We start from the raw sequence: 72,089 nt of genomic DNA on the forward strand, positions 1-72,089 counted from the left end.
TACTTCAGCAGTATTCAAATAAAAATAAGGAAAACAAATGAGAGACTGATGTCTTTTACTCAGAAGCCAAGGAGGCAGGGGGGTGGGTGGGGAGTGGGGAGGAAAGGGTTGGAATCAATGCTACTGGCCAACTATACCTGCTGGTAATAATTAGGTCAGGCTGCTGAGAAAATGAAACACTGTGTGTGTGTGTGTTTTTTTTTTTTTTAAATTTATACTTCTTAATTTTTTATGGAACTGGGCACTAAGTGTGTGCTTCATCCGACATGCGGCTGCCACGTGCCTGGATTTTGCACAGGAATGTTGCACCTTTGGGCGCACAAGGAAGTTGGATTTTAGGGTGATTTCTAGGCTCTGCTTCATCCCTCCTGCTGGTTCTAAGCAAGTGCTTCTTGGCATCAAACCGATTTGACCACTTGTAGCATGTGAGGCTAGAATAAGAGAAGGAATTCAGGGCAATGTTTCCCATATAAAGTCAATAGATTAGGAACTTTCATGCTATCTGTAAATTCTCTTGACAGCAACACCTAGATTAGTCTTCAATTGAGTAACTGGAAGAATCTGGTCTAGCCAAGTTGACACATCAAGAAAGCCACCACCACGTCCCAAATAAACTACTTTTCTTTCTTTTTTTTTTTTAATTTTTATTTATTTATGATAGTCACAGAGAGAGAAAGAGAGAGAAGCAGAGACACAGGCAGAGGGAGAAGCAGGCTCCATGCACTGGGAGCCCGACGTGGGATTCGATCCCGGGTCTCCAGCATCGCGCCCTGGGCCAAAGGCAGGCACCAAACCGCTGTCTGAAAGGTCAGTGTTGGAAGAAGCCAAACTAACACAAGACCCTTGAAGACTCTGAAAATGTGCTCTTGTCCTATTTTTTCTCTGCTGCATTTATCCTCATGCTGCTTCGATTATACGCAAATATTTGCCAATTACCAAACAAAATTACTATCAACTGTTTTCCAGATTTTTTCCCCCACTTTTTTGAGTGTTCTGACCTTGGCACAAATTTCACTTTCTAAAATTCTAGCCCTCATCTTGCAAGTGACAGCAGTGATCGTCATTTGGATATATGTAAATTATTTCCTCATTCTCCAACTTTGGGCACACCATACAACTGTACTTCTTATACCTCCATCCTCCTCTCTCACACACTTGATATCTTGTCATGGTCTCATGAATTGACTTGGTCAGAGAAATTGATGAGAAGTGATATGTGTTCTTCTGGGTGGAAGCATAGAGAGCCATTGAGTGATTTTTCCATGTTTCTGATTCTTTGCTTGCGTCTTGTTGCTCATGAGAGCACTGATGCTATTTAAATGTTACAGTGAGTACAGCCTAATTCACACTAAACATGTATCATGAATGAGGAATGTGTGTGTGTGTGTGTGTGTGTGTGTGTGTGTGTGTGTTTTAAGCTACTGAGATTTTGGAATGGTTTGGTAGCCTTGCCTAATGTATCCTGACGTGCATTTTCTGACTCTCTGCCATCCAGCATAAATTAAGCTGCCTCTGCCTTTGTTCAGTATCACTGTATTTGTATTGCAGCTATAACATTTACAATAGGCTATTTAAAAAATTTTTATACATGTATCTATGAAATTATAATTTATGGAAGATAAAGAAGTGTTTTACTCCATTTTTCTTTGTAACCTCAGTTTCAAAATGACTTGAATATGATGGTAAATCATGGTTAAAATTAATTAACTGGACAGTCCAAAATAACTAGGACTTCTTTGGGATTTCTATCTGACCCTATCTAGAATAAAAAATTTACTCATAGGGGAATCCTTGGGTGGCTCAGTGGTTTATCATCTGCCTTTGGCCCAGGGTGTGATCCTGGAGTCCTGGGATCAAGTCCCATGTCAGGCTCCCTGCATGGAGCCTGCTTCTCTCACTGCCTGTGTCTCTGCCTCTCTCTCTGTCTTTCATGAATAAATAAATAAAATATTTTTTAAAATTACTCATATTAGCTTTTCTATTATCAAAAAATGCTAACAGCATCATAGAGTTGTCTGTTGGCTTGGACATTTTAAGTAAATTCTCCCATTCGACTAGTAGAAAATTATGACGACATTTAATCATAACTGACTGGTAGCCCAGTGGATTACCTACAGTGGAAAGAAAAAAATGAATTCCAGAAACTCAGAGATGTAATATTTTATAGTCTAAATTCTATTCTGCCCTTTGCCTTCCTAAGTAACATAAATGCATAATGATCTCTCTTGTTCTAGAGAAGCACCCTGACATCTTTATTATATTTGCCTTTATCTGGCATTTGATCTCTTCAGGCCAACAGTGTCTCTATTTAAGACTTCAGTTAAGCATATCCAATTAAACTTTATACTGACTTCTTAAACAAGGCATCTCAACTAATTCCAAACCTGAGAGCATTATGCGAGGTGACTTTTTTCCCTGTTTGCCTACGGTTTGGGAAAGTTTAAAACTTAGAGACTGCTTGTGCTGAAAGAAATGTCAAGGCTAAATTTTTAAAATGTGTCCACTATTGCTATGACTGTCCCCTTGCAGGTGCAACAGGAAGTAATTTTTGCTCAAAATTTATGAAAAAGACAACTGTCAATGTGGGGTTATTGGCCAACTTTTTGTAAAACAACATTATATGCAGTTGTACCTACTGCTCGTCATAGGCTGAATTGTGTTCCTCCCCAAAAAAGATACGTGTAAGTTCTTTTTTTTTTTATTAATAAGTGGAAGTTCTAATCCTCCCGTATGTCACCATGTGACCTTATTACGAAATGAGGCTGTTGCAGATGAAATACATTAATGAAGTCATATTGGAATAATGTGGGCCCCTTTCTGGTACAGTTTGCATCCTTCTAAGTAGGCCACCATGTAAAGACAGAGGCGTGCAGGGAGAATGCCACATGCTGACAAAGGCAAAGATTGAAGCTATGCTGTAAACCAAGGAATATCAAAAATTGCCAGTTAACCTCCAAAAGTTAGGAAGAGGCCTGGAGTCCTTCACTGTAGGTTTCTGAATGGACCGTAGTCCTACAACACTGTGATTTCAGACTGGAAGCCTCCAGAACCATGAGCTGGTGAATCTCTGTTGTTTAAAGCCACACAGTTTTATGGTACCTCGTGATAGCAGCCCTAAGGATGTGATACACTCCCTAACTATCTAAAGTCCCCATGCTGTGATGCTAGGAGTGAGAACCAGGCAGGAGAGGAAAGCAAGGTAAAGATAATACATCGGAGTTTGAAATGCATGAGTCGGGAATGGCTTGGTGATATTTCTGCCTGGTGAGGTGTTTGAAAGTTTTGGATTCAGAGTCACTCTGCAAAAAAGAGGAAAGCATGGATAAAAGGGCCATGTGACAAAGAGGATGAAGCCCTTAATCCTAAAGGATTGGCCTGCCTCTCAGTGGCTATGCACATCCTTCCTGTGGATTTGCCTCCTCCAGGCACAGAATTATCACCTAACATTTGCAACCTTTTCCTCAAAGCAAATGCAACATTCATTAGGAAATGTAAATATGCAAGTCAGGACTTAGAAGTACAACTTCTTTTGTTTTTTTTTTTTTTTTTACAAATGATGGATTCCTTTTTTTTTTTTTTGCTTGGTTTTGTTTTTGCTTTTTGGCTTTTAAGAGAATTGCAAACACATACATTCTAAACATAGTCCAAATGAGAAAAGCTGATCTCTGCTCTCACATTTGGTTTCAGCAGGTTTTGATTAACTCGATACATTAATTTCCAAAACACATTTCCTAAAATGATCTTAATTGGAATATGAACAGCCTAAAGAATAACAAGAAACTGGGAGGGAAAAGATTTGGATTAAATACGAACCTAAAAAATAAGACCAGATGAGCTATGAACAGTTTATTTTAAACAAATGTATTATTAAAGGAAATTGCTTAATATTCAAACTCGTTAAGTCAAGTTCAATAATTATTATTTTTTCTCTCTTTTAACTCTTTTCGGAATCAGTGCAAACCACACTGAGCTGTTTCATCCCCGTGCGTTTGATTTGTAAATACAGGGCAAAAGAATAAAAACAACACAAACACCCTATTAAAAAATCAGACTAATTGGCAAAATGCCCTTTTCGCTCTTTCAACAGACTTAAAAATCTCAGCCAAGCATCGGAATTTATGGTGGTTTTATCTTTCATCACTGTTGTCAGGTGACCTTGATCTGTTCTCGGAGAATGTAGCTCTCTGCAGACTTCCCAAGTGTAAATCAGCCCTTGAACTTGGTCATGAGAGGACATTTGACACGCAGAGACTAAAATACGTCTCTTTTGTGGAAAGGTTTCCTCTGAGTTGATACCGAATTCTTCTTCTTCCAATTACTCACACATTAGTTTCGACTTTGTTTTTCTAGTCTCCTGCTCCCCTCCCTTGAATGACAGGTATATTAGCTCAGTTTGTCAGGCCAGGGGCCTGCCCCCCAGAGAAAACCCAGGAAGGGCTGCCCTCAGGCTTGCAGCAGCCCCACAGGCCCCGGGGGCAGGTCTAGGCCGCCCTCCTGAGTGAGCGCCTGGTAAAGTCGATCCCATCAGGAAGGAGACCATTGGGCAGAGTCCAGTTGTGTGGCTCATGTTGACAGTGAACTTTCTGACATTTCAAATCTGCCATATCAAATTAAGCAGAATAAAGCCGGCTGTTTGCTCGATTATTTATAACATCACAGGAAACTTGGAATGACTTGTAAAAGAATGGAAATATTTCTCTTTCCTCCGAAAGAAGCTGGCCTCTGCCAAGATACACAGCAACTGCCTGGGTATTGCGAATGGTGCAAAAGAGTTCCCACTTCCAAGGTTATTAAAACATACCTGGGTTCATTTCAAAGCCCGGACCTGGGATGAGGATGAACAATGTGGGGACGGCCTGAATGCCACACAGAGCTCTTGATCAGCCCCAGGAACAAAAGCCCAGAGTAACAAGAGCATTTGATTTTGCTGAGAATGTTGCTGACCATAAGCTTTGGCCGAAGGTGTTTATCACCTTAATAAGCCCCAAGGAATGCAGCTGAAGAGGGTGACTTTGAAAGTGGTTTTAACATCCTTGCTCATTTACCCAACCGCACTGAGACCAGAAATCACTGATCAAAGCCGGCAATGGGCTTCGGAAATATCAGTGCTGCTCACGTGAGAATTGTGCGTGCATAATTTTACTTGTTCATTGCAAGACAGTGTGGGATTCATGTAAACAATTTGAGAATGTGGAAATAATAGGAAGCTCTGAGTCACCCAGAATCTTATCATCCAGAGATATTAATTATTAGCATTGGGGTATATTTCTTTTTTTTTAAGATTTTATTTTATTATTCACACACAGGGAGAGGCAGAGACACAGGCAGAGGGAGCAGCAGGCTCCCCTGCAAGGGGCCTGATGTGGGACTAGATCCCAGGACCTGAGCCAAAGGCAGAGGCTCAACCACTGAGCCACCCAGATGCCCCAAAGGGTGTATTTCTTATTTATTAGACTTCTGTTCTATGCAAAATAATGTCCACACTCACAAATCATCTATGAAAGATCACGTCAAGTAATTTTTTAAACTAAACTTAGATATATGCATACACATACATACACACATATACACACACACACACACACACATAAATATCCACACACATCAATGTATCTATTTCATATTCTTCATTATCTTTGAAAATCTGGTATTTAATGGATGCATAATATTCAATCACTTGGATATTTCATGATTTCTTTTCATGAAAAATTTCTTTTTTGTTGATTATTTAAGTTGTTTACAATTATTTTTTACGCTATTACAAAAAACTTTTTTGTTGATTATTTAAGTTGTTTACAATTATTCTTTTTTATGCTATTACAAAAAAAATGCCACAATGAATATCTTCATATAGAAAACTTCCTATTTTGATATTATTTTATGGCAAATTTTTTGAAAATGGATTTAATTGGGTCAAAAACCCTACATCTTTAGGACTCTTAATATACATTTCCCAAATGCTTTCTAGAAAGTTTGTACAAAGTAACACTGTAGTAGGGATAGATGTGGTTACTCCAAAGAGCAATTTTCAAGGTTATGAATCAAGATTCCTATATCACCACATTGAACTCCTTGAATGCATTTTTTTTCTAGCATCTTCTTTCTATGCAAACCTTAATTGAGTCTGTAAGATAAGTTGTTATTCTTGCTCAGGACTATAAAAAGCATGTGATTATATTGTACAATATGCATATTCACGTACATACCTTATCCATTTATGATTGATCCTCAAAATGTGTTTCTATAGTTACAAAATTTTCTGGTCTCTCTCTGATTATGTAATAGTGGTGACTGTTTAAAAATATACAGAGTTTAAAACTGGAATGTTAAAACAATTTGTGTGCTTATTATTTTGAGGACTCATATATTTGCTGAAATAGACAGTACACAGAGTTGCACAAAAGGCAGGTCCATGTGCTTATGGCTGAGTCATACGCCCCTCACCTTCTGTGTATTGGTCATTACTGAGCACATAGTGCTATGCCAGGTAGGAAGAACAGAACACCCCATTACAGCTGCATGCTGCAAAGGCAGGAGAGCTGAGGGAAAAGGAATAGACAGACAGATAGATAGAATACGACAGGAGATTGGGGGAAGAAGATAAAAGAGGACTGACATAAGCAACAAAGCATAGCAGAAGGATAGAGAAAAGGAATAAACACGAGAGAGGGCATCATGCTCTGCATAGTTCTTTCTAGCTATTTGTGACAAATTTGCCTTTACCTGTGGTTCCTCACCTCCTAAAAAGGGCAATATGGATTAGGAGACAGAGACAAGGGGATAATGATCTACCAAAATGAATTCTGGGTGACTTTTATGCAATCTTCTCCTTTTCTTTCTCCACCTGACCACCCCAACCAACCCCTCCTCCACCTCTTCATCTCCCTCCTCCTCTTCATCCTTCCCTTTCTCATCCTTCTTCTCTTTCTGCCTTATTTCTCCCAAGACAGAAAGGAAACATGTGTATTGGTTCATCATATTTCACTGTTTTTTTTTTGAGCCATAGGATAACAGGTCTGAAAAAAATGAGCTTTTCCACAGGTATTATTTTCTTACACTTTCAACATCTAGATTCTTTATTTTTTTCTTAAAAGATGAATTAGAACAGAAACATCAAATATAGAGCATAGTTGAAGCACTTTAAGTATTGTGACATAAAATGTTTTAAAAATTACTATTTTCTCATAAATTCATCAAGGTCATTATCATGTATTTAGAAAGGACCTAGTTTGAGAAAGGAGACCCTACTTTTTGGTTGCTGAACCAAAAGAGAAAACCTGTTTTGTCTTCTGTATACACATATACATGCACGATGAATGTATATACACTCATACACATAAATACTTGTATGTATACATGTATACACAAATACATATTCATATTTCATTCACTGATAAGTTCTATTTGTCTCATAAGATCTAATGATGTTATTTTGTTAAAATGTTTGGCTTAAAAATTTACACACTTGATTCTTTTTAAGTTCCAGGCAAAGGCTTATAAAACAATATTGTGTTGTTTCACATTTTCCATGTTTTACATTAAGGGCTTGATGGTTCAGAAAACATTGTAAAACAGAGTCATTGTAGAGTTAATATGAATGTTGCTGCCCACTTAGTTTTCTTAAAAAGAATATTCACTCTTAAGTGAAAAGGCTTTTAAAATGTGTCTTCTTTTTTTAACTACATATCCGTGGGATGCCAATTTTCTTCATATGCCTCAACCAAAACAAAATATTAAAACAGTAAATGCAGAAGATATGACAATCAAGTTGTCTTATTAAAACATATATTACAGAAATTTACAGTAATGTAAAGAAAAACTGTATATAGCCATTCTCACTAAATTATGTTTTTTAATTTTTGGAAAATGTAATTATTTTTGTCAGTATATGCTTTTATTCTTGCATCAATGGCATTCTTGTTATTTCAAATGAATTATTATTTTGCTTTCATTTATAATACAGTAAATATTGGTAGATTAGAACATTATTTTATTTCTTTAAGCATTTATCTAATACGTTTTAAAAAAGGAAAGTTGGGCTGGATTTTTTTTTTTCTCAGAATGTAGCCTGAAATGATCTATAATAGATCTACTTGAAGTAGTTGATAAAATACAGATACTGAAACTCGTCCCAGTCTCACCAAATCAGAATCTATGAAAGACAGTCCTTTTATAAGAAAGATCTTGGGGATTTTTCAGGTTCCATTAAAATTTGAGTACTATCTATCAGATGACCTCTGTTGAGTTTGCTTCACTTCCAGATCCAGGTGGGGTGGGTAAATATCAGAATTTGAACCCCCAGCTAGTGCAAGGGCAAGCTTGATTCCTAGGTTCCCCGGGCCCCCAAGGCCATCTATATATTTCTCCTTTACAGAGTTGGCAAACAAAAATAGAGTACACCAAGTTAAATTTAAATTTCAGATTCAAAACAATGAATTCTTTATATACATATTATATATATACATATATACACATATATATATATATATATATATATATATATATATATATATTCATTGTTTATCCAAATATTGTGTGGAACATATTTGTCCTATTTTCTGTTTGGGTGCTTTGTTTTGCTAAATCTGTCAGACCTATCGCTTTTCCACCATTGCTTCCAGGTGGTAATATCCATAAATAGACTAAGTGAGACAATATGGGAAAGTCTTACCCACAAGAATTATTAATTGCATAGACTGAGGGTCAGGTGGGAAATGGCTGAATCCAGAAACACTCTTATAATAACAGTTAAGCCTTTATCCATGATCTCACAGTCTTATAAGGCTAACCCCTCTGAACATCCCCCAGAATTTCTTTCAGAAAGAATCTCTGTGGAACTCACATGGCTCTGCTTCCAATTACTGTTTACTTCATTTCACTGTAGTATTTCTCATTTTTAAGTCATTAGCACACTGGAAGCAACCTCATTGACAGAGCAACTGGGAGTATGGTTTAACCTGCAATGAAGCCTTTGTTCCATTACGTCAAAATTCACCTTTGCTTTGAGTTGTCTTTCCACGTGTCATTGTAAGAATGTAAACTTTTTTTCTGGCTCCCTTTTATTTTGTCTGCCTCTCCAGGTCTGAATGACCTCTGTTCATGCTGGTATATGTTCTGGGCTCTTGCTATTTCTACTAACCAAAATGTTCTCCTCTTCCAAAAATACAGATTTCCTTCTGAAAAAATACTGCCCACTCAACAATCTTTATAACCTTTCCTGTTTCTAGTACTTTCTGATTCTGCTTGCTGCACATAAAAAGAGTGTTCCCAAATTTCTTTGTGAGAGGAGAAAGGATTCTGTTTTTAAGAGAGTTATCGGGAATAAGACAAAGAAATGCATTAATATCAACTTACCAGTTAATATTTGCCTTTTCTACTGACATCAGCTTCAACAGAGCAGCCTATAAAAACGATCTTTCATTTTTATTTATTCTTCATGGAGCAGAAGGTGGTTCTGATTTTCTAATATCTGGCATTCTCCTCAAATGACTTTCATAGTTCATTTCTACTTTGGCAATTGCCATGCCAGGTTTTCACATATAATACGGTGTTTAGCTTTGGTTAGGGTCCAAATAAGAAACAAGATGCTGGCTTCAAAAACTGAAGTTACAGACTGTGAGAAAAAGGGATGTTCTCCTGAATCTCAAAAGGTAAGTGTTCCTGTTCTCATTCAATCCAGCAGTTTAGGCTAGAACTTGACTTTGGGAAACATCTTACTGAAAAAAATCTTAGGAAACCACTTAAGTGGGGGCTATGTTTGTGATTGGTGAGTTGTTTCAGATTTTTTTTCAGGTGATTAATTGATTACTACCTCCAAGAAAATCCCACGTATTACCTTCAGATATACTTTTTAAAACTTATGGTTTCAACTAATGCAAAGAAAATACCAAGTTCTCACACTCAACTACGTTGAAGAAAAATTAAATGAACCCATTTTTATTTGTGTACATTATATAAGATGGTTCTCTAGCTGAGCTCTGTTGTTTTCTTTAAAGCAAAATGGTTTTTCTTTCCTATTTTTTATCATTTATTGCCTAGGCATCAGTGTCTGCTGTCATTACCTACATTTGTCTCATAACCATTGTAGACTCTATGAGAACAGTATTTTTTTTTTACCAGGTTTGTATTTCTCTAGGTTTATTTTTTCCTCATAATGTAAAAATAAGATTACAAGAATATTAAAGGGAATTTTGAGAGAAAAATATCACATTCCTAACATCCCATAGCAAAGCTATTTTTATTTACTTAAATTGCTTTTCATTCCTTTTTTCCCAAACAATACGTACATGTTATTATAGTTTACAATAAAATTTAGTGCATGGTTTAATTTTGGAAAATTTTTACTTTATATGGTTATTTTAAGGATTACATGGAATATAAATGTGAAGGTGTTTGGCATACTGTCTATCAAATAGGTACTTAAATTGATCTTTGAAACTGTGACTCTAACTTCTTTTTTATATTGTAAAATGTGTAATATCTAATCAAGATAATGCTTCAAAAATCATGTAAACATTTTCAGTGTAGATTCTTTCCTTTTTTTTTTCCTTTCTTAAATTAAGGATGATGATGAATAAATGTTTGCCGTTTTTTCTTTCTATGAATTTTTGAGATTGGGATTCCTTTATAAGAAGATCTGAAAAAATAATAAAGAAAAGAAAAGGAAGATCTGAACACTGGGCTAACAAAAGATTGCACCAGTTTCCATTACCATTAAAATCATTATATTATCATCAAATTATCAGGATAGTTTCTTATTATTTCTTGGATTACCATGAAGACCAGACTTTTTCCAAAATTCTATGTGCTATTTAGTTTTTATTACTTATTACCTATGTCTGTTATCTTAGCTATTTTCATTTTTTTTCCATCTTTTTTTTTCTTTTTAAAGGGCAAGTTATAGAACACCAAAGTTTTATGCTGAGGGTGGAGAAATAATACAGTTCAGTGGATCCAAGAAAGGGTTGGGGGGACTGAGAACTCTGGTGGAAGATGCTCAGGGCACTCACCGGGCAACATGGAAGTTGATGGGCTCTCAGTGATGGCAGTGGCAGCCAGGGACTTTGCCAAAAATGGCATATGAGCACAACAGTGGAGAAAGGATGACAGTGATGCAACAATTCCCACTCTCAACACTTGTCTTTTCAGGTATATCAGCCATTCATTTCTTCTTGTCCATGATTTTTTTTAAATTGGATCATATAAGAAAGCTAAATCATACTAGTCAAATTTCTCTAGTCAACTCACATTAGTCAAATTTTTCTTTGACTAAGATTTTCCAGACTATATCTCATTAAAAGAAAGTGAAAAATCTAAATTTGATGCAGTTGGACACTATGGTTAACCTAAAAAATATTAGCAGTCCCCTTTGCCTCAAGAAGGAAAATGGACAAACAAATAAATAGAAAAGTAGATAAACAGACAAGTCAAGAAGTATTTTGTAAATCCTCTGGTGGGAGGTTGTAGCTGTGGATTCTTTAGGAAATCAGAACACAGATAATTTGAGATATTCACTTCCTCTTTCCCTTTTTCCCTCTTCATTTTGATTGCAATTTAAAGACTCAAGATAAGAAACAAATATATGTATTAAATCTATTTCAGATGATTATCAGAAAGCAGTTGACCCGTTAGCTGTGCCAAGATAAAGAGACTGAAACCTCAATACTTTACAAGTGAACCTAAGGAAATGACACAGTTTACTATTTTGAACAGAAAAGGGACATGAAGAGTTAGGCACCAAAGGGATATGGATAGTTCCCGAATTTGCATGTCATCCTTTCTGGGGGCCATGCTAGTCTTCTCTGTATCAGACTAATTTTTGTAAATGTGCTGCCAAAGTGAGCACAGGATATAGATTTCTCGAAAAACACTATAGTACCACCCTATGTGTTAACTAATAAATAATTAACATATACTTGATTCATGCTCACAATCTGCTTGTGTATTAATAAGCTCATTCTGTTTTTCTGCACGTGAAAAGTGGGAGATGCAAAGCAGGTCTGCTTTCTTCTGACTTTTAACCATGCGTGATAAGTAAAGTACAATAACTGGACTTTCCAGTATCTCTTGGCCCTTTGAGAAAAAAAAAAAAAAAAAAAAAAAACCAGCATTAAATGAAATAAATTAATTTAAAATGGAAGGGGGAGATTGGTTGCAAAAGAGGGTGTAAAACTTTACTTAAAAGCTATTTCTCCCCTCTGTGCATACTCTGTGCATACTGTAATAGAGTTATAGTTGCAGTAATGGTTTGCTTAGGGGCAAGCAATTAAGCACGTGCAGTCACTCCACAGGATGTAGATTTCAGATGAATAGCTATTTTAGAAATAAACAAATAGAAACTCATATATGTAATGGCAGAGGCAAGCACTCCTTGGATTTTAAGTTTTAAGAAGACAGTTACACTTTATCGAAATCATTTGTTTCCATATAATTGGGTTCGACTCAGCCTTTTCATTTTCTACATGGATAATTAATAATAATGCTGCCATCCTTACTGTCTTCTGTTGCGATTTAACCATAATAGGGCTGCAGTGAATCATTGCATTAAAGTAAATACAAGCAGTATATGAGCCAATGGTCAATGTAAGCATGCAATTTCTCAGATGTAGGCGGAAGTTTAGTTTTGATTATCCGTCTCCTCTTCGTAGTGTGGTGGTCTGTCCAGGGAGAGCAGGGTTACTGCCTCAGGCCTCCTCATATGTTCTCCAGATCTTGAATTACTCCTTGTTCTAACATATCTTCTGTGGCACGTGGAGCTCTTTGCAATTTCTTCTAATTCAGAAACAACTGATCTAGAATCTCAGCTCTTGGCATATACCACCGAAGTGACCCTACTATATTAGCTGCATGACTTTTCTAAGCCTGAATATATACGTGAAAAATGAGGTATACAAATAATAATCACTTCTTAGGTGAGTGTAAAGAATCTTCACTCAGGCAATGGGATGATGGGTCTCATAAGCAGGACATCTTATCCGAGCTTTAGCTACCAGGGAACAGGAAGCTGTCCTTAACATTGGCCTGGGCAGTGGCTGAGCACCTCCTTCAGCCCAGGGCCTGATCCTAGAGACCCGGAATCGAGTCCCACATCAGGCTTCCCTCTCTGTGATTGATCTGCCCTAGACCCAAAATGCTGGACCTCCACTTTCTGCCATAGAGCTGGGCAACTGGGCTGGGACAGACAAGTGGTTTCACTAAAACCTGTGGGTAACAAAACCTGTAACCTAACAAAGGTTTGTGAGGTTTACGTGATACAGTCTTGAAAGATTTAAGAAGAGCCAAATGATGCATGGAGGGAAGATTGTTTAAAATAAATGTGAAAGACAACAGATTTCATTAATTTCATAAATTTAGAAAACCTAACATATAGTTTAAAGCATATGAAGATATACAGGTTGTTTTCTCTAGACAGTTCTCAGTTCTCTGATTTTATGCAAATAATGTATTAAAATAAGATGGAAACTTTAGCAGGTAGAGTTATAGAGCAGTGAAAGCCTAGGCTTTGGCAACAAGTATATCTGCTTTTGAGTATCAGGTTCACCGCTGATTTTGAGACATATGGAAGTTGCTTAGCCTCTCAAAGATCACTGTCCTCACTGGCAAAAGAATGATAATGATAGTTGCTTTACAGTCAGCAAGCAGTGCCTTAGCAGATTATCTGCATGGAATTAGATCTCAATAAATTTTAGGTATAATATTGAGACAAGTAGGATATGAAGCTAAGGAGCATGGAAGAAGGTGACAGATAAAATTGAAGGTCTCCTGGAAGGATAGACATTGGTTTCTGAAGATAAATTCATAATAACTCAGAAAAGGAATCACATCAGATTATTTCTTATAAAGGTTGGAGTACTCTGATTCTACCCAATTTCCCCCAAAGCTATTTATCAAAATCTACCCCCAAAAAATGTGACTTTGGAATTCTTTAACTCTGATTTTAAAAATCTCTTTGATTTACCATGTTAAAATTAGGCAAGATTTATGAAAGGCTAAAATAAGAATTTTATGTTGTAAACTATAATGCAGACTCACATTAGAATAAGGCTTCTGTTTGGTCACTGTTGGCCCTTGTTTAGTAGATTAATATTTGCTATAGTATATAAATTTCATTTTTTGTAAGATAAATATGGCATTTGTGGTAACTTCTATTCTGAATGCCAGGTCTTTATTCTAGTCATGGTTACAATGTAAAATTATTTCTAAAGGAAATCCAGGTACAATTTATAGGATTCAGACCTATTGTGAACTTCAGGCATGTAACTGAAAGCAGACAAGGAATCTTACTTTTTCCAGAAGCCTTAGTTAGTTTTGAAAATCCAAACTCTGCCAAAACAGTTTCACAAAACACAGCTCTATCACTTAACTTTTCTTTGGTTATATTGTGCACGATAATACTAGATAAAATGAAGCATTTTATTCAGAAAACATACAAACCAATGACTTTAACTCCTGTTTGAGATTTCCCTCCTATACATGGATTTCTCTGTGCTATTCCTTACCTAAGGGCTGTATAGAGCTTGCTTTCAGCAAGAATCTGAGCCCATCTCCTTCCCACAAATAACCATCACAATTGATGTTGACACACCTCTTGCTGTCTTTGCTGCTTCCCAAAGGAATTCAACAAAAGCAGGAGAGATTAGTGAGGGAAGTGGAAGCTCATATTGTACCACATGCTCTCAAAAACTTGCCAAGTTTAAAGTCAAATTAGGAATTGACATTAAACCTTGAAAAGTTGGTTGTAAAGAATAGGATAGCAACTAAAATTTACAGCAGAATAAAATGTTAGAGTCCTAATAAATGCTCAAGGAGAATATATACTCTAAAAGACTAGATTCATTCCAAGGTTATCTTAGATTTCATAGAAACGTTTCTCTAAGTTCCTACCTGGGAAGTGGGGAAAGAGAATCTTTTAACAATTCATGGAAAAATTATTTCTCTTAAATTACTGTAAAACTACCTATAGCTTTTGTCTATTATATATTCTAACTATGAGACTCTGAGAGTTACTGTAATAGAAATGGAATTGTGAAATGTATTTAAAAAAAAAAAAGCAGCAAGTAACAAATTGTATCCAAAACAAAAGCACCATACTCAAGAAGAGACTTGGCATTTTTCTAGCAGTTCATTTCCTACCAGCTCCCATGACATTTAATAAATCCCAGAGTTCTAGAGCCACACCTAATCTCACCTACATGTCCTTAGCCCTCAAATGGTCCGATAGGAATGACACTAGTTAGAAGCAGCAAGAGTTTATGTTTGATAGCAATGCAGAGAGAGTCAATCTTCCAATAGCATCAGTAATTTCAATAAAGTAAATTTAGAAAACTTGATTCTGACTGTCATAACAATTTAGAAAGCTGCTCTAACACTACCTCCACCTCCAAAATTCTGGAGCAATTTATCCCCTCCTGTGGTCAAAGCTAGAGTGGGTCATAGATACAATAACACAAATTTTAAAGCATGTTCAATTCTCATAATGAAGTAGCTGCCCCTGGTATTTTTCAGAGCATTCTGCGGGAAAGCTCACTCCTGCATAGCGCAGATATGTCTAAAGAGAAATCGAAATGGCCAGAGTTACAGAAATTAATTAGATGAAAACTGAGAAGTATTTGATGGTGGTAATGTGATCAATTGTTGCATAAAGAAATTAAGAACTTTCTGCAAGTAGTGGTGAATGTCCTCACTCAAGGATGTGGCCTTTCAACATAGACAGATAAGGATAAACTGTAGCACCTTCCAAAGCAAAGCAGTGAGCAGAACAAAGGAGAGCATCAAGCTGGAGATAATTCAGCTGTATCTGGCTAGCCTGGAAGAGATGTGGAGTTCAGCAAAGTATCCCATTTATGAACAAGCACGCATGTAGAATTTGCTACATGGCAGGCCCTAATCCAAGCTCATTAAAAATATTAACTATAATTGTCCTCATGATAACCTATGCAACAGAAACATTCACCCTTGTTTTGCAGATGAGTAAACTGAAGTACTATGTGGTCAAGCTCCTTGCCTAAGGACACAGACACAGTGAAGGGTGTGCTCAGGATTAGGAACCAGGCACTCTCTACCTCTAGGTCAGCGCTATGCTGTCAACCCCAAAGATGAGTACTTGCAGAGTTCAATGGGACACTTTGCCTCAGCTTCAGCAAAGGCCTTAGCTATAAGAGAAGAAAACAAAAAAAGAAATTAAGGCAAGTGCCCCCACATTCTAAAGACAGGCCCTTTGCAAAAATTCTAAGTCAATCAAGGTGATGCTGCCATGAAGACTAACCCTCCTCCCGGTGGCTCAACCACAGAGGAATGTTTCTTGCTCAAACTATAGGGTATCAGATGTTGGCTGGGGTGTCTTTTTCAGCATGTCTACTCTGAGACCCAGGCTGAGGGCAAGGCCTCTCTCAGAATATTGTCAGTTGCCATCCCAGAGAGAAGGAAGGCTCTGGTGGGTTTTACATCTGTGTCTTATGTGTCTACATGTAACAATTGTCATTTCTACTTACAACTTATTGGCCAGAGTTATTTACATTGTCCTAACAACAAAACATAGGAACTAGAGGAACAGTCCTGCTATATGTATGGGGAGAAGGAACCATGTCAAAGAATGGGAGAAGAAGAATATTGTGCCAATAGCAGTTCTTTGCACCACAAATAGGGTAACTTAAAACTCTTTATTTATTTATTTATTTATTTATTTATTTATTTATTTATTTTTAATTGATTAAAGATTTTATGTATTTATTCATGAGAGACACACAGCAAGAGAGAGAGGCAGAGACACAAGCAGAGGGAGAAGCAGGCTCCATACAGGGAGCCTGATGTGGGATTCGATTCCGGGTCTCTAGGATCAGGCCCTGGGCTGAAGGAGGTGCTCAACCACTGTGCCACCCAGCCACCCTTTAAAGGGCAGCCTGGGTGGCTCAGTGGTTGAGCATCTGCCTTTGGCTCAGGTCATGATCTTAGGGTCCTGGGATTGAGTCCCACATCAGGTTCTCTATAGGGAGCCTGCTTCTCCCTTTACCTGTGTCTTCTGTGTCTCTGCTCTCCATCTTTCTCATAAATAAATAAATGAAATCTTAAAAAAAAAACCCACAAAACCCTGTTTTAAATACTTAACCACTTAATCAATGATTTAAGAGCAACCAAGTATAATAGGGTCATTGAAACTGGTGAGAGAATATCCTTAGAAAAAGTTGTTGGAAAAAAAAAAAAAGGTGTTGGAGTGTCCTAGCATCTGGACATTAATTGTTTTACTTATTATTATTATTATTATTATTATTATTATTATTATTATTTTACTTTGAAACAATATCAAACCTACAGAATATATGCAGGCACAGCAAAGTCCTTTTTCTTCCTGAATCAGGAGTGAATAAGACACTGACATAATACTCAGCACTCTCAAATATTTTGGTGTGTATTTCCAAGCAATTGACTTTAAGTAATGGACATTAGTCTGGGTAATGTGGATGGACCTCATTCAATAAACTAAAAGGCCTTGAAAACAAGAAATAGAAGTTTTCCAGAAGAAGAGGAATTTGGCCTCAGAATCATAGGACCATAACACAGAAACCCTGCTTGAGTTGCCAGCCTGTCAGGCTTATCTACATATTTCAGAGTACAGAACCCCCAAATTATCTGCAAATTCCTTAAAAGTCAATAAATCTCTCTAATATAAAATGCATTATATAAATTATATAATTATATTATATAGATAGATGATATTGATTTGTCTCATTACTTATAATATTATCTGCTTCACTTGATTAAAGAAGCATCTACCAGTCATCTATATTAAAAAAATGTTCATTTATTAATTAATGAATAATTGGTGACTGGTAATTTGGGACTATGTAAATATCCCAGTCCTCACCAAAATTTCTAACATCTATGTCTCTATGAATCTATGTATCATCCGTCTATCTACCTATCTATCCATCCATCCATCCATCTATATCAATGTGTTTTCACGGATTCCCATTTATTCAATGGATTATAATCAGTTACTGTCTTCATTTGGTACTCAAATTGCCTCAACATTGACCAATGTTGAGCCTTTCAGCCTTTCAGGCTGTCTTCTTTGGCCCTTCGGTACTAGTTATCTTTTATTGGGTACTTCCTTAAATTCTGACAAGATGTTTATAATTCATTTTGTATTTTCCCTGGTTCAGCCATGGGGTCCACTGTTCTGAGGAGTCTTAGACTCTTGTAGGGAATGGTTATATTTCAAAACCAAAATCGTGGTGTTAGGTGAGCTCACTGCCCTTGGGATATATTTCATACACATATTCTCCACCTCTGACCACTGAGAGGGACTATCAGCCATGATACCCCAAAGGCAGTGAGCTCATCTAATACCTCACATGTGTCTACACCTGTGTGTCCCTCTTTCTTCTCTTTTTTTTTCTCTATCAATAGATATATAGATATAAATAAATAAATAATATAGAGAGATATATAGTTTTATACCAGTATTTATTTCTATATCTCCCTATGTTTATCAAAACTAGGTGTTTACACTTATACCTCCAATTCCAATCCAACACCACAGGATCCACCAGTCTTTTAATTTTCTTCATGCTAGATAACCCTTCTGTGGGGGACAGTTTTCTCATGCAGTTGGGTACCAAGATTCTCTCAGAACACCCCTCTGTATGTACATACTCTTTACCCCACTTAAAGTCTGACACTATGGGCTAAGCCACTGCTGCTGCTACCTTCTCTACATAGGCAGGATTCTCCTCATCCTGCTCAGGTTCTTACTACCCCTATCAAGGTTGTCCTCTGATACAGATGCCTAGAATCTAACACTATGTTCTAGGCTGCCACCATTCCCAATTGGAGACCATTCTCACCCTCATTGGGCTTTCTTCTCACATTGGGCCATTATAGTGCCACTATACTTTTCCAAGTCTTCCTTGCTGGTCAGACCCCATTGCTATGGATTGGAATTGTTTAAGAAAAAAAGCTAGGAAAAGGAGGCAAATGAAGAGGAATAACTGTAAGGAAAGAGCCTGATAACTTTTTAAAAAACATTTTTTGTTTACTTATTTGAGGGAGAGAGAAAGCATGAACAAGGGGGAGGAGCATTTTTTGTTTACTTATTTGAGAGAGAGAGAAAGCATGAGCAAGGGGGAGGAGCAGAGGGATTAGCAAACTCTTCGCTGAGCAGGGAGACCAATGTGGGGCTTGAACCCAGGACCTCCAGATCATGACCTGAGCCAGAGGCAGATGCTTAACTGACTGAGCCACCCAGTTGCCATGAAATGATTGTTTTTAATTATCTTAAATGGCTCTCTGAAAATTAAAGTTTACAGAGATCAATGAAACAGAATAGAGAGTCCAGAAATAAACCCATGCTTTTTATGGTCAATTAATCAATGGCAAAGGAGGCCAGAATATACAATGGGAAAAAACACAGTCTCTTCAACAAATGATCCTAGGTAGACTGGATAGCTATATGCAAAATAATGAAACCGAATTACACCATGCACAAAAATAAACTCAAAATGAATTAAAGACCTGAATGTGAGATCTGAAACTATAAAATTCCTAGAAGAAACTATAGGCAGTAATTTTCTTAAGATCAACTGTAGAAACATTTTTCTAAATATGTCTTCTCTGGCAAAGAAAAATTAAACTATTGGGACTACACCAAAATAAAAAGTTTCTGCATAGTGAAGGAAACCATTAACAAAATAAAATGACAACTTATCGAATGGGATAAGATATTTGCAAATGATATATCCAGTTAATGAGTTAATATCCAAAACATATAAAGGACCTAGGCAACTCAACAACAGAAAACCCAAATAATTCATTTAAAATTAGGCAAAGGACCTAAATAGACATTTTCCAAAAAACACATACAGATGGCCAACAAACACATGAAAACATGCTCAATAGCACTAATCATCAGGGAAATACAATCTAAAACCACAATGAGATATCACCTGACAGAATGGCTAAAATAAAAAATATAAGAAATAACAAGTGTTGGGGAGGATGTGGAGAAAAAAGAACCCTCGTGCACTATTGATGAGAATGCAAATTTGGTATAGCCACTGTGGAAAATGGTATGGAGGGTCTTCAGAAAATTAAAAATAAAATTACCATGTGATCCCATAATTCCATTACTGGGTATTTACTCAAAGAAAATGGAAACACTAATTCAAAAAGATATATGCCCCCCACTATGTTTATTGCAGCATTAATTATAACAGCCAAGATACAGAAGCAACTCAAGTGTCCATCAATAGATGAATGGATAAAGAAGAAGCTATAATATAATTAATATAATATAATATAATATAATATAATATAATATAATATAATAATATAATAATATAATAATATAATATAATTCCTTGGCAAGATGACATACTTAGTAGGAGTCTTAAGGAAAAGTGATATTACTGGTTAATTGGAGCCAACTAGTTCTATGGCCTTATAGAGAGACAGCTCCCCTCTCTGGGGGTGACTTTGTTTTTTAAAGGTTTTACTTATTTATTCATGAGAGAGAGAGAGAGGCAGAGACACAGGCAGAGGGATAAGCAGGTTCCACGCAGGGGGTCTGATGTGGGACTCAATCCCAGGACCCCAGGATCATGCCCTGGGCTGAAGGCAGGCGCCAAACCGCTGAGCCACCCAGGAATTCCCTGGGGGTGGCTTTTATTTTTTTATTTTATTTTTTTAAAGATTTTATTTATATATTCATGACACACACACACACAGACACACACACAAACAGAGACACAGGCAGAAGGAGAAGCAGGCTTCATGCAGGGAGCCCAATATGGGGACTCATCCCAGGTCTCCAAGATCATGCCCTGGGCTGAAGGCAGTGGTAAACCACTGAGCCACGTGGGCTGCCCCTGGGGGTGACTTTTAATATTTGCAGAGGGAAGGTGTTAGACTTGCTTATCTCAAAGATCTTTTGTATCAGTAACATTACTTTGATTTGAGGATCAAATAAAAAGCAATTTATTTTCCTCCCTTAGACTTTTTTTTTTTTTTTTTTTTTCTGATTAGGTACATTGCCCAGTAACAATGCATTCCTTGTCTTACTAACTAAGAGATCCATTAAAGAAAGCATTGTGACCCAGAGCACAGGCCACCTTATATTTCCATGAGAAAGCTTTTAAGCACTAAGTTTCTACATGTATTATTTACTTTAACTTCCCATCTCTCATGGAACTAGACATGCCCTCTGTATCCTAACTTCTCCATCACCGATGAGAACACTTTTATGTGGTCAGATTTAACTTTTAATGTAAGGAAAAAGTTTTTTGCTTAAACAAAACAAAACAAAACAACAACAACAAAAAGCAACCTTGGAATTGTTTTACGGTTTGGGTTTCTTTGTGTCCTCATAAGCAGATTTCTCCAAATTGCAAACCTAGTCACATTATTCATAGTGAGGAGATCACCAATTACTTTTAAGATTTAGCCTCAAAGAGGCTTGATTTTTTTAATCAGTATAATGGAACTCAGAAGCATAAGGGAATCATGTTGTTTTTGACAGGAAAACATAATTGTGGCCTAGATTTTGGAAGCAGAAAATACAGTCCTTTTCAGGGTAAGAGGTATCTGCTTTAGATTGGGATTTTCAAAGTAATCAACCGCTGTCGGTGTGTGTGTGGACAAGGATGAAAGGATAGGAAGGAAGAAGTGAGAATTTGCCATTCATAGCGCAGCGGGCTCCCTTATGGAGTCAAACACAATGTAATAGGAGCACAGACAGTGCAGGGGGTGGGAGGGGGCGGATAGTCCAATGGCCCTCACAACATCAGAGGAGGTTGGAAGCTGTTGCTCGATTTCTCCGTGGTCTTAGACAGCTCCAGGCATGAGACCTGTAGTCCTACCATTTAGAACTGCATTTTGGTTTGTTTTCAATTGATTTTTCAGTCCAATAGTTCACTGGTTATATATTTGAATAAATATTTCAGGGATAAAAATCTGTGGGCACCTTCACCACATGAATGCTACAGAGTCTTCTAGGACATGAGCATTCACAACTTACAGTCAGCACCGTGGAGTCTCTTACACCACAGCTTGGAATCTGGGAAATGTGTGAAATTAAACACAATGTAATGGGGTCAGGCTTTCAAAATACTACCTATATTTATTAGAACAAAGTGATGTTTCACATTATAAGGAGAAAAAATGTTTTTCCTCCTTCTTTCCTGCTCTAACTCTTCCATAGCCAATGTGAATGCAAACTCTTTGATATATTTAATGGAACAAAAGGCAGCAGGAGCCTGATCTCTGGAGACCCCCTATGCCAAACTAGATAATTAACTGCCCTGAATGCTTTAAGAATGTTGAAGTATATTTTATCCAGTGATGGTTTTGATGACCCAGAATGTCCTTTCTGACCTCCAAGCAGATGTATTTGATCTCTCTGTGTGTATGTGTGTGCATGTTAAAACAAATGGAAACCTCTTAGTTTATTAGCTTCAGCTATTAATATATAAGATATTTGCATATTCTTTAATTTTTAACTTTTAAATTAGGTTTTAGTAATCTCTACACCCAACCTGGGGTTTGTTCAAACCCGTGGCCCAAGAGCAAGAATTGCATTGCTCCACTGATCAATCCAGCCATGTTCCCCAAGGTAGTTCTAATTTTTTATCCGTAAAATATTGTGAACATGCCCATTGTCAAATACAAATTTACTAAGATAGGATATACTTGAGTGTTTCTCTGCTTCATAAAAACCAATAAACTTCATCAAGAAGAGATACTAAGCCCTAGTCCCAACTTGAAATCATCATGTCAAAATCTATTTCTATTTCCTGTATTCTCTCTCATTCTCTCTCTCAGTCTCTCTGTCTCTCTCTTTCTCTTTTTCTCTCTCTTATTCTCTTGAATCTGATGTTATTTCTATGCTGGATAGAATCACACTTAAACAATATCCAAGAGAGAAACACAAAATCACCTTAAAAGACACAAATTTCCTGAAGCAGAAATGAAAACTTCCTGCCTCACATAACCTCACCTGGGATGTTCGAGGTAAAGCTAGTTCTAAACAATCAGAACAAGAAACATAAAAACTCAAGCCAGATTCCATGCTTTCTCTTACCCCTTATTTTCTCTGTGATTTGGCTTAATTTTCTCCCTCTCTATATGGGCTTCTTTCATTTTCATAGAGTGTATGCTGAAGCCACAAAGCTGACGTCACCACACACATCCTCACAAAACTGGTATGATCAAGCAGCAAGAGAATTATCGTAATTGTGTATTGATATTTGATATCTCTCTGAAACTGTGTGCTTGCTGAATTCAGAAGCCTAGAGATCAACCCAGTGCTTACCACCATGAACTCAGAGGCAGAGTTTTTAGAAGACTATGTCATGTGTCCTCAGGTCTTTGGTGTATGAGCCAAAGTGGCAGCTCTTGTATATGAATTGAGAACAGCTTGTGCTGGAAAAGAAGAAAATGAGGATAGTGTATCCTTCACTCTCACCATATAGCAGGGGAGAGATACATGATCTTTCTGTCTTTGAAGCAATAGGCCAGAGCAAAGCTTCTGATATCTCACCTTAGAGGACTGCTTGACCTGTCCTGTGCTGAGGCCTGAACACAATCCACACTTGTGCCCCAAGAGAATGTTATGGGCCAAGAGCAGATAACGATGGCACCAATTCAAAATAAGGCATTAGTGTCTTTCTCCAGCCCTTTATCATCTGTCCTAAAACTGGAGGGGTTGGGAGAGAAAAGGCTGTGGATCAAATGTGACCTAAGATCAAAGTGAAGAGCATGAAGAGAATATTAACATAGAATAAATTCCAAAGAAGACTCAGGCAGACTCATTAAGTGTTGTCTGCAGTGTTTTCAAGGGGAGGGCAATGAATATTAGACACAGAATCGTTGAAGGCAGTGCTAAAAATTAATAAATAAGACCCCTTGTTGTGTACATTCCTGGTGACCAACACCTGAACTGATGGTCCAAAGCACTGGCTTTATAAACACATGGAGGACCACCTTCTCCCTCCTGAAGCTTCAATACTTGGTCTCTGAAAAGATATTGACCTCTTCCTTTAACCTCAACTAAGAAAACCCTTGAAACCGATTCTGATTGGCCCACTTTCATTCAAAAGACCACTTGAGTGTGTGGTGCATCATGTATGGATCAGCACCCTCTACTCTCACATATTTAGAACTGAGAGAACTTCCTCAAAGTGAAGAGACTGCTAAACAATCCTCAAGGAAGGAACAGTTTGAGCAGATAAAACTGTAAGTGCCCTGAAAGAGAAGACTACAGCTTTTACAAAGAAGTGAGATCACTCTAGAACTCTCCTCTGTCCAAAAATCCTTTATTTTAGTTCAATTACTAAATTTCTCCCCCGGTCTTTCTTCAAATCCTTTCTTTCAAATAATTTTCTTTGTATTCAGAAGGCATTATTTATTGAAACAAGTTAAATTTTTAAAATAGAAAAAAAAAAGATATCTCAAGGAAGCCATAAATAGTTTATCCTTGAGCAAGGTGGGTGTTAGAGGCACCAACCTCTATGTAGTCAAAACTCCAGGTATAACTTTTGACTCCTCAAATCTTAACTACTAATAGTCTGCTGTTGACCAGAAGACTTAGTCATAACATAAATAATCAATTACCACGTATTCTGTATCTTGTATGTATTATAAACATATAATTGTATATGTATATTCTTACAATAAAGTAAGCTAGGGAAAAGAAAATGTTATTAAGAAAAGCATAAGGGGGATCCCTGGGTGGCGCAGCGGTTTGGCGCCTGCCTTTGGCCCAGGGCGCTGTTCCTGGAGACCCGGGATCGAGTCCCACGTAGGGCTCCCGGTGCATGGAGCTTGCTTCTCCCTCTGCCTGTGTCTCTGCCTCTCTCTCTCTCTCTCTCTCTCTCTCTGTGTGACTATCATAAATAAAACAAAACAAAAATAATACGAATCCCTCTAATTTTTCTTGAACACCTTTTTCCTAGAATATTTAGTTTCCCATTAAATCTGTAGGGCCTGGCATAGATTATGCATACTGACAGTAGATGTGTGTATGCATGTATGCATGTACTTAGATGCATATGCATACCTATTTATACACATGCACAAATATAGAGAGAGTCACAACTTCTATGTAACAAACAAGCAGAGGAGTTTAGTCTTCACTGTTACTATAGGCTGTGTACTGCAGAATTGTATTTTTAGATTTTTTATTTTCCATTTGCTGATTTCAGATAGAGAAGTCGCTGTGATTTCAGAAAGAGAATCGCTTGGGAGTTTTTGCTTCCTTCTTTGCATTGTAGTTTAATTATTTTTTAATTTAAATATGTATTTAAATAAGTACATATTTATTATAAAACAAATGAATTATAAAATAAAATAAGTTTATATTATATTTAATTTGTTATACTATAGATCAGGTATTGTGTTTAAAAACTTCTTTGGTGAGTGGTTTCTCTTGTAAGTTATCTAAGTCACTTTGAAATCAAACATTAAGACTGTATTATCTGAGAACAAGAATCATCTGAATTCCATTTCCTAATGAAACGCTATAACATTGGAAGTAAACCATAATGGTTTCTATTTTACTTCATGTTAGCCTCATTGATTCCTGTTGGGAAAATTTCTTTGATGCCATTTGACTGGTTGTTGTGTGTTCACCTCCCAGGACCATACACTCTCCTAATATAAGCTTCTCTCATACTGGAAAGTCTTAGCTTCATGAAAGCAGCTCTTGGATGTTCATCCTTCCATACCATTACTCTCCGAGGGACGGGGTTAAAGAGAATGACTTTCTCAATTGCCACCTTGTCCCAGCACATCATTCCCGGGAACATTTCCACTTTCCTAACTCACACATTTTTGAAACTACATTATGTGCGTTGTAATGATTCATAGTCAGCTGAATTTAATCAGTGTAGACTCTGCAACTGTCTCACCTTGTGATATATACACTTTGATAGACACTGACAGTGTAGAATAAATTCCTAGAATGCAGGGAAGCAGAGATTTTTCAAATTTTTTTTTATCTGACTGTCTTGATATAATTCCTGGTACACTTCTACGTGCAGAGAGATCCTTCATAAATGCTTGAGAATATTTCTGAGCTCAGATAACTAGTGTTACGGAGTGACAGAGCTTGATGCATCCTTAGAAATATGACTTCAGCACTTTCAGTTTTCAGAAGAGAAACTAAGGACCATAGATGCCAACTTGCTTTTTCAAAACTTTGGCAACAGCCTGCTGGCAGAGGAAAGATGAAGGCAGAGATGGTCTCACTTTCATCCAAAACTCTTTTCTTGTCACTAAACCAGGCTGCCTCTTCATTTCTAGAGTCCTAGTTAATTCTGAACATATCCCGTGGAGGAGAAAATGAGGCAATTTGTCGCTTGCCTTCTCTAGATTTATAACATAAACATCTAGATGCTGTGGTTGAATCTGTAAGGTGGATAAAACTTCCAGGGGACCCAATTCCATGAATGTGCATTGAATGAATTACAGAGATGGAATGGTTATTCCATTAAACACTTGAAGTTATTTCCTTAATGGAACCACTCTCTTGGCAGTGTGTGCCCCCAAACAATCAGCAGATCTATGAGATTTCCACTGTGCTGTGTCCCAGAGAACAGTCACAACCTAACACAGGAGAATGAGTAATATTCGAATGCCTTCAGAAATAATATGGAGGTAATGATCATGAATACTTCTGGACCTACTGGGTCCACCTGGTTTGGTTCCTCACCCTTGGCTTCTATTGTATCCACTTTCTACTCTTTTATTTCCTTGGTCATGACTCCCCTACCCCTTTCACTCTATCCCATCCCTAGTTGATTTCCCACCACAGCTCTTCTTCATTAGGAACTCTAATCATTTTCTTTCCCATCCTCCTTCTTTTTGTTCCTTAATGTCTTATCATTTGGCCAATCTACAAATATTTGTAGATTGTAAACCCCTAAAGGCACAGACAAGACACTTTTGTTTCTGGTGCCAGTGTAGAGTCTGGCTCCAATAGATGCCTCAGGTTGATGAATACTTAGTGGGCCATGAAAATTAAGATATTTTGGTATGTAAAAAAATGACCCAGGAAGAATATGCTAATGGCTTCACTCTAAAGCATTCGTCTCCGGGAAGAAAAGGATCTTGAGTTCCATTCAAAGATTTTTGAATGTAAAGTAATCTGACTATAATTTTTCCAATCATATGATGAAGGTGGCCTCCTAATGTCCTAATATAAAGCTGGTTCCAGTAGTAGGAAGTCCAAAAATAATATCATTGCCTAAAGTACCTAAGGAGGGTACTGTCCATGATCGATTTCTCAAGGGAATAGTTGACATTTATTTTTTCTTTCATTTTCTTTACTAGGAACATGCAAATAACTCCAGAATCTTTGGGTGCAAAGGAAAGGACCATAGAGATAATTTACTCCTATAGATCCCTACCTGGTTTTTAAAATCCATGAAGTCTATAAAACTTTGTAGAATTTCAAAAACCCTGATAGTGACATAAAGTAATAAGATGTTTTTACTTTTGCCTGAAATCATAGAACTCAATTTACTGGAAATTTTGAGCTCAGCAAATAGTTCTGAATGATAGCCATATATATATTTTTAATTTAAAATAAAACTTGGGGGGCTCCTGGGTGGTTCAGTCAATTAGGTGTCTGCTTCAGCTCAGGTCATGATCTCAGGGTCTTGGGATTGAGCCCTGCATCAGGCTTCCTGCTCAGCAGGGAGCCTGCTTCTCCCTCTCCTTCTGCCACTCTCCCCAGTTTATACTCTTTATCTGTCAAATAAATAAATAAAATCTTAAAAAATAGAAGAAAATAGAATAGGGACTCCTGGATGGCTCAGTGGTGGAGCATCTGCCTTTGGCTTAAGGCATGATACCAGAGCCCCGGAATCACGTCCTACATCAGGCTTCCTACGTGGAGCCTGCTTCTCCCTCTGCTTATGTCTCTGCCTCTCTCTCTCTGTGTCTCTCATGAATAAATAAATAAAATCTTTTTATAAATAGGATAGAATAGAATAGAATAGAATAGAATGAAATGAAAAAAAAAAACAAAACAAAAAACGTAGAGCCACTTGGGTGGCTCAGTTGGTTAAGCCTCTGAGCCTTAATTTTAGCTCAGGTCATGATCTCAGTGTCACGGGATCAGGCTCCACACTCAGCACAGAGTCTGCTTGTCCCTCTCTGTCTGCTCCTTCTCTCTCTCTCTCAAATAAATAAATTAAATCTTTAAAAATAAAATAAAACTTAAATATAAACTTACAATCAAATAAATAAATAAATAAATAAATAAATAAATAAATAAATATTTAGAACTTGATGCATTTTTTTTTTCCCAATTTTGAAACCTAATGGACAGGAGGTGGAAATAATGTATGTGGTTGTTAGCAGAGGAAATTTTTGGAAAATAGATCTAGTTCACACTCTTCAATTCATTGCTGAGAACAGTGATATCTGGAATCATTAAATGACTAGCCTTGTGTGCCAAAGCAGCAAAGGGCAGCACTAGGACTTCTCCTCCAGGACAGTGTGCCCTTCCTTATTTATGTATGTACCACTATATCATTCAAGAAATGCAGCATGAGCTATCTCTCATACATACTCAATCCTGACATATTTATAAAGCATTCCATAGGCCTTCTGGAGTTATCTCATACAAGTAGGCCATACTTGCTTGTACCTTGAGGGTTTTTGAAACACATCTACAAATCCCTATGAGGTGTGTTCTTTGTTGCTTTTTGACCCAGTGATGGCTTATTACTTCAATACTCCGAAGAGCCTACAGAGACAAATGGCTCAGAGCTTCTCGAGCTCTATAGTGTGTGCTAGAGCAGATAAAACCTGTTTGTGATACAGGTTAAACCTCAACAGTCTCCCTGCAGGATTACATTCTGCTGTTTCCACTAAAGGGAAAGAGGAGATTTTAGATATAAATGCACATTAAGAGTTGAAAAGACTTTTAGTGAACGGGAGCAGAACACGTTTAGTAATATAACAAAACCTAGCCAGCAGTGTCTTCAGAGAGGTGCACACTGGCTATATGAGGCTCAGAAAACTGCACAAATGTAATGCATGATTTTCAAATACAAGGTCACTCTGACAGTTACTCTACAATGAGCTGAAACCCTAAAGATCACTTGACTTCATGTTTTTGGGGAAAACTAAAAATCATCTCTCAATTTCCTTGTATTGTGTTTGACTTGTATTTCTTCGTAGATTTAAAAATTCCAAAAGAAGCAGCACAGCTTATTCTATTGCTCAAATATTCAGCTCATGCATTTCCTCTCTCTGAACACTTTTCACACACACTTCCACTTGGAAGACCCCATTGTAGTCATAGTCCCCCCAAATACTTTTTTAAAGATTTTATTTATTTTAAAGACAGAAAAGAGAGGGAGAGGGAGGGAACGGGGTGGGGGTGGAAGAGCAGATAGAAAGGGACAGAATAGTGCTGAACTCAGAGCCCAACATGGGGCTCGATCCCACAACCCTGAGATCATGATCTGAGCTAAAATCAAAAGTCAGATGCTTAATTGACTGAGCCACCCAGGCACTCCCATAGTTCTCCAAAATATTGATTGTATTTATATATTTAGTCAGGGGCAAGGAATTGGATGACACCCTGCATTCTAAATTATTATTATTATTATTTGGTCATTGACTGGATTTCTTGTGTCTACACGCAGTGTCTGGCCAAAGGCAGGGGCTCAGTGAAGTGACTGGAATTGTTGTCTATAATATAAATATTTGGTATAGAACATTTGTTGGGATTAAAATCAATGATTTGTTAAGGGGAATCTCTGAACCTACCACCTTCACAAGTAAATGCAACTTCCTCATGAGATGTCACTCTGTGTGAGTCAGTCTGAGAGTGGTGAAAACCCACCTTATTTTATAAGTAGAATTGTGTCTCCCTCAAATTTATATGTTGAAGTCCTAGCCCCCAGTACCTCAGAATGTGACCTTCTTTGGAAATAGGTCTATTCAAGATATAATGAGTTAATTTGAGATCATTAAGATGGGCCTTGATCTAATCTGACTAGTGATCTCATGAAAAGGGGAAGTTTGGAGATAGTTGTGTGCACAGAAGAAATTCCATATGAAGCTGGAGGCAGAGGTCAGGGTTATGCCTCTCTAAGCCAAGGAATGCCAACAATTACCACCAGACCACCAGAAGCTAGAGGAGAGACATGACATAGGTGTTTTGTCATTGTTGACTTTGTATAGCTCTCACAGGGAACCAACTCTACCTATATCTTGATTTTGGACTTCTGGTTTCCAGAACTGTGAGACAATATATTTCTGTGGTTCTAAGTCATCTCATTTATTATAGAAATCTTAGGAAACAAATACACCTGCTGATGCAGGTTCTGTGTTTAAAATATAATTATTAAAAAAATAAAATATAATTATTTAACTGGCACTTCTTAATACATTTGGAGAACAAGTAAGCTGGTTGTGCATGGATAGCCTCAATGTCAGTGGGAAGCCCAGCCATTCAATGCTTCAATTTACTTAACAGGAGTCAGTATTTTGCTAATTTGAGAAATGGAGGATCTATTAGTTACATCAAAGGTTTAGCCCTACTAAGATGACATGAATTTTCAAAGCAAGGTACTGTCTTTCCATCTGCTTGGATGTATCGATGTAAGGGAAGTTCCTCCTGACTGTACAAGGAAGAATCCAGTCTCCTGGGAACTCACATATTTGAGAGTCATACCATTGATGGATGATCTTATGGCATCTTCATTTACCAAAACCTAAAATAACAAAGAAATATAACTCTCAATTACTTTTGACTAAACACCCTTTCTTTTCCTTTACATTCTATCTAGAGAGCAGATACAAAGTGGAATGATAGCTTTCTCGAGTTTTATCCTTACACTGCAACATGCCAACATGTTGTAAAGAATGACTTATCTAGTGTCACTTCTGGAGCTAGAAACTCAGTACTTAATCAAGGAAATATTGTAAGGTATTGTGGTTCTGCCTATTTTCACCCCCCAAAAAAATGTATGATGTTGTAAAACCCACTTAAACTCTAAAGGTTTTAATCTCTTCAGCAGGAAAATATATATAGAAAGGGTTGGAATACCTCTAAGCCATTTCTAACTCCAACTTTTAAAAAAGTCTCTATGAGCAATTTATTTTGTCATCCACCCAACAAATGAATACTGAACACCTGGTACACATTGGGTATGCTGTAAGGCCCTGCTCTCATGGAGTTTGCACTTCAGTGGAAAAGACAAATAATAAAGTTAAAATTTAATCCATCTCTGTGAGAGTATTAGCTAAATCGAAATTATATATTTATGTTTATGATCATAATATAATCGATACAATATATTATAATCACCACTGATATAATACATTGCAACTGAAATAACATATTACAATTAATTTATTATATGACATGATGTAACATAACAAATGTGTGGGGATGGAGATGGGGGAGGACCACTGCTTCGTCTTGGATGGACAGTGAAGCATTCTCTGAGTGGGTAATATTGAAGCCAAGACTGAATGACAAAATGAAACCAGTGTGGGATTATTCCAGATGGAGGGAGCAGCAAATACCAAGATCCTAAGGGAGGAAAGTGCTTAGTTGGTAGAAGAGCCTAAAAGTAGTTGTTGTCCTTGGTAACCAAGGTGGACAGAGGTTAAGACAGGATTTGAAAGAGGATTGGCTGGGCCACATATGACCATGCAGACTTTGCAGAAGGGTATGATTTCTGCTTTGAGGTTCAGTGGCAGGTCATAGGAGGTTTTATTTTTTTATTTTTTTATTTTATTTTATTTTTTTTTTTTTAAAGATTTTATTTATTTATTCATGATAGTCACAGAGAGAGAGAGAGAGAGAGAGAGAGAGAGAGGCAGAGACACAGGCAGAGGGAGAAGCAGGCTCCATGCACCGGGAGCCCGACGTGGGATCCGATCCCGGGTCTCCAGGATCGCGCCCTGGGCCAAAGGCAGGCGCCAAACCGCTGCGCCACCCAGGGATCCCCATAGGAGGTTTTAAATTGAAGAATGATATGATCTTATTTTTTTCAGCAGTAGTAATCAATGCCTCCTTCACCAAGGAAAAAATTCTCAAATGGACAGTTATACACTTTCTCTTTTTGTTGCTTGGAATTCCTTCTTCCTCCTTTGTATTATTTCTCTTTAGCTATTCTTTTTTTCTCCCCCATTTCTTTCTTTATTGATTTCTAAATTTATTCCTCTTCCCTCTCTCCCCCTTTATTATTATTATTATTATTATTATTATTAATTATTATTTTGCCTTCATCAAGCAGCACCTGAGATATACTACCACCAAGATTATTTTAACTGAGCAGAAGAAAGCTGCAGATCCCACTAGGGGTCACCTCTGACCCACTGATGAGTCCTTAATCCTGCAATTTTGCCTAGTGTTTATAGCCAACCAGAGACACTTATTCTCCTGTCTCTATCTTCTTTTACCTTTATGACCCCCTAAGGATCCGACTCAAAGGCATTGTGGTCCACATCCTCCCTTGGACCCAAGCCACCCCAGGAGCCAGGCAGGCTATCAAAACAGGCCTGCCCCAGATGATTCCTTTTGTTCAGAGTAGATTGGTGCTCTTGAACTGGGAACTTGGCTCATTGACAAAAGTGGCATCATTCTGCAAAGTGGAATGTCACCGGAAAGGCCGTGATTGTATGAGGAATGCCTGGACTGTCTGTCTGCCTCTTGCCAGCGGGCTGCCTGAGGGTCCAGCAGCCAGGCTTCCTGGAGCTTCCTTCAATTGTCTTTACACACAGAATTTAGTACCCACTTAAAGACATACAGACCTGCCCTCAACCTTCTGCTGAAAAAGGAAACTTCCTGTAATTTATTTCCAACCTGGTTGCTTTGGAACTGACAGTTTTATTAATTGGAGAAATTTCATTATTTCATAAGGCCAGTTGAGGCGTCAAGGACAAGTGGGTCCCCTTGGTACTCTTCCTCTTGCAATTTATCTGCATATATTAAAATATGCCCATTCACATAGTCTATGTGCACACATATATCTGTTCTATATAAAGTGAAGAGGTGAAACTCATCTTTATACACATTTTACTCTACAAGTTGATGGTAGATTCCTTGAAAAGATCAAGAAAGTGGCAAGTTTGCTTCTGTTAGATGAATTAAGGAATTGAATTTGTAATCTGTAAAATTTTCTCTTCTACTTTTTTTCCTTATGCCCAAATTGCTTTTCTAAATTTATTTTTTTTATTATTTTTTTTTCTAAATTTAAATTTAATCTTTTGGAAAGTCTTGGTCAAATTTTCATTGTTTGAATTTCTTGGCACAAATGCATGCATGTGCCTAATTGAATATTAGTCTCCATTTTAGATTGTTTTACCGTTTAACATGTACTTTCACTATACTTTCCCTACATTACACATTCCTGTTCATTTCAATTTATAAATTAGAATTCTAAGTCTCACTAGGATTAAAGACTTTCCCAAAAGTTCCATGTCTAGCCTGTAACAGATCAAGGACAAGACCTAAGATCTCATGCACTGAGGTCAAATTCAGTGCCCTTTGCCCTACAAGTTCTTCAAGCTTTTTCAGTGAAGGGCCAGAGAGTAAATATTTTAGGTTTTTCAAGTCATATGTTCTGTATCACAGATACTGAACTTTGCTGTTGTAGATCAAAAACAGTCACAGACCATACATAAATAAATGAATATTGCTGTGTTCTAAGAAAATTATTTTATGGTCGCTGAAGTCAGAGTGTCTCATAATTTTCATTTAATTTTCATAAGTCACCATTTTCCTTTAATTTTAATCGCCTATGTAAAAAAATAGTTCATTTATCCTAACAAAATAGGCAGGAAGTGGGATTTGACCTATGAACTGTAGTTTGTAGAACCATCTATGAATGGAATTATTAGCCAGACAGCTGAGACCTGAGTTCATTTTAGCCCCTCATGGAATGAGCAATATTAGGTCTCCAAAGTGATTCTCATCATTATTAATCATTAGCTGAATTTCAGAGACCTGTCATCAGGGATTAATTTCCACCAAGATTTCTCTTAAAGGAAAATAAAGTGAAAATATTAATGAATAGGTACAAACCTCATAAGAGTGGCTCATATTTTTAAGAAACATGTAATGTAGAAATGACTTGCTTCCTATTGAAGAGTATTATTCATAAATTCTATGATTTTTTTAAAAGATTTTATTCATTCATTCATGAGAGAAGAGACATAGAGAGAGAGGCAGAGACAAAAGACAGAGAGAAGCAGGCTCCTCTCAGGAAGCCTGATGCGGAACCCGATCCCTGAACTGGGATCATGCCCTGAGCCTAAGGCAGACACTCAACCACTGAGCCACCCAGGCACTTCTTATGAATTTTTGAAGAATTCCTGAAAAAAATCAGGGAAATATGAATATTTTTACACTCATTTTTATTCTATTACAGCTCAGTGCAGTTTGACAACAATAAACCAATTAATTGGGTTTTGTGGATATAGATGAGAATATAACTCAGGCTACCCAGTAAAGCAAACCTCCCCTTTTTCTGATTATTTAAGCAAGAAAGAGTTTGCAGATAGTTGATCAAGATAAAATAATAAACACTTGCATAATGATCCTGGAGCTAAAAGACAGAAATGAAATAGTACTAGCAATTAATTCTGTAAAATAAATGCTCAAGTAATATTTGTTAACAATTATGTAAAAGGTTAGAAATCAGACAAATTCTTCCTGGTTTAGCAATTAGCTGATGCTGGAAGACAAATCTCTAATTTCCAGATCTGGTCCCTAAATCAAGAGCAACCATGGGCCTTTAGTCAAATTAAATTAGAAGCCAAGAAAATGGAAAATATCCCATTGACATTTCATCTTATTCCTTTTTGAGATAACGATTCTGGAGCTTGGTTTCTATATCCATGCTTATATTTAAAGCAGAGTAAAGACTTAAAATATAATATGGCTATATAGATGCTCTTCTGGGGTAAAAGCAGCTCCATTTTGGAGGTTGATGGCAGGATTAAGAACAGATCTGGCAAGTTATTGAGGGATGAGGGGGTGAGGGAGATCACTGGCTCTTTTGCCTGCCAGTCTTCACGTGACTGTATTACAGGAAACTGGAATGCTCTAGCTTCTCTGTCAATCCAAATTCTGTCCACCTTCCAGGAAGGCCTTCCTCAATTTTAGATTCCCTCAATGAGATTTCCTTAATTATACCTGCTGGTGAAACTATTTTATTTCTAATTAGAGTAGCATTTCCTTAAGTACCAGAAAAATCATTGTTGGTGGATGTATTTTGGTATTTTCTCTCAAAAAGAAGTAAACTGCTTAAGGGGCCAGGCCTCTTACCCTTAGAGCGTATTCCTTGGGTTGTTCCTATGATAGGTCACTCTTGCTCGACTGATCCCTTCTTTTCCAAACACTGATAGAAGGAAAAACTCTACAGGTTACATGCTCAGTGGAGGGCAATTCTCTCAGGGCTGGCTCACGGGTTTGGGTTACAGGACTTACAGATTTCCCATGACAGAACTGAAAATAGTATTAGTACTAAGCATTATCAATGCATGGAAGGGATATGTACCTGCTGAGTAAGGAAATATATGATGGAAAATGTCCGCCTTCCATTCCTCAGAGCACCATTATCTTTATTTTCTTCTCAGGTCAGGCTGTGAACATTTTATTCATGCCCAACATAATTTTTGAAAACTAGCATCATCCTACTCAAAGTAGGCTCATCAGTAGTCAGAGCCTGCCTTGACTTTTAAGATCAACTCAACGGCAACTCAGAAACGATCTGCAATTCAACATCCTCTAACCTGCTTGGCTCTCACTTCCAGATGCAATATTGCTGTTTTACATCTTGTAGGTGAGATGAAAGTTATAATAATCTCCGTATCTGCCCAGGATTGTATGTATCATGCTTCTTAAAAATTAGAACCTATTTTACTTAAGCATATTGGTAAAAATCAGAAAAGTATGTCAACAAAATTTGGAATGAAAGTGTGGATACATATAGTACTGTGAGTCATTACATTTTTTGAGTGATAACTTGATGTGAGATGTTATTCTAAGCAATTTATTTCTCTCAACATCTTGAAAGGTAGGTACTATTACTATGTTCTCTTTTATAAACGTTAATGGAGTAAACTGAAGTCCAGGCAGACAAATTAGATTGACTATCTTGAGATACACTCTAAGCAAAGAATGGATTTGAACTTGGGATGGTAGACTCTGTCACCTGTGTCATCAAATCATAGAAGAAAACTGTAAAAGTATTTAGATATGGGGTACTTGGGTGGCTCAGTTGGTTAAGCAACAGCCTTCAGCTCAGGTCATGACCTCAGGGTCCTGGGATCAATCCCCACATTGGGCTCTCTGCTAGGAGGGGAGCCTGCTTTTCCCTCTCCCTCTGCCTGCCATTCCATCTGCTTATGCTCCCTCTCTGTGTCAATAAAAAATGTTTTAAACTCTTTTTAAAAAAGGGAAAAAAGGAAGTATTTAGTTATGAGTGATAAAGATATTAAAATTGGGCCACTAAAGGTTAATATAAATGGGACAATGGTTCTTTGCCTGGAAAGAGAGTTTTCACATGGGATCAAGTGTGCAAGAAATGAATCTTATATTTCTATGTGGTGTTTTTACTCATTCAAAGTATGAGCTTATTCAAAGCATGAAGACATACTATTGCCCAGCACAGATAGTCAACAGTGAACAAAATATACATGAATCCTACCTCATAGTACTTTTAGTTCACCTTCATGAAGCTTTTCCAAGGTTTCAAGGTTTGTGTTCTTTGGAATAGCATAGAATCTTAAAGTTGGAAGAAAACTTAAAGATCACTTCTCTTTTTCTCTCTTTTTCACACTGGCCTAGTTTGTAGGCTAAGCAATACCATTAAATCCCAAAGCAGAATATGCATTGACAGGTCAATCTAATTCACTATCTTACCATGTTCCAGAAACTGTGCTGAGGATCTAAATCTCTTGACCTGCAGAACTCATGTCTCATATTTACTACCCACATGTGCTTAGCTTAGACCACAGAACCCAGCATTCACTAGTACTTCCCATATTGCTCCAAATGCCACAGCCCACCCTGCTTAATGGCCTTGAATTCTTATCCATGACTTCTTTGTATCAGAACATTTCTATTCTCTTCTTATTGAAAGTTTCTGTTCCACTAACTCATTTTTTCTTAGTTTTGAATTTTATGAGAAATAGATCTGGAAATATGAATGCAAGTACACATAGTTTTGTGCTAAAACTATGGAAGCACTGCCAGAGGCATTAGAAAGTGATTGGGAAAATGAATGACCAATAAAGCATTCATTAATAACCAAGTCACCACTGTGGGTAGGTGGAAACTAGAGGCTAAAAGGGACAGAGAAGAAGTGAGATGCTTTCCTGCTCTAGGATTCTATAATGTAGAGGACACAGCCTTGAAACCTCATTGAAGGCTTCAGAAAAAATGAAATGATAGTTTCATCAGGGCAGCACCTGCATATACTGTGCTTACCATTAGCTATTTCTGGGAATTTTTAAAAGTCCATGTTAAACACGAATCTCTGCGTTATCACTCCCAAGAAATGAGGGACAAATGAACCAGCACCTCTAGCTTGTTGGGTGAGTGCTGCTCCCTAAGGATGTTGACTCCCCTGTACTTCTGACCTGGCCTAAAAGCAGCAAAGTAGGATCTAGAAACTTCATTGAGTTCACAGGAAGGAGGGAAGGAAGGGAGATAGGAAGGGAGGAGGAAGGATGAGCAGATGAAAGTCTAGCCTATATTACTGAAGCGATGAGGGCAAGGAACTTTGGATGGGGATGAAGAGCATCTTCTTCAGTTCCTAGCATGAAGGTTGCCATCTAAATCTTAATCTTATTAGTTCTATCTCTGGAGACTAGAGACAGTCCCTTCACCTAACCGGTGCCTGAATCTTGACCACAGACCACCTTGCCTTTGATCACTTTGCTTACCTACCTGGAAGAAACTTCACTAATGTTAAATTCTGTTTCTGCCCCCTTACCACTTCCACTGGTTTGAGTATATGGCCCCTGTATTAATCAGAGAAAGAGAGCCCATAGAAAATATATATTAAGAGATTCATTGCTAAGAAGTGGCCATGTGGCAAGAGGGGTTAACTACGTAAGCCTAACATCTGTAAGACACGACTTACAGTCTTGGATGAGCTTGGAATGAGCTGAAATTTCAGCCTAAAAGTAGAATTTCTTCTGGAAAGTCTCAGTTCTGTACTAAGATCTTCCAACTGTTTGAATCAGCCCCGCCAACCTGCAGATTATCTACTGTAATCTCTCTTACTTAAAGACAACTGATTGTGGCTTGAATCACATCTATAGAATACCTTGACAGAAATAACTAGATTACAAAAAGAAAGAAAAAGAAAGAAAAAGAAAGAAAGAAAGAAAGAAAGAAAGAAAGAAAGAAAGAAAGAAAGAAAGAAAGAAAGAAAGAAACTAGATTACTTTATGACTGACTGTCTGGGGACTATAGCCCAGCTATAAAAGCTGACATAATTCCATTTTAGACCATAACTCATAAAATGTGGCATATTTAAAATCTAACCCTCTGTAGAATGTGAACATTTCTTCCACTTTTTTCTAAAAAAAAGGTGATTTCAGGACTTCAGGAAAATAATTCCCCAGAATAAGAATGTATTAATAAGAAGGCTATAACTTTTGAGCTGTGGCATCAAGCAGACTCGACATTAGGGTTGAATTTGAATTCTGATGGGCACATGTAACAGTGTGATTTGCGGTAAGCTTTTATACCTCAGGTCTCTCACCTGTAAAAGGAAAAGCTAATCATTATTATCAGATGCACTATACAAAATAGCAGCAAAATTTCAGTAAGACAGAGAATTTCAGTTTTCCTTAGAGTCCCAGTGTATTTTCAGGACAATTATTGGTAACACCATTTTTGCTCTCCAGAGTGACCTTGTTTGGAAAAGAAATAAAATAGTCATCTTAGTTATATAGTACTCTAAAAACTTTGGTTATTTTAATAGCAGCTCATTTCTATAGGGTAGCTATAATTTACATATCTGATTTATTTTATCTAACTCCAGAGGATGGACAGAGACTGAAGTTGAAAGCTACAAAATGCCTTCTTAAGCTCAATAAAAGAAGACATTTTTCGAACTTTTGCAATATCTTCTTAGGGTAGTTCTTCAAAAGTTTGCAATTCCTCGAGCTTTATCTTTGCCAAATGAAATATTTTCAGCGTCTTTAGTCTTTTTCCATGTGATGTGGCTTCTAATGCCTAGATAATTCTGATAATTCTCTTTGGAACAATCCACAGGTTTTCAGTGTTACTCTTAAAATGTGGTGCCAATATTTTAAGTCCAAGTATTTTCTATTCAGTTCAGACCACATTCGATGGGATTGTCGATATCCTTTCACTCGTTTTTTTTGGGTCACATTAGTGTAAATAGCAACGCATGATTGTCTTGTCTGCCCTGAGCTTGCAGCCAACTAAATCCTTGGGTCTTTTTCAGTAGAAATATTAAGTTGGTCAACTCTACTTTCTACTTAGGCAGCCTCAAAAGTCCCAGACTTAACAAAATTGTTCCCTCCACAGAGTGGCTAGATTCAACAGCCACTTATCAGTGCTAACCTGTGCTCATTGAAGTCATTAGTTGAAATTTTGAAGGGGACAGAGTCAAATGTTAGAGTTCATCATTGATCTGCTAATCAACATGTTTTATAAGTAGTTGTTCAATTGTTCAATTATATATTAATACAATCATCCATATTTTGACAACTTATAAACAAGGATATCATAATTCAAATATATCAAGATAGAGGTAGAACTTTGCTATGTACCTAATCTGCTATTAATTATGAATAAATAAATATATGACTTTGAAATAGACAGACTTGGGCTATAATCCAAACTTATCCCCATAATAAATGCGTGACTTTGGGGAAGTCATTTAATCTAAATTTCACGAGTCTCTTCTTTCAAATAAGAATATAAGGTGTTTGGGTGGCTCAGTCAGTTAATATCTGACTTAGCCCAGATCATGATCTCCAGGTCTTACATCAGGCTCTGAGCTCAGTAGGGTGTCTGTTATTCCCTCTTCCTCTGCTCCTCCCCCAGCTTGGGCTCTCTCTCTCTCTCTCTCAAATAAATAAGTAAGTAAATAAATAAGTAAATAAAATCTTTAAAATATAAAATATCAATGTAATCATGCATCAGGTAGTACATGGAAAGCATCTAGCACAATACCTCATAAGCTCTTGACAATAAATAGTTCGTAGTTATTACTGTCAATGCCACTATTATTAGTGTTAGTACTTCCAGAACTGGAAGCAAGCACAGAATTAAGCTCTTGTTTATTTTATAAAACACACAATTGAATTCAGGAGAAGGGAAGACATTTACCTAAGGACTAAGATTGTTGAGATTTGCTGTAGGTGTTTACCAAGAGAAAATGAAAATTGTATTCATTGTCTTCACTTCCTCACTATCATGTACTTCTCCAAGGTCTGAAATATGTATGTCATCTTCAAGGCTCTTCTCAAATTTTTCTTTTAAAGTATTTCCTCTGAACCTACAGGTGAGAGATCCAAAGGCTTCCTCTCTGACATTTTACAATTTGATTCCTTAACTGCATTTGATTGCTGAAACCCTCCCACTGTAAGAAACTTTCTTTTTTTTTTTGACCTCCTTGACTGGAGTCTCCCCTAGCACACCACTTCATCCTCGTCTGTATCAATTCCCTTCCTTGGCTTTGTTTTCCTGGAGTAAATATGATCCCTGCCTCTATCACAGGTCTCATCCTGAGTTATCTCATTTATTTCCACAGCCCCAGCAACAACTTTATGTTAGTGATTCATAAATTCATTTCTCTAACTCTGATTTCTTGTGGTAGAGCTATATTTCATTCCCTGAGAATCCATGTGCTTTTTTTGATGTTTCTGGGCCTCCTTTCCATTAGGCAAGACCATATAACTGCTTCTAGACATTAGTCTGGAAGTTTAAGTGATACATCGCACTTCTGAAGCAAAGTACAAGCAAGAAAATAGGATTCTTCAAGTTGTTTCTTCCTCTGACACAGGAATGTTAGAGTCCTTGTGCTCTAAATGGTGATGTTGTATAATATTGGAGTTTTATTAGCCCAAGACCTTGAGTCACTGACCACAGAAGGGTCTCTCACTGATCTACATTGGTTGTGTAATGTGAGTGAGGGCATTTATTATGCTAGGCCACTGAAATTTGCAGTCTTTTCTTTCTTTTTCTTTCTTTCTTTCTTTCTTTCTTTCTTTCTTTCTTTCTTTCTTTCTTTCTTTCTTTCTCTTTCTTTTTCTCTTTCTTTCTCCTTCCTTCCTTCCTTCCTTCCTTCCTTCCTTCCTTCCTTCCTTCCTTCTTCCTTCTTCCTTCCTTCCTTCCTTCCTTCCTTCCTTCCTTCCTTCCTTCCTTTTCTTTCTTTCATGTTAGCATATAGCATAAATGGGCCTATTTTAAGTAAAACACCTTATAGTTTATTACCTTTGTTTCATCAATAGGTTTCTATGTCAATAATCATCAAAAATGACAGGTCCAAAAGAAGATCTACTCAAAAATATTTTTACCTGAATATTTTTAATGATTTATCATGTTCTTTCTGCAAAATAGCTCAGTGATGCCCCTCATTTCCCCTTCCTCTTCCATCATCCCATGCAGAAGGTAATTGACTCCAAAGACAGTTATTACCTCAGCCCACTATGTCCAGATTTTCCTCATTCCAAACCACATATTCTCAAAACATTTTCTCTTACTCAGTCTACAGTGAAAGGACTCTCTATCCACTGTCAAAGTGTAAGCCCTGAACAGGTTTTGTTTTGTTTTGTTTTGTTTTGCTTTTTGCATTGCAAGTGCCTGACTTAAGTTTTGATTGCCAGGCCCATTTCAAAAAGGCATCCCAATAAACACCTTGCCAGTCACCCACTTTTTCCCTCTGAGGCTCCTTTGTTTTAGAGATCCTGGTTGATTTAGATAACTGAACATCTGGGCCATTTGTTTTTTTTCTCTTCTCCAGGCTTTAAATTACCTCTTTTGTTTTAAATTCACCAATAAAGAGTGAGCCCATGAAACTCTAGGCCTGCATCCTCAACCTCCATAAAAGCAGAACCTCAGACCCTTTTGCAACTCCCTTTTTCTCTCTCTCTCTCAATCCTCACAACCTCACTGTGTGGCCCCTGCTATGCTATGTAATTTCAAAGACTTAAAAATAATCAACATTTATTTTTTTCAAAGATTCCTGATGATTGTTGCTGAAGGACATCTTATGGCTCTAATGATCTAGAGGGAGGTCTTGATTCAGTCATTGGTATGGAAATAGGGAATGTGGATGGGGAGGTCACAGAGTGCCCCTGAATATTTCTAGCCAATAGCTTTACTCTTCATAGGCGGAGATGCATAAAACAACTCCTTCTGCCTTTTTGTGTTTTATTTCATAAAACTCTACTTACAGATACTGTTATTTAATCTGTGACAATTAATAAAAGGAAACTTCTTTCAAAAGGGAGCTGGGAAACCAGAAGAGGAGCTCTCCCGTGCTCTACCACTCCTCAACTGTAGACCTCATGCTTCAGAAGAGACATACATTGCAAAAGATACTATTTTAGCTACTTTGCTACCCCAGTAAGAGGGAGAAATGTTTTTCTCCTCCTCCAGCAACAGCCCAGCCAATAAGAAACTGTCACAACAAAATAAATGAAAAGCTACTCTAATTGGAGCTCTCACTTTACTCCAATGGAGTTTTTGTTTATGACAGCATTTCCAATGTCCCCCTTATCTCTGAAAGAGAATGTTCTTATTCTTCGTTCTTCAGATGCTCCTATGTTTTTGCCATAGATTGCTTTTCCTAAATTGTAATTCTCTGTTGTATCTGAATAAACTCATTTTGCTTGTTAAATACCTAAGGATTTTATTTTTGAGGTTAACAAATCATGGGGTGCAGGTGGCTCAGTGGATTAAAATGAAATGTTATTAAAAATGTGTTGAGGTTGGGATGCCTGGGTGGCTCAGTGGTTGAGTGTCTGCCTTCAGCTTAGGTCATGATCCTCTGATCCAGGATCAAGTCCCATATCAGGCTCCCAGGGGGGAGCTTGCTTCTCCCTCTGCCTGTATCTCTGCCTCTCTCTCTCTCTCTCTCTCTGTGTCTCTCATGAATAAAGAAATAAAATCTTTAAAAAAATGCCTTGGGGTTTAAAGAACATAATGATTTGTTATTTTCATTTTTATATCTCTTTCACATACACTGCACCTAAAACAATGCCTTTAAACGAATGCTTTGTAACTGTTGTTTGAATCTCTGTTATCCTATCCACATCTCTAATTTCTTTGCCATCTACTCCCCAAATATCTACTTAATGAGTCTTTCAAGAATCCTTGAAATACTGACAACAAGATTACTGGTTTATGAAGTTCAAAATTAATCTCTTACTACTTTATTAAAATTTGGCATATTTGCTTATCTCTGGTATTTGATAATGCCTTGAAATATTGACAGTGTATCAGTAATCCCAGCCACAAATTATGTTAGTATGTACTCGGCCCTTGAAATCTGAACTCATTAAATGTACCTGTTGCTCTCTTACAAACATCTCTCTAATCCTGGGATTTACTTCCTCTTAAGTATTTGATTTACCTTTCTCATTATGAGGACCATTGCCTTTAAAGGGAAAGAGGATGGAAAAATCAGAGATAAGTCGTGCCGCTTTCTCTATACAATCTTCTTATACTTTATATGCCCTAGAAGCAATGTGTCCCTTCACATCTTTATTTCCTCTCCTATCTTTCTCCTCTCAGCAAACTACTTATACAGATTCATTAGTCTGTAAAGAGCTCAGATTTCTATTCCGGTAATTTTTATCAACAGGTATCACAAAATAAGATTTTACCCTCCTCCAAAACAGATAATCCTTCTACTTCCTTTATCTATAGCTCCCCTCCTAATTGCTTGGTTGCTTCTAAGACAATGTTTATAACTTTAGTGTATAAACCCATTGTATATTGGTATTTAATAAAAACCTACTTTTTCCTGGTTTTAATGTATTTAACTTTGTGGTTATTATCCAAACATGACAGAGTTTTTAATTTGATTTTATACATAACAAAGATACTGTGTGAAATTGTGTTACATAAATAAGAGTTGGTGTGGGAAAGATCCTTTTAAGGAAATATTTCTGCTCAGATTTTAGTATGCTTTTGAATTGCAAATCATAAAAAATGTGAAGAAATGAAAAGATATAACTGTTATTAACAATTTTTAAAAGATTTTATTTATTTATTCATGAGAGACACAGAGAGAGAGGCAGAGACATGGAAAGAGGAAGAAGCAGGCTCCCTGCAGGGAGCCTGGTGCAGGACTTGATCCCAGGACCCCATGATTACCACCTGAGCCAAAGGCAGATGCTCAACCACTGAGCCACCCAGGTGCCCCCCGATATTAACAATTTGGTATATATTTTCCAGACATTGGATGAGTAAATGTGTGTGCATTTTTTTCTGTATTTATATTAATGTACCTACATATTTTATACTAGTGGGACTATGTATAACATATATATTGCTGTGTAGAGTGCTTTTATTTAATAGCATATTGCAAATATGATTGATGAAAATATCTATATCTGCCGCTTTAAAAATTAAGTTTATTTTTAAATTATCATAGAATAAAATTGACTTGACTTTTTTTTGGTGTACAATTCTTTAAGTGTTAACCCATGGGTAGGTTTACATAATCCCATGATAATCAGGATACAAAACAGTGGCGTTGCCTACAAGGCTCACTCAGACCACACATTTTAGTCACCCTCATGTCTAACTCCTGGCAAATGCTGATGTGTTCTCTGTCCACTATAGCTTTGTATTATCAAGAACATAATTCAAATGAAAACATACAGAATTTTGAGGCTGGCTTATTTCCCATGGCATAATACCTTTAGATTCACCCAAGTGATTATATGTGTCAGTTGTTCATTCACATGTATTACTGAAGAGGATTTCATTGTATGGATGCAACAGTTTCTTCACAAGCCTTCATCTCTTGAAGAGTGTGTAAGTTGGTTCCAATTTTGGGTGATTATGAACAGAGACACCATAGACATTCATTTACATATTTTTCTGTAACCAGAATACTTAATTTCCTAAGGTAAATACCCAGGTATGCCACAGCTGTGTCTAATAGTAAGTGTATATTTAATTTCATAAGAAACTGAAAAGCTATTTCCCTAAGTGGCTGTAACATTTTGCATTCCCATCAGCAATATATGAGAATTCCAGTTGCTCTCCTTTCTTCTTACCACTTAGTATTATCCATTTTTAAAATTGTATTATTGTCATTTTTAAAATTTTAGCTATGCAAATATGTGGAGGTATTCTAGTGGCTTCAGAGGTTGAACATCTTTTAATGTACTTAATTGCTATCTTTATTTCTCCTTAGGTAAAGTGTATATTCAATCATTTGTCTTTTATTTAACTGAGGTTTTTTTTAATTTTTTTTCCTGTTGAATTTTGAAAGTTCTTTATATATTTGGAATACAAATTGTCAGAGATGTGATTTGTAAATGTTTTTCCAGTTAATGGCTTGTCATTTTAATTCCTTAATACTCTTTTTCACAGTGGAAAAATTTTTGTTATGTTTTTAGTTAAATTTGCTAATGTTTTCTTTTTATGAATTTTGTTTTGGTTTTTATGTCTAGTATCTCTGTCTGGACCGGGGCAAGAAGGTTTGCCCTTATATATTCTTCCAAAAGTTTTATCTTTTATATTTGGATACATTGTTCTATCTTGATTTAATTTTGTTTTTTTTTTTTTTATTTTATTTTTTTATTTTTATTTATTTATGATAGTCACAGAGAGAGAGAGAAAGAGGCAGAGACACAGGCAGAGGGAGAAGCAGGCTCCATGCACTGGGAGCACGATGTGGGATTCGATCCTGGTTCTCCAGGATCGCGCCCTGGGCCAAAGGCAGGCGCCAAACCGCTGCGCCACCCAGGGATCCCCTATCTTGATTTAATTTTGTAAGAGGAATGAATTTTAGGGCAAAGTTTATTTTTGTGCATATGTATATTTGATTTTTCTATCATTCATTGAAATGATTCTTTCTCTTGAATTGTGTTTGCAATCTGCAAAAGGTCAATTGCCCATATTTATGTGTGTTTACATCTGGACTCTATTCAGTTCCATTCATCTATCTAGCTATTTCTTCAAAAATACCACAGTACCTTGACTACAGTAGCTTCAAATTAAGTCTTAAAATCAGGTAATGTAATTTATTCAAATTTATTCTTCTGTTTCAAACTTGTTTTAGCTACTCTAGTACCTTTGAAAGTTCATGTAAAGTGTAGTATTGGTTGGGAATCCCGGGTGGCTCAGCAGTTTAGCGCCACCTTCAGCCCAGGGCATGATCCTGGAGACCCGGGATCGAGTCTGACATCAGGCTCCCTGCATGGAGCCTGCTTCTCCCTCTGCCTCTCTCTCTCTCTCTCCCACTCTCTCTCCCACTCTCTCTCTCTGTGTCTCTCATGAATAAATAAATAAAATATTTTTTAAAAAAAGTTTAGAATTGGTTTGTTTTTATTGAAGAAAAAAAATACACATATTTCCTTCCGGTATTTTAATTATAATTGTGTTAAATCTGTAGATAAATCTATGGGGAATTGAATTATTTCATTATGTTGAGTTTTCCAAACCATTTGCACAGTTTCTTTCTCCATGTATTTAGGTCTTTGACCATTCAGTACTCAGTCTGGTATCTGGATGGTTGTTTATCTGATTATCCAATCCTTTAACACTATTATATGCTAATCAGAATTAGATTTATTCGTGCATAGGTATGGGTTATCCCAGTTGTTTTTTTTTTTTAAGTAATCTCTACATCCAATGTGGGGCTAGAACTCACAACCCTGAGATCAAGAGTCACATGCTCCACTATCCCCAGTATTTATAGACTACATTGCAAAGACCCTTTTCTGAGCTCTCCCTTTCAGGATCTCCTTGGTACTTACCAGTTCCCTAAGGATCCTCTTTTCAGTTCATTGGGCAAAGATAGTTGGGCCTTCAATTATATCACTTGGCTCTTTGCTTCTGCAAAGGATCTCATGTCTAGGATCAAGTAGCAAGAGAGAGACAGAAAGCTACAGGGATTCCCCTTGACTTGCTGAGAATCAAAACTCTCTGGATCAGGGTGAAGTTTTCCCCAGTTGAGAGGTTTTATTCCTTCCAGTGGGCCTCTTTCATATTACCAAAGGATTACTTGGAAGCTGAGATATGAGAGAAAGGAAAGAAAGAAAGCAAAAACAAACAAAAACAAAAACAAGGGATTTCTGTATTCTCTTGGATCCTTAGAAGTTCCTTTTCCTGCAACTAGAGCCAGAACCAGAGGATTTTCCCTGGTTCTCTGTCTGCACCTGGGGTTTAGCCTGCCTGCAATCAGGCTGGAGGATATGAGAAGTGAGAGAAAAAGATGAACTCTAAACAATTGGGTGGCACCTGAATGAATTCTGGTCCTCTTCAACAATAGTCTGCTGCTATTCACAGTTTAGATTTCTTAAATTACTTTTCCATCCATTCTGCACAAATTTTATAGTTGTGTCAAAGGGAAAGATAGGGAAGAGTGTGCTTACTCCATGTTACTGGGTACCTGAGCTCCCCATTCTGCATTTCTTGTAACTGAGCAATATTGTGCTATGTGGATTTGCCATATGTATTTGCATAATTAGTCTCAAATTGCTAGCAATTTGATTTATTTCCAAAATTTTGCTATTTTAAACATTAATCTCAAATTGGTAGCAATTTAATTTATTTCCAAAATTTTGCTATTTTAAACATAAGTAAAACCCATCTTTGTGGAATTATGTGTTTATTGCACTGTTACTAGGACAAGTCGCTAGAACACTTTCTAACTTTAAGTGTATGTCGATTTGAGTGTACATAGACCTTGCCAAATTGTTAACCAGATAGTTTGGATAAATTGATCCTTACACAAGCCTGTCCATTTCCTGCCTCTGCCTCCAGTGGGGACAATTATTTAATACTTTCTACCTTTATAGGAGAAAAAATATCAGTTTTTATTTTCAAACCTTTGGTCATGAATATTAAACATGTTTTTTTAATTTTATGAGATATTTTCTTTCATTTATGTGAGCTGTGCTCTTTTTCCATTAGGCACTATTAGCATATTAGCCCTTTCTTACAGATTTATAATAATGTATTTCTTATAATTACTAAAAAATTAGATATTTAATCTGTTTGCCATATGTGCTACAAATGTTTTCCCCAAAATTATATTTGTTTTGAGAATGATTTAAAATTTCTGTAAAAAGCATAACAGACATATTAGCTAAATGACTTTTTTAAATATTTAAATTTTAATTAAAGAAATATAAAATAAAATATCCTGACCTAAGTATCATTCTAGGAAAGTTATCCCACTCCAAGTGTATAAAAAGATTTGTCAAATTGTATTCTATTGTATTTGCTATTTTTGCCTTTACATATAAATCTTTACTATATCCAGAAAATTATTATAAATGTTATATTGTAATCATTTGAATTTATAACAGCTTTAAAAATGCAATATGCATACATATTCATGGCAGCATCTAGATTATTCTGAAAAAAGAATGTTAGGTTTCAAGAAATTTTTGTTGGTAACTAACAAGGAAATTTAGTTTCCCTCCTTTCAAGCTTATAAAACTATTAATTTATACTAGGAGAGTTTTAAATATAGAAGTATCTTCTTAGGGTACCTAGGTGTTGGCATCCCAGTTGGTTAAGCACCTGACTCTTGATTTCAGCTAAGGTCATGCTCTCTGGTCCTGCTCAGCAGGGAGTCTACTTAAAATTTTCTCTCTTCTTCTCCATCTGCCAACTCCCCCAGCTCTTGCACACACACACACTCTCTCTCTCTCTCTCAAATAAATAAATATTAGAAAAAATGTCTTCTCAATATTAGATTAAACTTCTTTGCCCATATGTATTATTATTTTAAAAATTCCTGAGTTGGACATCGTATGTGAATTAACTAAAATTTCAATAAAAACTTAAAAAAAAACTAGAAAAAATATGGTTTTTAATTTGCAATATTTGACATGGAATTTTGCATCTTAATTCCTACATGATATCTGCGAATGACTCTGGAGCATGCTCAAAGCTCTCTCAATATCTTGGAAATAAAACAGTGCAAGTCCCAAAGCAAGAGGATTGATGACATTCAGAGCAAAATAGATTGGGCCTTCGTCTATCACTCTTTTATTCAGAGCTGCTCTGCACATCTAATGTGTGGATGGATAAGATAAAGTACTAAATGAGATACAACAGAGTACCTAATTGCGTAATGTAAACAAAACATAATGTGGGTAGGCATGGGAGTAAAGGGTTAGTGTGGAGTTAAGATTTTAGTGTCTGAAAAGACAGAGAAGAAAGGCAGAAGTTTATGGATAATTCCTGTGTGAGATAAAGATTATTGATTCTCATTGCTCTATGAGGCAATTACAGATATGCACACTTACCATAAACATATCTATACACCTGCTAAACCCAGATTTAAACCAGGTCTTCCCATATCAATCAGATTATACTCTTTCTACTATATTATGCAATTTTACTACTTTTGCCAGTATTTATGGTGAAATCTGTGTCTGTACAAGAGTGTGTATGTTAGTTTGTGTGTGAGGGAAGAAGTGTATGTGCAGCAAAGAGCTAAACTCCTCCATAAAGAAGTTAAAGAATTGGTAGCATCCAGAATTGCAAACATAGGATGAGTTTAAAGTAAACTTACTTTGTAACCCTCTGGTACTCTTCTTAAATGCATAGGAAAAAACCTGGAAAATCAAACCGTATTCTTTAAACCTATGGACAATCTTTGCAACCCAATCAGTTGCTACCACCAAGCATCCTAGAGAAGTTTTCCAAACCTACAATTAATGTTTACTGTGTAATGGTCACACAGTTGTTCTGGGCTGAGGATAGAGGTGTGAGCTTCATTTTGATATAATTTTTATACTAAAAATACCCTACTCTCCACTAGCTCAGGTCCCTGGCATTCAGAACCTTCTAATGGGTGCCACATTTCTAAATGCCTCAGACTGCAAGATAGGCTCCTCGCATTTTGGCTGTGGAGACTTTTTTTTTGGTTTTGGTTCTATTTTATAACATTTGTATGGTAGCAAGTAATTGCTTTCTTCCAGTAACGCTATAAAGTTTGCAATAGCTCACCTAATTGCACAATTAGGCGCACTCAAGTTGGCAGTTTATTTCTTGACATACACGTTCCCCAAACTATCACAGTAAACTGTAGAGCAAAATACCAGTTTAGCTTTGGGTCTGGAAATTCAACTGCCAAATGCCAAGGCTCTTATGCCAGGACATTCAGCCAATCTCAAGCTCAGTTTGGCTTTGCATCCTGGTCTGGGGAGGGGATCATGAAATGCACTCAATGTATTTTCAGCTGAGCCTTCTTGTTTTCCCAATGTATTTTCAGGCTGATCTGATTTACTATTGAAAAATATCCATAAGATGGTCTTTAAAGTGATACAGAAAATAAAAACCAAAAGAGATTTTTTCCCTTTGGAATTCCCTATGTCAAGGGAAATTTTCATATAGTATTGCTGACTCTTGTTCTATCTTGACTAAAAATAAATGTACATAAAAGAGTAAAGGATTAGCAAATATCACTGGGGAGAAGTTGATCTGGAGCCTCTTCATCACGGAGTTCCTATTCTTCTGGAGTCAAAGATTTTGCCCTTTCCTTTCATTTTCTGGCATTTCTGATCACACAGCCTTCAGCTTCAACTAAAACCAGGCTTTGACTAAAATAACAGTGGCATTACCTGTAATGCTGGAATAAAAAAAAAATGTTTTTTCACTGAAAATATTCTGTAGCAGGCCATGGCAATTATTACTATGTTTATTTTACCCTTGAGAAAAATGTAACCAAATTAACCTAAGTAATGTCTTGGAAATTACTCATATCTGAGTGCTGCTTTGTTCTGGATATTCCTCTGCGGCCTTCAATAACTTCTTCCATTCATAGTTGGGTTGAAAGTGACTTCGAAGAAAAGTCAAATTTCAATTTTGCACACCGAATTCAAAACCATATTGAAAACAAATGTGACCATTTGCTAGAATAACAACCCGGTGTTATTTTTTCCATATGCATTTTCCTCTCTAATTTTCCCCTATTCTTCTATCCCTAAAGCCTGAAGTTCACCACGTCTGACTTTATTAAGCATATAAAAAGACTGCTTAGGTTTTGTGAAATGAAAACTTAGGACATTGCACAGGTGGCTCAGAAGATGCCAGAAACATAACAATGTAGGGCTGGTCCAAGAATCAGGAGGCTTAACTTCTCTGAGTTGAAAGTTCTATGAAATATCGTTTTTCTTTCAGAAACATAATGAGGCATATGTGTGGTATGTGAAAATAATTTCTTTGCTTCTGATCATTTTGCATATCAGCAGAGGTGACTAAAAATTATGAAAAGAACATTTTAACACTGATGTTCGATTCTTCAGTATTGACCTTCCAACATCCACAATTTTTCTTCTCGAGCTCTTACTACCTGAGCCCAAGTTCTACAGAAATGATCTAATTCTCACATACCTTTGAATCCACAGTGAGGAGTAACCTAGTCTTTGCAAACATGTTTGCTGACCCTTAAGATGTGTGCATAATAAATCACTCTTAATGTTGTGAAAATCCTTCAAGGAAGGAGGGAGTGAAAATCTACCAAGGGAGTGAACAGTGAGTAATTCACATAAAACAGGCTTCACTAGGCTGTGGTTGCAAATAATGTCACTTTTACATTTTCTGAAAGGCCACATTTTTGTCATTAGGACTTCACTTTTTAAAAGACTAGAAATTAGGATTTTCCCGAAGACCTTAATAATTATTTTTAGGATTTCATCACTTGTTCTCACAAACTGGTCTATCAGCTGAAATCCATCCTTGGTATCCACAATCTTTTTTTTTTTCTTCATTTCCTGATTCTCACTTGATCCACCCACTGCTCAAGAACACTCATGCTAAAAATAATAATAAAAACATAACATAAATTATAAAAAAATAAAAATTTAAAAAAATGTCCATGCTAAAGGTACCAACTCAGATGCTTTTGCCAAATTCTGTCTTGAGCCTGGAAAAACATTTTTCATTCCATGCAAACATGGAGAAGGAGCCTCCTGTACCATATTTTGTTACCTGTGACTTGAAGCTGGTCATATCCTCCTCAAAGAGTTTCAAAATCCTTCTTAAACAGTGCTATAAAGGGTCCCAACTCCTAAGCCTAGGAGGCCAAAAGAAAACGCTTTCAAAATAAACATAATATTGACTAAAAAAGTCTAAAAGGTCCTCAAATATACTATTTTACTTCATTAAAATCACTCAAGATTACATATTCTTCTGGAAATGTAATTATTTTACTTATATAGAAAATATAAAGTGGACTGTAAGTAAAAACCAAACTTGTGAGATGAGTACCTTTCAAGAAGATGGGGAGGAGAATGTGTCTGGGGGTTATAGGTGAGTAGGAGAGTTACTTCATCTCTAATGCTTTATTTCTTAAAACCACACTAGAGTGACATCTTTGAACTAATATATCCAAACCTAAGGTAGTTCATTCAGATTTTGTTTTCAGGAAAGCAGTATGAGTCAGTGGGCTCTGAAGATGAAGCAGCACTTCAGGCTTCAATGTCATCTTGACCATTCAGCAGCTGTGTGACTTTGAATTAAGAGCTTAACCTCTCTGTCCTAAAAGTGTAAAATGGAGACCATAATGCCTACTTCCTAGGTACCACGAGTCCACCAAACATACATGTTGAAAAAATGGGCAAATAACAGAAATCTCTTACTTTGGAATGCTTTTTAAGTATTGGTAAATCATTTGCTTGTAAGATGCAAGGACCAATGGAATTCTCTCTTAAGAGAATGTAGTGGATTTTAGCTAGATGTAACTTCTGTGCTTTGGAGATGAAACATGTGTGTTGAAATTCAGATCCTCAAGCAGTCACAGTCAGAGAGAAACTATAAAGTATTGCTAGAGATATATTTCTTGATGTTTTTCAGCCTCAACAAGAATTGAGATAGGCTTGCAAAAATGGTTAGCCTAGAATCTTATGAACTTTTATTTTGAATCATGCCCATTCAACAGCAAATTTTCTTCTTGGACATCTGACCTGACCCCAAATGCTAAACTACCAGGTTTTATCTACTGCCACCAAGCTCACCCACTCGCTCTTTGCATCCACCTAAAGCAAACATATATATTTTCAAGAAAGGATGGAATCATGATTTATGACCTTATGCTGTACAAACTTGGGTGGATCACGTTGTGTCAAAAAACATAGGCAATAGATAACTGAAATGGTAGAGACATACTAATTAAAAGCCACTCTGCCATTAGGGAGAGCTGGATGAACTTGGATGGAGCATATATTATTCATATTCGGGATTGTGGAGGCCCTCTCAGTGTATCAGCCATTCAGAGTAGTATTATCAAGAAGCCCACTAGTCAGCTTACAACATCTGATCAGTAATTTCCTACTAATCTAAAACACCTGTGTTGTCATTTCCAGCAACTCAAATTAGCTGAAATTTTAAAGATGGATTGCTCATGATGGGAGTGAATGGGGGACAGGGGGCTGGGGGGAGAGGAAGGAAAAAAGAGGCATTTAGGACTTTGCAGAGAGATGTACAAGATATGGGAAATTAATTTCAGCCTGGCACTGAACAGAAAATTGACAAGGAATATAACCCTAAAATGTTATGTAGGAACAATATCTGCAATTCCGTATAAGAAATATGACAGGGGAAAAAAAAGAAATATGACAGGGTGCAATGTGAGATGCAGTAAATAATAACCTCAAATGTGATTTCTTAGTCCCTCAGAAAAAGAGGTAGGTATTAAAATTAGGAGTAGGTAGAATGGAGTCCCCCCAAATGGAAGCAAAATGGCCCCCAAGAGTTATTAAATCCACATGAATTGTGTTCTCTTAAACATATGCAGAAATCCTTAGGGGACTGAATATTTCCCCAACCAAAGCTATGAAATGAGGACAGTAAACTCTGGCCAAGTTAATTGGCTAGCACTTTGAAGAGCAAATGTGTCAATGAAAGGGAGTAGATGTGTGTAGTTTTGAAAAAAAAATTGGACCATTGAAGAGTAATTTGGCAGCTTTTCTTGTCACTTTCCAAGGGAGATATTTCCAGCCATGGGAAGGACATTTGGTAGGCTGGGGACGGCGTGAACTTTTCAGTAAGCAGCTCCAAAGGATTTGTTTTTGTTTTTTTTTTGTTTTTTTTTTGTTTTTTTTTTTTTCTTTTTTGCCACAAGGAGGACAGTGCTTTGGATGAGAGCTTATTGGAAAGATATAGTTAATAAAAAGGCATATTTTAAGGCAAAATCGTGTATGTTCCTTCTTCTATATTTAGTATTGGCAAAATAAGTCAGAAATTACTAAAAAGTGTAATGAAATTAGTGCCATCTATTTATGCCACCATCCAGAGATAATTACTGTTAAGATTTGCTATATCTTTTCAGCTGTTTTTTATGTATGTGTACTTACTATCGTATATTTTAACTAAAAGGCAATGTTATATCTAGTGATATGTCATGCTTTTTTGATTTAGCTCTAAAACTTCTTAAAATATTTAATATTTTTTCCTAAAATGTTACAAAAATAAAGCTCCCATTTTCTGATTCCAAAACTTTAACTATAATCAGCTCAATCATATTTTATCCACACCCCACCTCCTCACCTCCATCACCAGTATTGAATTGCTGTAAATAAATGCCAGATATTATAGTTAACCCCTGAACAATGCAGGGGTTCAGACAGCAACACCTCTCTCCCATCCCCACAATATGGAAAATCCATGTATAACTTTTGTGTCCCCCCAAATTTAACTACCAATAGCCTGCTGTTGACCAAAAGTCTTACCAATAACATAAACAGTTCACATGTATCTTATATGTTATATGTAGCATATTTTGCACTGACGTAAGCTAGAGAAAGGAAAATGCTATTAAAATTGTAAGGAAGAGAAAACACATTTACAATAGTGTACCATATTTATTTAAAACATTCATATATAAAATGGACTTGCATAGTTAAAACTTGTGCCGTTCGAGGGTCAACCGTATATTATTTATCTACAAATATCTCTAAAGATATGGATTCCTTTTTAAAGGCATACCAATACCATCATCTCATTGAACAAGTTAATTAAGATCCCATAATGTAATCAGGGGCACCTGGGTGGCTCAGTTGGTTAAGCCTCAGATTCTTGGTTTTGGTTCAGGTCATGATCTCTGGGTCCTGAAATCAAGCCTTGTGTCAGCATCAAGCTCCAGTATTCTTTCTCCCCCTCTCCCCTCTTTCCCTTCCACCACCACCCTCCTCTCTCTCAAAAAATATAAATTCTATAATCTAATCAAATATCATTCAATGTTTAAACCCCTCTGCTTACTGTATCAATGTTTTCCTTTTTTTCAGTGTTTTCTTCTTGTTCTTTATTTGCATAATAATCCAAATAAATTCCATTCTAGATAATATATCTGGTAATTTAATTTTAATCTGTTGGTTCTCATGCTATCATTCTGTTTTCTTGCTTTGCAGTTCGTTTGCTGATTACATCACTGTGGCGTCATTCAATGTGTTCTTCTGGCCTTGTGTTTCCAATAAATGAGAATTCACATCTAGAGAACCAGGCAAGTTCAGATACAGTTGCACAGTATTTCAGTGTAAAAAGGTTTTACCTACAATTATATTGATAGGTATTTTAATATTTTACAGTTTTCTGTTAATATAAACAAGACTGTACTGAAATCCTTTATGCATATATCTTTGCACATTTGTCTGATTACTCAAGATATATTGTTAGAAGTTTTATTGTAGAACCAGAAGGCACACACTTTTTCAACATTTTTTGGTGCATACGATCAAATTGAGATTCAGAAAAATTATAGTACTGGGGCTCCTGGGTGGCTCAGGTCATGATCCTGGGGTCCTGGGATCCAGCACCCCATTATGGGCTCCTTGTTCAGTGGTGTCTCTGCTTCTCCCTCTACCTCTCCACCCCCTCAAAATGCTCTCTCTCTCACTCTCTCTCTCAAGTAAATAAGTAAGATCTTTGGAAAAAAATTATGGTACTTTTGAATCACCTTTGATATATCTGAAGATGTATTTCTTCATATTATTTTTTAAAAAATTATTTTTGGCTTTTGTAAGGTATCTTCAGACAGAATCTTTTTCCTTTATTAACTTGCATTTTTGTTATTGGTGAGTTTTACAAAATTACATTACAATGATAACATAATGCAAATGCTAATTTATTGATATTTTGATTCCTGTGTCCGCCTCTTGTATAATGAATAGCATGAACTGATCAATGGCAGCCTGATGAAATGTAACACGGGGAGGGGGTTTGGTTCCTGTAGATTTAAGACCAGGTTCTGATGAATAGTGACTTGATTACATTACATTTACTTATAGGACTGGCATCCTGATCTCTTTTCTGGCTTTAGCATTAAAGCCACTGGAATCAAATAATAAAAGTGAAGTTTGCTAACCTAAGGACAGAATGGAATGTATTTAATTCTATAAATTCAAAGTGTTATACAGAAAATGCAAAGCCTAGGGTTTGTTGTTGTTGTTGTTTCTAGACCTATCTTTATATTTTTTTCATTCTTATTAAACAGAGATCTCGAAGCCTTTTGAATTTTCATTATTCTTGAAAATTGTTCAAATGCTTCAATTGGAATATAATTTTTTTTTTTACCCAGCTTTGTGCTTTGTGCCTGAGAGATAATGTCTTTCTGCATAAAATTCCCATGCAGCTGGAGTGGTCTTGAGTATAGTTTTAGAAGGTGATCATTTTCATTCTTACAGGAAAGTTTTGCAGCAGCGCATCTTCCCCTCGTTGAATTTCATATTCCTTGGCAGCCTGTGGGGATGTTGTCAGGATAATATATGAGCTATTTCATATTATCACCTTGGGAGTTTGGCTATTCTTTTAGTATTTTTCTGACAAATTAGCAGTTAACATAAGACAGTGGCACAACCTACAGAGAATTTTTCTGTTTTTATTTCCATAATAACATGGAAATCAATTGAAAAATTATTTTACAAAATAAAATGTTTTTCCTTCATTAATCCACAGGTCCAGCATTTATCAAGTCAGCTTTATACTGGAGTAAAAGCAATATATAGGAGAAAACTCAGTATAAGAAGATATGCATCAGGTGCCATATCTATCCAATAAATCATAATATACTTTCTTTGGGTCAGAAGAGCGCTGTTGGTCTTGTGTTTTGTAGGCAAAGAAATGTTAGTGACTATTATGGGTCGCATTGTACCCTTTCCCCTAAATAAAGATCTATCAAAGTCCTAATCCTCAGTCTTTGTGTTTGTGATCTTGTTTGGAAATAAAATCTCCACAGATTTAAATAAATTACAGTGAAAACATTAGGGTGTACTCTAATCCAATATGACTGATATTCTTATGAAAATAGGGAAATCTGGGCACAGACATAGACACTCAGGGAAACCACCATGTGAAGACAGAGATACAAATAAAAGGGAAGACAAGAAGTCATGTGAACTGGAGTCCCACAAACCAGGGAATGCCTGAGGCTTCCAGAAGCTGGAAGAAGCAAAGAAGCAACATCTCCTTGGAGGCTCAGAAGGTACAAGTCCCTGCCAAAGCTCGATTTTGGACTTTTACGCTGCAGATCTGTGACATCATAAATTTCTGTTGTCTTAAACCATCCAATTTGTGGTACTTAGCCCCAGCAATTGGACACAGTACCTATTTTCAGGAACATGGAGACCACAGGGGATGGGATAGAAGAGGCAGGGATTTGGGAATTGATCTTAAGTATAAAGCATAGTGACTTTCAGGAAGCATTCTTTTTTTAAGATTTTATTTTATTTTGAGAGGGAGAGAGAGCATGAGCTGGGAGGAGGGGCAAAGGGAGAGGGAAAGGGAGAAGCAGATACCCTGCTAATCAGAGAGCCTGATGTGGGGCTCTATATCCCAGGACCCCAGGATCATGACCTGAGCTAAAGGCAGATGCTTAACCTACTGAGCCACCCAGGTGCCCCAGGAAGCCCTCTTTGATCCATCCTAGAATAGTTTAGAGGCACATCTTATAAATTGCCCTGGCATATTATATGAGGAAATATGAACATTTATCGCAATCACTTTACTAATATATTTTCTACTCATCTGGGTTCCACTATGAATTCTTTGAGAACAAGAATTCATTTTGCTTTATTTCTCCTTGAATTTCCTTATTGATGTGAAGGAGCAATGCCTCTCATGACTGCATAATATATTTCAAATAAGGCACACCTTCCAATTTCCCCACTCACAAAACACACACACACACACGCACACATACATGCCTGCACAAATGAAATGATGTACGCAAAATGGCATCAGGTAAACCAAAGAATATGCATATAGGTGAAATCTACTTTCCATGTAATTGTCAATTGGTTGCAATCTTGTCTTCAAAAGCAGTCTTACTCAAAAAACACAGTGAAAATCCTATTCCTAGTCACATTTTACTGGTTAAACCACCCACTGTAAGGTAACTTGATAGATCACCTAAAAAATATTTCTCAGGAGATACAACTCACAGAATACCTGTGAATTCCTAACTAAATAAGCAAGTAAAAGTATTGGCATTCAGTTATATTGTTATCAGAAACTTGAAACCTACCTTTTATTCTGAGTAGAAAAGCAAAATAATGAGACTTTCATGTAGCATGAAGAGTCATTCTGTTATAAATCTCACATTTGAAAAATTGGCTTATTCTTTCCAAGAAGTTACTTAGTTCTATTATTATGTTAATTCATATATAGACCTCTGGTATCATAGGCGAATACTGTACTTTTAACGTTTTTTATTTTGTAAGGCTAATAAGGTTTCTCTTAAGGGTTCCCTCACTGAACTATCTGTCCTTTCTATATTTTATTATCACTACTATGCATGGAATCAATTAACAGTAGATAATAGGCCCATAAAATAGCATGAAGACAGCTGTGTATTTCAGCCTTTTATTTTCTCTAATAAAGCTTTCACACTTGAACTTTTCATTTTTCTGCATTAACAAATAAATAAAAAAAATAGAATTAACTGGCTTTCCAGGCCTCTGGAATAAGACGGAAGCCAACTTTAGAAATAAATAAAAAGAAAAATCTTAAGAGCTAGAGGCCTTAAGACAATTGTTACTGCATCATTAAAACAGAGTTTCATGTCATTGTCTGTTGCCAACTTCTTCATTTCTAACTAGCCTTGGAGGGGACAGGAGGTACTTCAGCCTTTGGCAGGAAGTACCAGAAAGTAAGCGTTTAATCTCCAACTCTGTGTAGTGACATCCTAGTAGTGACAGAGCTTTGTCTGGCAGCCTGTGATCAGAAGAGAGCTGCCAGTGGGACTCACCAGCCCTGCAAGTTCCTCAAGTGATGGTTACTGAGGTCAGTGACTTGGAACCTAGACTGGGCTCCCAGAAGCAGGTGTCATCAACACAGAAAAACCAAAAGCAACTCCTTCCACCACCTCCTGTAGCACAAAATTCTTTCAAATTCAAGGACATATTCTGTCTAAGGATTTACAATGACGTGGAGTTCTGTGTATTGACAGCATGCCATTCCTTTTCTTAGAAACCAAAGGTTCTCTGCAGCTGCTGAGGTGTCCTCAGAGAAAAGCTGGAGCATCTTCAATGTGTTCTGATTGCTTTCCTGGATGTTTATAGTATGAGTGTTCATGTTGAACAGTAATGAGTGGTGATAAATCATAGTGAAATGACCCTGTCCCTAGTGTTTCTTTATATGACAATAAACTTCCATTGATGATAGTAAATCATTCACTCAATGCCTTCGCCCTGTCTTTTCTGCCATATTTGTAGTACTGCTTTTTTTTTTTTTTTTAACTTTTCAGTTTCTATTTTGAATTTCACTGTTGGTCCTTAGAAAAACAAATAACAAATAAAAAAACGTAATTCTTTGATAGGATGAGGGACATGTTAGCATCTGATTCATATTATTTATATATATATATATTTTTCTCCAGGGTCTTTGCCCTCCCTGGTGGCATCATTCACTGTCACAGACAACTAGAGTTGATTCTTCATGGATTAGTGCTGGCCAAACCCCAGGAAGGATTAGTTCCACCAGATTAATGTGTTTTTAGCTTGTGAAGCCAACCCGAACATCACAGGCAGAGTCAGGGAGCTCCTAGAGCCCTTTGGAGACATCCTTCCTGTGCAGAAATGCCAGGGCAGCTTCCAGAATAAGATAGACATATTTATTCTAAAGTTTCCTGGAGGTAAAGGTAAAAGCACAAACTGAAGAACAGTGGGGAATTTGAAATGAAAAACAAGTTGGGGATTTCACTTGGAATCAGATGGTTTCATTAGCTTTCTGCTTCACTAAGAAATATTTGCATGTAGAAACCATCCAAGTGTCCTCAGTGGGATATAGGAGATACAAACCATGCCACATTCACATGATGGAAAATAATGAACAGAAAGAATTAAATGCTTCTGCATAATGATGGAAAGGTATAACATCATTTTAATTACACAAAACAAAATGTGGAATGATCTGTATAATATGGTTTTGTGCAAATAAACTTGAAGAATGATTGGTAGAAACCTGAGTATTTATGTGTTGGCATATGAATTTATTTATTTACTAGCTAGTCAGTTTTTCCTAGTGAGGGGGTCAAAAGAACCTGCTAACAATGATGAGCTTTGAAAAGGAGGGAAGGAAATATTCTTTAAAAGAATATTATTTTCTGTATTGCTTTTGGATTTTATACATGAAAATGAGTTTATTTTTCCTTTTATTTCTTTTTAAACCACACCACTACTAATTACTTAGGTGACACCATTTGGGGAGCTATTGACAGGTTTGTGGCCTTTGTAACTCCATATGTAAAATAGCAATACACTATTAGCAACAGCAAATTTTATAAAGTTATATAGAAAGAAATTACCTCTAGAAAAAAATGCAAAGTTCACCACTATTATGAAGTACTTTTATATATAAGCAATTTGAGTGGTAATGAAAACTGAATGGAATTCAACTACACATTAGGAGTTAAACATTGTATTTCTGCTTCGATTCTGAACTTGTTTTGTTAGACTTCCAATGTATTGCAGAGAATAATGATTAAAATTCATAGTCACAAAAAGCACAGCACTGCACTTCAGGAGATGAGGCTTAGTGATTAACCGCAGACCAAAAAAAGAAAAGAAGTATTAAAACTTAAGCCATGTATATTATAAAAATTTCTTAGTGGAAGAATTAGTCATTTTAGTCACTACATAGAAGCAGCATAAAAGTTGGTATTTTTGTTCAATTTAGTCACTGCTGTTTCTTTACTGCTTAGAGCACTGCTGGACAATGGCTCGATTTTTCAATAGATACTTGTTGAACGAATTATTAAATGAATCAACAAATTGTGTAAGCCTCTTGAAGAGTAGTTTAGTGTCTCTCTTTGCTTTTGCAATTTCAGACCATGAGCATTTCAAAATTGCATTCTTTGAAAATATTTTACACTGAGAAGTGTAGCAGTGACCAAATAAAATTAACGGCACATATGTGTGAAATATGCATTTTAAATTAAATTTATTATTATATTTTGCCGATACTAGGAATCAATAACATTAATTATCATAAAATTAATAGGTACTCCAAGTTTAAAATCACACTTTATTATAGATATATAGAATATAATTTGAGCGTGTCCATAGCCCCTATTTCAGGTGCATTTGAAATGTTAAAGAAAAAAAAAAACACCTTGGACTCAAGGACTTATGTTGGTTCAGGGATTTAGTGCAACAGATTAAATAATTGTGTACTGCCAGGAATATGTGCAACCCTTCTCCTTCATCTACCACAGCACAGGGGCTGAAGAAAGTAGTCCAACTCCAGCACTCAAAATGATTAAAGAAAAAAAAAAGTAAGATTTATTTCTAAATGCAGGGCAGCATTCCAGCACCAAATCACAAGTCATGGCCTAGAAATTATAACTTCCAAATAATGACAGATACAACAATGTCCATCACACCAGTAAGAATGTATTTGTGAGAATATGTCAGGACACAGGAAGCATGAGCTATATAGATGATTGTATAGAAAACTGAATCTCTGAAACAGAGAAAAATAAAGTTGCCAGTAACTTGTATTTCTTTGAAAAGACAAGAACATATCTAAGCAAACACACCCAAAGTGTAATGTAAAAACAGAGAAATTCCAGATTTGTTAGATGTGTAATGTAGTCAAAAATATCACCTCATGCATTTCCATAAGTTAAGTCCTTGGTGTCTTACATCCTAGACACCCAATGTTTACTAAAGCCCTGCATTCTTATTTTCCTGCTGAGAAAAATATCAACCTCTTCTATGAAGCAGTTTATCCAAATCGATTGGACAGGAAAAATGAGGTGTGTTTCTTGGAGGAACTGAACAAATCATGAAGCACAGCTGTTTTCTCTCTGCTGAGACAAATGGCATCTGGTGTGTTCATTCCTTGGGACCCCATGATGTGTAATTCCAGCACCTTGCTTAGTCCAAATTCAAGGACGGACTTTCTATGAAGCCTTTTAATTTCCAAGGAGAGTGGCTGGCTTTCTGGAAAGTCAGACATTTTGAATTGTTTTATTTTAGCTGTCACGTATTTGTTGAGCACCTAGTATGACCAAAGTGTGGACCAGAATAGACAGCTATATCATCATTGGCTCTCTGGAATCCCAAAATGAATTATTTCTTCAAATTTTAAATATACCCCAAAGTTAAGAAAACACTTGAAATGCCTTTTGGTCTGTACTTATGCAGAATTTCACTTCAAACGATAGTACTTACATGCTGTGTAGAGTTGTTCTGGAGCTCATGAAAGTGTATACACTAAAAAAAAAAAAAAAAAACAAAAAAAAAACAACAGGAAAGTTGTGACAATTAGAAGTATATGAAGCCTCTAGAGTAAATGCTTCTTCAATTACATCTGGTGAAGAACCACTTTAAAACAATGTCCAATTCATTATAGATAGTTTTGTAAAATACAATGAAATGAGTTGTTAGGAAAATTAAATGTAAAAAAATACATACAAAAATATAACTCACTGGTCATGCACTTGAATGTCATGGCAATTTTTTAACACTACTTCTGCATCTGTATCATAGGACACATAGAATGCACATTCCACTAATAGACTGTGATCTCCAAACAAAACCACATTTTGAGGAGTTCTTCTTTCTGTTGACATAAGAAGCTTTGAGGTCTGGGGCATAATGAAACATATCTTAAAGCTCACCTGGAACATCTGTAAAAATTTGCTTTCAACAGATGATCTTTTCTATACCTAAGATTCGGTGACTACTACCATAGTCCCTGAAGTTAAAGGGACATTTACAGCAGAACTAATGAAAAGAATATTTGATATTCAATTCCAACAAAAAATGTTTATTACTAATAATAACTTGCACTTCATCTCTTGAATCTAGAGACACTCTAGCTGAACTTTTTTTCTAAGTGCTCCTAAAAAATCCAAACTACCTAAATGTTCCCAAAATGCATAAACTCTGAAACGGTCAAAATTGTAGGTTTCATGTGTAACTGAAACTAACATCATTGCTTTCTTTTGAGATTTGCATTTAATTGCTGTTCTGATAACTACAAAATTTTTGCCTAGTAAATCTCTATCTCCAGACATCAAAGCATTTAATATTCTGCTGCTATCAACAGAATATTAAATTTCTGAGGCCGGAGAATTTAGATTCACATTTCAACTCATTGTCTTAAAATAACTACATTCTAGAGTTTGAGGAGTTAAAGAATGAAAAGAAAAATCAGCTTCCTTTTTTAGATGATAAGAGTTCAAATACAGAAATGAGTAGATTGAAGGAAAGAGTGCACATTGGGAGATAAATGGTTGGTTACCTACGAACAGTTAATTACTGACAGCAGCAGACACTAAGTATAAGCTATAACCCCTACTAGGTAGATACCAACTGATGGTTCAAGCTACAAAACAGTAATATAACTTATTATAAATGTCATTATTGTATAATAATCATTATTACTACCCACATTTCATTGTAGCCTTATGTGATGCATGAACAGATCTACAGTTTTTCCTACAAGTCCGGACTCCAATGTACAAAAATTCTTTTGTAGAAGCCCAAAATATAATCAGACCAAAGTGTTTATTTTGTTCATGACATGAATTACAATTGTTGTAGTAATGCAGAAGTTTCAAATTGTACATATAAATAAAACAGACTCATTTAAATAAGAGAGGGGGAAATATTAAAGGAGGCACTTCTGTTTATTTACCACTGTTGTTTATAAGTAGGCTCGACACCCAGTGCGGGGTCCAATGGGGGACTTGAACTCAGGACCCTGAGGTCAAGACTTAAGCTGAGATAAAGAGTCTGACATTTAACAACTGAGCTACCCAAGTGCCCTAAGAAGTATTTGAAAATTCATAATTGCCCATGGACGCTCAGTGAACAAAAAATGCTAAGTGAATGATAACTTGGTTGTTCTATAAGCAGTTTACAGATGAAGCTAATCATCCTGAAAGCTACTGTGTAAATTGCACTCTCTGTAAGGTCAGTGCTCACTACAGCATGCTGGGTATTTTAAGATCTAAGAATCACTATTAGCCATTGTTAAATGATATCATGTTCTAAAATGAGTGTTGCAGTTATAGAGATATTTAAAAGATGATGATGATGATGATGATGATGCATGTGTGATTTTAATGATTTTATTTATTTTATTGAGAGACAGAGAATGCAAGTACAAGGCGTGGGTGGGGGGAGCGGTAGGGAAAGGTACAAGCTGACTCCATGCTGAGCATGGAGCCAACCCAGGGCTCGATCCCAGGACTCTGGGAACATGACCTGAGCTAAAATCAAGAGTTGCACGTGTAATTGCCTGAGCCACCAGGTGCCCCGAAATTACAATTTCTAAAGAAATATGGAAAATAACAATGAATGGGTGTCAGATTTAATGCAAAATTGTAATCCCTGCCTGATTTATTGTAACAGGATCATAGAGACAAGGTAATGATGAAGAGATTGACAGGGCAATGTAAAAATTAATCAGCAAATCTCCACACTCTACAGAAGTTATGTGCTGTGTCTTTAGCCCGGAGAACTGCTAGCAGATTCAATTCAAGCTCATAAACCGTAGCCCGCTCAGGAGGAAACAGAAAGGAAACAACCACAAGATTATACCAGATTGAGGAGGACTTGCTAAACGTCATCTGGATGTGATTCTTTTCTCACTATATTTTCAGCTGCACTAATTTCAAACTTGGAGGATGTGGTTATGTCACTTGTGATGAAACAGACCTGCTCATTCCCAGTACCTTTCAATGATCTGACCCGCAGGGCATGGGGACCAGGCTGGATCACGGCAGCCTGCCATGTTAAGATGAAATCAAGGAAGCCAGTTAGATAAAAGAGAAAACACGTACACCCTGCCCTTGTGAGGAGTCCTGCCTCTACCTTCTTGGGAGGGTAAATTCGAAACAGAGGACATTTGGAAGTTTCCTGTTGATGTTAATTAGGGACAATTACCTATGGAAGCATAAGCACCCATACAGATTGCCACCACTGATAAAACAGGTGAGCGCTCACGCAATTTTTACACAAAAAGAATTTTATTTTCCAGCAAATGGAACATTCATGGTAACAGACCACATTACTAAGTACAGAATTAATTTGTCCTGTCTTGTTTCCCAAACTTTAGTCATTCCAGTACAATGCTGTTGTGTAAATTCAGATCGTTTAGATTATGCTCAGTATCCTACAACACTGATGGCACGAGACCAACTATGTATGGGTAGGTAACCATCTCTTAAAATTAATGTAAATATATAATTCTTTCAAATGAAGCATTTCTCCATGTCAGTGTATTTAGAGATATATTTTTTCAGAGTAATAGATGAGCCTTTGAGCCACAAAAACCATACATTAATAGTAGGTGGGCAGGAGAAAGTTTCTGGATTTGTAAGATTCTACGGCAACCTTAGAGAGCTGTTAAGAGTGTTCTGTAAAACATTTCCAGAAGTTCTGACCTCATTCTCTTTATCTGGGCCCTGCTTTATAAATGCATACATGTTTCAATGAGAAGCAAGACACAGCTCTGCTGTACACTGGCATTGTACACTGTACCTGGGCTTGGTCCCACCAAAGTGACAGCCAGGAGAAAGATTAGCTCCTACTAAGTGTGCAAACATTCCTGGGTTTTTGGATTATATTTGTGCTCTTTCCTCATGGAACTAATTTCTCAGATATTTATCAGGGTTAATCATCTATTTTGAGACAATGACTTCCAAGTTGGACTTGAATCTGGTAGATCTTAGTTTTGAAAGTCTATGTCGTAAGGTGCCTGTGCCACCTTAGCTAAGTTTCTTCAACCTCTCAAGTCAAGGTAACTCAATTATTCACACCTATTATACCAGTACTATGGGCAGAGCATGTAAGAATGGTCTTTAGAATGACAGAGCGGCATTTCCAGGGTCATGGTCATCATAGGTACAATTTGCTGTGCTCACATGGACTATCACAACAAACACAAAACACAAACACAAACAAAAAAAAGTCAAAAAAAACAAAAAAAGAAAAAAAAAACCTATCATACTATTTAATAGTATGTTCAGTAGCAAGTGATATTTGATTATTCTTTTTTTTTATTTGATTATTCTTAACAGGACTGGAAAATTTAGTTCAAAATACAGCCTCCTTGGGATGTCTGGGTGGCTCAGCGATTCAGCATCTGCCTTTGGCTCAGGTCATGATCCCGGGTCTGGGGATTGAGTCCTGCATCAGGCTCACTGCAGGGAGCCTGCTTCTCCCTCTGCCCATGTCTCTGCCTCTCTCTCAGTGTCTCTCATGAATAAACAAATAAACCTTAAAAACAAAACAAAACAAAATACTGTCTCTGGATTGCTACCCTTAATCTCAGCCTGTAGGCTCAAACAGGGGATTGCGGCACACGTGTGCAACCCCAGTCCATAACAGAGAGAGGAAGCACATGCAAGCATTAACACTGCTCCACACAGGAGGACAAATCTAAAGGTGATACTAATGTTCCACCTCCCTCATTGAGCTCCCTCTGAAGAATGTGTTACACATGCAAATGGCACATTCAAATAATTCTACCTTGAAAATAGGTTTCTGAAAATAGTGGTCAGTATGGTGTTTCACCAAAACCAAGTTTCCATCTTTGTTCTTCTCTATTTTCCTCTTCTTTTGTTTTCCTCTATTTTGATTTATTTCTTAGGAATTTTGTGATTTCAGTCGGAAGAAAAGATATCTATCCAGCCTTGGACTTCCCTGAGACGGACGAACAAAGAATCCTAGTTTTCTGCCTCCGTGTAGCACCTGGCAAGTTAATAGGAATAAGGTAGGAGGGATCCCTGGGTGGCACAGTGGTTTAGTGCCTGCCTTTGGCCCAGGGTGTGATCCTGGAGACCCGGGATCGAGTCCCACATCGGGCTCCTGGTGCATGGAGCCTGCTTCTCCCTCTGCTTATGTCTCTGCCTCTCTCTCTGTGTGACTATCATAAATAAATAAAAATTAAAAAAAAAAAAAGGAATAAGGTAGGAGAAGGGGAGGGGTTTTAAGGATTCTCAACATCCAAGAGACTGTGGGGCATATTCACACACACACACACACACACACACACACACACACGTGTACACACATTTCCTGGAATGTATTCAACAGAATGTAAAATTAAGGGATTGTTATTTTATTATCACCTATACAGGGAAAACATACTCTAACTACTTAATCAAATCCTGGTCTTTTAAATGAATATAACAGAAACAAAAATAAAACAGACTTGAACATGTTTTTCAATATAATTAAGACTATTTTAAGGTATAAATAGCGATCAATCGTCTATTCTTAGCCCAACTAATGGTACGAAAGAAAAATCTCATACCATCCGATTGTTCATTTGCAATTTACATCGACACAGAGACATTAACTCGAAACAGGGATCAGGTCCACAAGCTGCTGATCAAAAGAGGCCTAATGACTCAGGTCTGGAGGCTCATGTTTGTGGTCTGTGATCCCCTCGGTATATTGAAAAGAAAACGTCTGAGAGATGTATCAAACCCATGCCAACCAGCTGACAGTTTGATTGTGTTTGAAAGGAGAGTATTTGAAGCAGGGAGAAACTCCCTGGTTCACAGCCAGTTTCTTCCATAAATACAGACACACACCAGGCACCAGACTCTAGTCTTATGCGCATCAGCCCAGAGGAGGACTGGCTGCTGGTGGTGCAATCAGGGAGGATTGGCTTAGAAGTTCTCTGTTTAATCTGGGCTGACTTCCTGTATCAAGAAGGACAGAGTGCATTTGGCTGTCTCTACCTTTATCAGCAATTGTTCCCCTTGGGTGCTTTGATTTGGCATGCACGCACTACCACTATCTGATGATCCCAAACTTCACAATGTAGTCCAGATTGAATTCATCTTGTACATGTTTTGTCCTTATTGTACTAATTCGGGATCAGAGTTTGCTATAATTAGCTACTAAAATAGAAAATTTTGCTCAAGCTGACTTTTTAAAAGCATGTTGATCTTAAATGTCGAAAATTCAATGTTATGTTACTCTGTCCAAAACCCTTCTTGCCTCTCACCTCCCTTCTCTCACTTGATAGGGAAGTAAAAGGTCAGAAAATGTTTACAAACAGGCAGAGTCTCCTGTTGGTGCTCCAGACACACACTGTGATTCCACACGTGGCCACAGCATGTTTGCAGAGACCCTCACACAGAAGCCCAGGTTGGGTAACTAGACACCCAAAGAGGAGTGGGTAAACGAAGGAAAAGTACAAGAGAGCCAGCATGTCACCTCTTTTCTAGGGCACAGTGTGTGTGAGTGTTGGGGGGATGCCTCTCTAGTGCTAGAACTATCTTGCCTGTGCCATCTCATTAGATTTGGGGTTAAGGTAGGAGAAGGGCTTTGTGTCCAAGGAATTCACAGAAGCACCTCTTAGCACTCAGCACACCCTGCTCTTTGGGGCGCTGACATCCACCCTCACAAGTAACTCACTGGAGGCAAAAGAGTGACACCAGCAGCACTTTTATTTAGTGGAAATCTCTCGTTTTTGTAAACATTTCATTTCCCTCCTATAAATGGATATCAAGGCAGAACTATGACAAACATTTGGCTCCTAGGTAATTTAAGGGCTAATCTCAGGAGTAGTGCTCTTTAATCTGGATACTTATTGCATTCCAGAAGACAGACTTTTTTTTTTTTTTTTTTTTTTTTTTTTTTTTTTTTTAACTGATACTTAAAATTAGAGATTTCAGGACGCCTGGGTGGCTCAGTGGTTGAGCATCTGCCTTTGGCTCAGGTTGTGATCCTGGGATCCTGGGATCCTGGGATAGAGCCCCACACTGGGTTCCCCACAGGCAGGCTACTTCTGTCTCTGCCTGTGTCTATGCCTCTCTCTGTGTGTCTCTCGTGAATAAATAAATAAAACCTTTTTAAAAATAAAATAAAATTAGAGATTTCAAAAGAGAAGAAGTGACAATCTCAATTCAGTTTTTTTTTTTTTTTTTTTCATGGACAAGTTCACTATTTTAAACCTCAGAACCTGGGGTCGTCTTAAACTCATCTGATGTCATCTTAGCAAAGAAAACCCAAAAAGACTCGGCACCCAGTGTCTTTGGGGGGAGGAGGAGGGAAACATATATCCTGGGAGGTGTACGTGTACCACTTAAAATCACACGTGTCCTTCTGCCCACTTCTTTCTAAAAGCATAAAATCACATGCAAATCTCCTTTTAAGGGACCAAGAGTCAGTGCTACCGTCACCGCAGGCTGTCAGTGGTGCCTCTCCACCTTCGGCCTCGTGACAAACCACTTTGTTTATGAACAACATTCAGCAAGTATACAATTGACCTCAGTGATCTTTCTCTCTTCTCCCTTTCTTCTTGGCTGGTTCGAAAGAATGATTCTTCTGTAGATGGCACACCAGCAGGGACTCGGCAACACCTGTGTTTATTCAACATACCGATGCCTTGCAGTTACCATTTCTTCAGCATAAACGTATCTGAAAGAGGTTAATGGTGCCCCGTAGCACTATTATAATTAAGATTCTGTCAGTATTTTCATAACAAACTGGAGATTTCCAAAAACAATCTGGAAATGGTTTGTGAACAATTTAGAGTCTAGTACTAGAGATTACTTTCTAAGGCACAAAGAGACCTAACACAAAAGCACGATTGGTCTAATTTGTGCTTATTGGGATAGCTGATCGTAATCCTTTTTATCTGTTCTATTAAAAAAAAAGAGAGACAGTAGTTTTGTCACGTACGATATCTTTTTTATCTACATATAATTAACTAATGGGAAATGAGTTATATCTCTATAAAGCAGTAGATTCTCTTATGGCACATTCTCTCCAAATATTCCCAAAGGGGAGTACTTAGGTAACAGGACGTTAAGTGGGATTTTTCTGTTGTCTTACAATTTTAGCTAATGCCTGAAGCTGAAGCTGATTGTTTTTATTTATTTTTTTAAGATTTTATTTCTTTATTCATGAGACACACAGAGAGAAAGGCAGAGACATAGGCAGTGGGAGAAACAAGTGGGACTTGATCCCACGACCTCAGGATCACGACCTGAGCCAAAGGCAGACACTGAACCACTGAGCCACCCAGGTGCACCATGAAACCAGTTGTTTTAAAGTACATTTAAAGAGAGTAGTAGGGGCACCTGGGTGGCTCAGTTGGTTAAGCAGCTGCCTTAGGCTTAGGTCATGATCTCAGGGTCCTGACATTGAGCCTCACATTGGGCTCCCAGCTCAGAAGGGAGTCTATTTCTCCCCCTCTCTCTTCTCCTCCTCCTGCTTGTGTTCTCTCTTCTCTCTCTCTCTCTCTCTCTCTCTCCCTCAAATAAACAAAACCTTTAAAAAATAAAGAGATTAGCTAGACTTATCTTTAGAACCTATTGAGAAAGAACAAAACTCTGACACTCTTATCCAACACCCACTTGCAATCTGAATTTACAGGTTAGAGATTCATCAGAATAAATGCAGCTTATTTTGAAGAATGTTGTTTATAAGACGAGGAGTTGGGTGGCTTTCCCTTACTTCCCAAATGAACTGAGAAGGGCTTCAATGACACCACTGGAAGAGAGTGGGACTGCTTGCCAAAGGAGGCAACCAGAAATGTTCTTTCCAGCTCTATGTTTGCTTCATGTTGACCCATGCAATTCCTCATTTTGCAGATACTCTCTGGAATCTGAGGGATACACGAAATGTCTCAAATGTCTCTTACCCCCATAGGGGGTACCTATTATTTTTACATTTGCCTTGAAATATTACATTTAATCAATACATTGCCGTACTAGCAGAAGGAGCTTTTCATTTATTGATTGATTGAAACTTTTAATCCCTCCTCACAATTTTGATATGAGAGTGTGGCCAGATACAGCCCTACTGTGATGAGGTTAACTGGCAAGAAGAGGGAAGAAATAGACTCTGAGACAAAACCCTTAACACATTATAATCACAAATTAGAACAATTCTAATATCCAAAAGTGACAAGAAAGTATTGGGATCTACCTTACATGCTATCAGGCATTGAGAAAAGATATCTAAAAAATTACTTGAAATTAGAGATGGAAGAACAAGTACCCATTCAATTTACTTGTTCCACTAACAAGACAGAGTGAAAATAATTTGTGTAGTTAAAAAATAAGTATGAATATAAATTTACCAATCAGTATTTCTAGAATGATACAAATTCACAAATGGAACTTAGCTTTCTGGATCTTTAACTTCAAACCTAAGCAGAATTTTGAAGCCAATCACAATTGTTTAGACAAACTGCCACAATCAGAAACTGTCAGGAGGGATTATTTTGGAATTATCTGCTTGGATTCACGGGAAAGGATAATAGAATGGAAATTCATAATGAAATGAGACAAATCTGAATTTAAGTTTCTGCTCTAGCATTTACTATATGTATATGGTCCTGTGACTTAATTAATTATCTACATTTCTACTTAATCGTTTTCAAACAAAAAAACAATAAATATCATTCCATAAAATTGCTGGAAAGATAAAATGAAATAACTTATAAAATAAAT

General features: G+C 36.9%; 1 long non-coding RNA gene and 1 other non-coding gene across 2 annotated transcripts; one reads left to right on the plus strand and one right to left on the minus strand.

Annotated features, from left to right (window-relative positions):
- The first annotated feature begins 9,166 nt into the window (after nt 1-9,166).
- On the plus strand, nt 9,167-55,662 carry LOC140639470 (uncharacterized). The gene is made up of 3 exons (XR_012036185.1): nt 9,167-9,650; nt 35,605-35,810; nt 55,570-55,662. It is a non-coding gene; the product is annotated as an uncharacterized lncRNA (long non-coding RNA).
- On the minus strand, nt 11,740-11,845 carry LOC140640705 (U6 spliceosomal RNA). Its single transcript, XR_012037347.1, has one exon. It is a non-coding gene; the product is annotated as a U6 spliceosomal RNA (small nuclear RNA).
- Nucleotides 55,663-72,089: the final 16,427 nt, after the last annotated feature.

Source organism: Canis lupus, chromosome 9 (genome assembly GCF_048164855.1).
Source record: "Canis lupus baileyi chromosome 9, mCanLup2.hap1, whole genome shotgun sequence".
NCBI lineage: Eukaryota > Metazoa > Chordata > Mammalia > Carnivora > Canidae > Canis > Canis lupus.